Raw genomic sequence first — 72,089 nt, forward strand, 5'->3', positions numbered from 1 at the left:
GTGCCTGTGCCTGCATGTATGAAACTACTTATCTTCCATTGAATCAATCTCAATTAAACTTTATATTTTAATTTTCATTGATATCGGACAAATAGGAAAAGGCACAACTCTAAATACAAACATGGAAGATCAATTAGTTTGGCATAGCCTTCGTCTCATTTCTAAAAGCTATATGAATTAACAATTAATGACGTGAGAGAATTAACATCCTACTTACTGTAGGATAACGTATTTTAATACGATTTGGTTCTACCCGAAAATTGATGTGAAATTCGTGTTGAAGAAGATATTAATATTCCCCCAAAAACACCACAGACACCATCTGCACAGAGAAATTTAGGCTTGCCTATTTCCTCACCTACTTGTAATTCCTTTGAAGAACTGTCGCCAGTTCCGCTCCTAACAGTTTCATCTGATGGCAAAAGAGTAAGGAAACTGCAAAGCTCATTAGTAATAGTGTTTGAAAAATATGGGAAAAAGCTGAAGGAGACTAAACAACAAAATGAATTAGGTTTTCTAATGCTCGACGTGTATGGGGAGGAAGCTAGTTCATCAAACAATCTGACAATAAAAAAAAATATGTCGCAGTTATTACTGCGATGACAATGCTAGAGAAGTTCATATGCAGAATACCAAGAGTAGTTTCACAAGGCCTGTGTGGAAAATGGCACCGATAAAAATTCACATGCGACCAACACGAGTAGAAGTATTATAAAATATTGAGAAATATTTCAGGAGCAATATTTTTGTTGTAAATATTGGGTTTTAAAGTGTTTCCTATGTTTGTAATACTGTATCGAAATCTCTCCCATTATGGGAGAATTCGACACTTCGGTACCAATTTGTATTTTTTTTAATGCAGTGATACAAAATGATCACATCGACACTAGATATATGAAGTATACGGAAAATATGTCCATAAGCGTACATAGTAGGGGAAGAAATTAGAATAAAATTTGGCATAAATTTGTATCAAAATTAATTTTTTCCTTAGTGTGTTGGGGTGTCCCTAAATGACCCTAATTCTGAAGACGTTACAGTGTATCTTTAACAATTTTTCATTTTCCTTTGTTGTTCTTTAAAATTCTCCATTGTTGTTACACTTCTTTCAACTAGGAGTGTACTTTCTCTTCGGTCTTCCTCTGTATTTTTTGGAAAGATTTTTTCCCTCTAATATAACAGAAAAATACGGTGTATACGATTGTAAAACGAATTTAATTTTTTTCTAAAATTTTCGTTGATGTTCAATTTTCATTTACTCTCTTTAAACTGCAACATTTGCCACCTTCCCTCTTCAGCTGATTCCTAACCTATCGTGCTAGATCGACATTTCCGTGGCTACTAAATAACTTTTTCCATGGTTTCCAATTATCTACCTTTCGCATTCTCATAATTATAAACTCTAGATAATTTTTTAATGAATATTTCCCTTATTAGGTTGTTTAACGGACTATATACATATATTTATGTTTTGTGTTATTAATGAATGACGGAAAGTCTTTCTCTTGTATATACCCATAGAAAGGAATGTCGTTGTCATGTCTGACTTAAAATAATAACTATTAAATATATTTTTAATATTTGGATTAAAATAGGTCATTATATGTTTTGACTATAGGCTAATAACATTTTATCTATAGTTAATATTACGAAAATTCGTTGTTAAATTTAGCCAACTTGCTGAAAAAGTGATGCGACCATATTCCAAAGAATTATAAGAAAAACACTAATTTAAGAGCTGAAATGTGGAATGGTTATTGTTAATTTTTGACGCCTGAGAACGGAGTTCAAATCTGCGTAAATTTTAGCAGTAAATATTTTAAATTACAGGCTATCTTTTGGGAGACTCTTGTTCCTTTGGAATAATTTTACTATTCCATCATAACCCAACTCCTGTAAAATGAAATGCTTAGACGAAGTCTAATTGTCACTGCCACACACATGAGCTAATGTAAACATCTCTACTTCCTGTGTGGCAATGATGATGATGATGAAAATGATGATGCTAATTATGACTGAGTATGATCGTATGGAGAAAAGAGAAGGATATAAATATATAAGGTATGTAAAATTAATGAAATCTTCAATCGAACATGGATCGAAGCTTCTTGGTACACCTGTTTCACTAATAGAGGCGTTACTGCAGCCCAGGAGGAAAATGACTCTTTAACCATCATCGTCATAGGCTACTTGAAAAGTAATCAGATTAGTACTATTTTTGATAAATATACCAAAATCACGATAGACTTGAGTGAAGAAAAATAATAGACAGCAATATTTATAAGACTACGAAAAGACTTCAGTAAGTGAAATGCATGGTACCACGCTGAGTACAAAAAGTACAGATGTTATTAAAAAGTTAAAACTCATGCCACTATTTCATTATTGAAATACAGTGCATAGAAATGAATGGAAAAATTACGAGCATCGAACAGATGAATCTTAGTTCCCAACAGAATTGTAAGTTGTAAATAATAAAAGTAGGCCTACTGGAAAGAGTAAGGTAGAATTTAAGGAATTAAATAGATTATAATAAACAAGCAGGATCTGATATTTGTCATGGCGAGGAAGGAAAATATGAATATCTTAATATTGGGTCTGTTTTTATCATGCCTGGAACCCGAATGATCTTGACTTTTAAATTGTAGAATGAAAATTAAGGTTTTAAAAATTTGTGGAGTGTCTTGTACGCTGGGAGAAAGTAGGGCCTATCTAACTGATAAAGTGTAATTTAAAAAAAAATCCAATTCCCTTGTAACTGACTCTTTCGCAAAAATTTCATTAATTTGCAGTAGATACCATGATAGAAATTGTGCCTTTTGTTCGAGTTTTGTCACCCAACTTAATAATCTTTCCAAACTTTCCAAATCCAAATAGACCATAATTTTATTATGGTCCGGAGAACCTTATTTTTTTCGTAACCTTTAGTTTGATCTCTATATTCTTTCAGTAACGAATCATGATACGGTGAACTGAAAAAAACTATTTAGCGGCCCAATGCTCTCACACAATTGATTTCTACATAAGCAACTACACGTATATTCATAGACACAATACTAACAAAATGTGTTATATTTACAGCTAAAAAGAAGTGTATCATATAGCATATATATATATATATATATGAAATAAATTTGTAATCGTAATACAAGCAAATATGAATTTAAATATGCATTTAAGTAGAATCTTTACGACACTTTTTTTTAAGGGAACTAAGAAGGAAACTGTTCTAACAATCTATAAGATAATGGCCATTCCAGCACTATTATATGAGGCAGAGCATAAGAGGAAGACCAAAGAATAGAAGCGTGGAAAACGAGGTTTCTGAGGAGTGTAGCTGGTTATAGAATACCACACAAGAAGCGTAACGAGGATATTAGACTTTCACACTTACAGATAAAATTATACAATATACAGAAAACTGGATGAAACACTTAAATAGAATGGATCACAGACGAATTCCGAAACATAATATATTTAATTAAAAAACTTTATGAGGAAGAAACGTCGGAAGACGTAATAAAAAATAGGTACACCAATTCCGAAACATAATATATTTAATTAAAAAACTTTATGAGGAAGAAACGTCGGAAGACGTAATAAAAAATAGGTACACCAATTCTAAAATCCAATAGATTCGTCATGAAATCGAAACAGGCCTTGCTGTTGTTGTTGTCGTCGTCGTCATCGTTGTTGTTGTTGATGATGAATAGTAGTATTCTTCAGTTGAAGAATGAAGAAATGTTAACATTCTCTTTGTAAAATTTTCCCAAAATAGGCTCGGAATGTTTAGGATGCAAATATTATAGCACATGAGCTTATTCCTTCTTATGCCTTGACCGTTTCACGGTGGTTGAAGCACGACCTTGGATGCGCTGTGGAAGAGAACGCGTCTACTCCATAAGATTTCCACGTGCTGTCGCCCACATAACCTGCGCTAGATGACTAGGCCTTGCTTCAACTAAGGTGGGACGGCTTCTGCGAAGGTATCCAATATGCGGAGGAAAAATTCCTTTTCATCATCATCCTTCATGCATTAGGAAATTGATTCCTGTAGCAGCTACTGAAATTGGTCCATCCATCTTTAGGCTGGTCTTCCAATATTTCTTCTTCCCCGAGGTTTATATTTCCAAACCTTATATGTGTGTGTATATATATATATTCCTTTTTCTTCTCAAAATTAAGGAGTATTATATAAGCAACATAAGCAGATCTTATCCTCGAATAAAAATGGTAAGTTGACATAACGGAACCGACAAAACGAGTTGCAAATCAAATTTGCAGGTTATACCTATTAATAAGCTAGATAATATTAATACCTGGGCGAGACTGTCCGTAGAGGATCAATGACGAACAGCTGACTGCTGGTCTCACGTCCACATGTCTCGAAAGAGGTGCACGATAAACCAACTATTATGACACGAGATGTCGTCTGTTTAGCACTTTGATCCCCCAGCTGTTATACCTGGTTTAAAGCAGATTAAAGACACTTCGGCCTAAATATGCACGAATGCATTCTTTAAGGTGTTGGTTAGTCAACTCTTTGAAGACAGATTTGAATCTCTTGACACCAATAATTTATTACTCATGGGTTAACTGAGCCAGGAGATAATGGAGTAGATCTTTAAGGTGATAGACTATTAAATTTCACTTCTATAGGACTAGATGTAATCATGTATATTAAATTATAAATGTAGGCCTACATATTTTTTACTTGGTTATTGTAACGACGCTGTATCAACTACTGGGTTATTTAGTGCCGTTGGAATTGACGGTATAAAAATGGTATTTGATGAGTTGAGGCTGAGAATTTTTCATAGATTACCTGACATTCGCCTCGGAAAAACCCAACTAGATAATGAGCCCAGTCCCGAGCGCAACTCCGGATCGGCAGGCAAGCGACACGCCGGAGGCTTGTACATCTTGAAGTATATAATTTATAGCATAATAATTTTCGTGCAAACTCCGCACAACCTTCATTTGATTATTTTGACATTATTTCTCTGTTTTGTTCAGATTACACTGCTAGAGTATATTATCGAAGGAAAAATAGTAAAGTTCGTAAATATTTATCTCTTTACGTGGTTCAAGATCTTGATCACTTTGTATAGGTTTAAAAAAAAATAATTTTTCTAAAATGCCTATAGTTAAAGAGCATACGTTTACAGCTCTGGTATTTCAGTTTCAGAGATGTTCACAGAAGAAGATTAATAAAGATACAGTGTTTCATAGAATTTCCTACAAGTTTCTTATATTATCTTCTTCAACACGGGAAGGTCTGAGTAGTGCCAAAGTTGTGGGCTATTAGGCTACAATCTATGATATATAATAATAATAATAATAATAATAATAATAATAATAATAATAATAATAATAATAATAATGATTTATTTTAGCTGGCAGAGTTAAGGCCGTAAGGCCTTCTCTTCCACTCAACCAGCAAAAAGAGTATATACATATGCATGAATTTACAAAGAATTCAACAATTTGATTTAGATGGGAGTTACATGTATACATGATATATACGCAGTTTTTAGAAAATAAAGCATAATTGCAATTAAAATTTAATCACAGGATTTTGAACAAATAACTTAGACACGTCGAACCTTGCATTTAGAAAGGAATATTTTTAGACCTATGGAAACAAAATACATTGAGACTATTGTGCGACTTATGACGTCATCGAGAACATTTTTAAATGACACTCTCTATTTTTATTAATATCATCTGAAAAAGAATAAGACTTTTTGTGCAATACTTAATTTGGTTTATACATATACACTATGAATATGGTTACTATGGTAACAAACGTGTTGTTGATACGTTTTGTTAGTCCTTGTGTTATGAAAGTAGTTTTATTGATGAAATGAACACAAAACAAGATGTTCTTAACAGAAAATGAGCAGGCTGAGATTCTAATGATGATGGGATCCAGTGAAAGACGTACACAACCGCGGAAGATTGTTTCCGATCTCTGGAAACGAATTTTAAATGACGTCATGTGCATTAGGAGTCACATGACAGCTGAACTGTGGTGACAGTTGGCAGACCAGTAGTGAGTGATTTCATAGTCAGAGTGCACAGTGTCTCGATAGGATTAATTGCAGAGGGGAAAAAGCAAACAAATCCACCTCCAGCCATAAGCCGCACCACCTGAAATAATGATACAAATTAATCCCATCCGAGCTTTATCAGTCTTATTAAGTACACAGAAGATGCCTTTCTTGGAAATAACGAAATCATTTTTTGCAGGCTTCTTTTATTTTAACTTAACTGTACTTGGCATTGGAAAGGGTCGTAATGTACTCCTCCCATAAAGGCTCAATTTTCTTGGACATTGCTGCTGTGAGACACCGTGCACTCTGACTATGAAATCGCTCACTACTGGCCCATCACCTCTCACCACAGTTCAATTGTCGTGTGACTCCTGAAGCACATGACGTCATTCAAAATTGGTTTCCAGAGATTGGAAACAACTCTCTGTATACGAGTAGGTGTGCACAGATTTTAACGAAACTCATCGAAATTTACCATCAATTTCTGAGTCAATTGTGAGTAGAATGGAAGCAAAATTAAGACAAAATAGACGTCAGAAACATAAAGGATCCGGTAGACCGTCCACTCACAATGATCTAAAATTTGAGGTTTTGCTAATGATCAAATAGAAATCATATTCTTCCCTCCGTGAAATAGAATCTATATGAAGGGTTCAGAACCATAGTGGGCCAAGCGCCATTTACTAAAACCGTAGAAAAGGAGGGTTAAAATGAAGTTATTACCATAATTCAACGGAAAAATATAGCAAGTAATATAAAGTATACATATTAAAACTAAATGATATGTTATGGAGAAATTTCACAATACTAAATATCATCTTGATGGAGTTAATGGAAGATGACTTTGATAGAAGGTTGCAATTGATGTTTTCTGAGCTCCTTGTATAAAATTCTTTTATCCAGTTTTAGTTACAGCAACATTATGATCAAGTGAGTTAGTTCAGACGGTAAGGTTTGAGATTCGCTTTCGGGAGGTCCCGGGCTCAAACCTCGTGCCCGACCAATCGCACTGACGTTTTCATGGTTTCCCTCTGTCACAAAAGGCAAATACCTGGTTGGAAATTTACATACCATAATCCATCACTGCCTCAATCATCAATATCATAAACAGTAATCAAAATCTAAATCAACTACATGAACACAAGTCATCTATAACACATAATAGAAACAGGAACTCAACAACAGTAACAACGGCCTACTGATATATTATCCAAAGACTTCAAACACTTCACTGATGTTAAAGGTGTGTATAAATAAACTTAACAAAATAATATTACTGTAATATTACGCTTTGATTTTGAAGAAACCATGCATGTAACAATTTCATACATGTGTCTCAAACGTCATGCCAAAATTGACTGTTCTTGGTCATAAGATGAAAGAAATATCTGAAACACAGTGACAACAGAATAAATATTAGATTAGGTTATTTTACTCCTTTTTTCATCTTCAACATGGTCTACCCATCTTCTTAGCAACTGTCTCACTGCTCTTTTAGCACTTTAACAGCTTGCGTCTATTCTCACTCTTTACATAGTATTCTCCTCTTTATTATTCTGAAGTTCTTGCTATGTCTTTAATTATCGATTTTAATTTAACTCGTAATTGCCTCAGTATTTCAAAAGACTATGTACAGTAGATTGCGAGAGATCTATCTGATGCTTCAACACAGTTCAACTGATGCTCTGTTCATTTTCACACGACATACATGAGGTCGTCAGGGGTCATCTCGACACGCTAAAGAAAAATATTAATTTTGGGACCAAGTTATACAACTTTTATTATAATATTTATCTTAATATATATGCACATTAGGGTGGCTCTTACTTTTCAAATTCGAAATTCTTTGCTCCCAACCCTTAACCTTGTTCCAATGTATAAAATAGAGCTCCTTGAAAAATTTCACCTCAATCGAACTATTTTAATGCGACCACCAAAGACCTTGAAATTTCAATTTCTCTGAATGTAATCAAGCATTATACATTAAATACAATCTAGGTCCCCTTGAATGAGATAAAATCTCCTGCTGAAGGGGGATTCCATATATAATATTGTTGAAAGTAATATTAATCTAAATATGGAACAAAAATGTAAACCAAAGAAAAACATAAAATTACATTAAAATCACTTAATGAAATAAATTAAAACAATAAGAATAAAAATGTAGCATAATGGAGATTTTAATTCTTCATTAGACCAGTTTTGGTAGCATATGAATATATCTTTCGATGATCATTAACATTCCGCAAAATGTATTGCTTTTCTGTTTCATCCTTTGACACAATGTTCTGGTATTCTTGAATAAGCTTCACTCCTCTCTCGGCCACGTAGTTGACAACTACAATACTTTTCAATTTTTTTCACCCATGTTGGAAGTTGACATTATCTTTCCATGTTGATGGACAGTTTTTAGGAAACTTCTATTTATTGAAAATCTTGAGAGAAGCTTATTTGATTCAGAGGAAATAAAATCATAAAAGTGCTTTTCTTTTACGGAATTCAGGTCTCCACTACTAAGTATGTATCTATTTATTTGATTTTCCGTATCATTGTCTTCTGAAGTAATAATTATATTTCCATTTTTTTTCTTAATGTGTACTGGAATTTCATAATCAAAAAACCAAATGATGCACTTTCTGGAGATATGTACCATAAGTGGTTCCTAAATTTTTGTACTGCAGCGCTACTAATTTCTAGTTCCTCATACCGTATTAATTTCAGTAAAAATTATATTCCAGATAAGGAGCTTTCACAGCCAGTGGTGCTAGGAACCAGGCTCGTAAATAGAGTCTGATGAGAGAAATGCGTATTCTTCTGATTGAGTCTTTCTTTCTTCTTGAAAATTTAAACTGATCTTGAAATAAATACATTTTAATGCATAAATAGTCTTTGACCTCCACCGGGCATGGCTTATAGCTCCAGGAAGGCGAAATGAAACCGCTTTTAGGAGAGTACCATCGAGGAAGATCATGACCAATTCTAATAATTCGCGTTAATCATCTCTAACTTATCTTTGACTTAATTGTACTTTAAGAAATTCCAGCATACTGTCACGGATGTCTTCATAGATATTTTCTATTCCAGGACGGTATTTCTTAATGTTCATCGTCGACCAAGTTTCTCTAAATCTTTTGAACAAGTTTATATCTGAGCCGGGTGTTGAACCGATTACTGCATCAAAACAACTACGTAATAATAATAATAATAATAATAATAATAATAATAATAATAATAATAATAATAATAATAATGATGATGAAAGATAGTTCCAAAAATTGCATAGAAAATTAAAAAATCTGAAACATTATAGCCTTTGGGGGTCGTTTTAAAATTAAGTGATTGATGCTAAATTTTACATGTAGTAATTTTTTCGTGAGTTATTGGACATGTTTCCCGTACATTTTACATTTTTGGTGCAAATGTGATCATTTTATATGTCTGTATTTAAAAAAAAATAAAATTCGATGCCGAAATGTCGACTTCTCCCATAATGGGGGAGATTTCCAGTTGGTATGGCAAACATAGGAAACACAACCCAAGATTAATTTACAACACAAATTTTTCTCCAGAAATTTACGTAAATATTTTATAATACTCTTACTCGCGTTCTCACATGTCAATTCTTCATCGGTGCTATTTCCCACCACACATGCCTCGTAAAATAATTTTTGACATTCTCCAAAACACTGAACACAAAGTTCTCCAGCATTGTCATCATAGTAATACCTATTACACGAGACACAAATCCATACCTGTGGAGTAACTGTCAGCGCGTCTGGCTGCGAAACCAGGTGGCCCGGGTTCGGATCCCAGTCGGGGAAAGTTACCTGGTTGAGGTTTTTTCCGGGGTTTTCCCTCAACCCAATACGAGCAAATGCTGGGTAACTTTCGGTGCTGGACCCCGGACTCATTTCACCGGCATTATCACCTTCATATATTCAGACGCTAAATAACCTAGATGTTGATACAGCGTCGTAAAATAACCCAATAAAAAAACGAGACGCAATAGGTTTTTTCTTTCTTTTTTTGAAATTTCCAGATGGTTTTGTAACTAGCTTCCTCCGCCTACATCCCGGGCAATAGATGGCTTCCATCTGTGAGAAAGGCAAACTTGTTTTTGTTGTTTAGTCTCCTTCAGATGTTTCTTATCGTTCTCAGAATTCTGAGTCTTGCAGTTTTATTACACTTTTGCCACCAAATGGAAGTGTTAGCAGCGGAATTGGCGACAGTTCTTTAAAGGGAGTATCAGTAGGTAAGGAATTAGGCAAGCCTAAATGTCCTTGTGCAGATGATGTTTTTGGTGTTCTTGAGGGAGTGATAATGTATTTTTCAACTCGAATTTCACATCAGTTTTCGGCTAGAACCAGATTGTACTCAAACAAGTTATCCTGCAGTACGTCAGGAAGTCAATTCTCTTACGTCATTAATTGTTAATCCATAAGCCTTTAGAATCAAAGCGAAGAATATGCCGAACTAATTCATCTTTGTTTCGAGTGTTGTGCCTTTTCCTATTTGTCTTCAATGCACTGCCTAATTATCTTAAAGATTTGAAGAACAACGAGAAAAGGTTCAGAAAAGAATTAACCAAATTTCTACATACTCATACCTTCTACACAATTGATGAATTGTTTATGCTTGTGAACTGAATTATTCTACTTAAATGACATGTACAATTTTATATAGCTCAACTAAAATATGTTTTTATATTGACTTAATCTGTTTACTATGTATTGTATTTTTTGTTTAGCATAACTGATGAATTGTATGTACTGTAAATTGAATAGTATACTGTATAGGTCAACTGATGAATTGTTTAAGCTTATAAATTGAATTAATCTACTTCATATGAATTGTATAGCTTAACGAAAATAAGTTTGTAAATTGAACTAATTTGATTGTATATGTTTGTATAGTTTGGCTGATGAATTGTATATATTAATTACTAGTCTGTGTAGCTCTACTGATGAATTGTATATAGACCTACTGTAAATTGAATGGTAATATGTATAGCTCAACTGATGAATTGTTTATGATTATAAATTGAATTAATTTACTTGATATTAATTGCACAAATTTGTATAGCTTAATGAAAGTATGCTACTTTGTATTGTATATATTTGTATAGTTTTGGCCGATGAATTGTATATGCTTTAAATTGAATAGTAATCTATATAGCTCTACTGATAAATTGTTTGTGTTTGTAATTTGAAGTAGTTTGCATGATATGTATTATCAATTTCTGTATATCACAACTGGTTGAATTGTTTATGCCTTAAATTTAATTAAATTGTTTTGTATTATAATATAGCTCAACTTATGAATGATCGTTTGCGTTTGTAAATTTAATAATCTGATTGGCTATGTATTGTATACTTTTAGTAGAGCCATCGATGTAGCTCAGTCGACAGACTCGCTGGGCTGCTGATCCGGAGCTGCGTTCGGGCTTGGGTTGGATCCCCCTTTGGACTTTGGTTTCTTCGGAGGTTTTCCCCAGCCGTGGGACTGAAGCCGGATGGTCTATGGCGAGTCCTTGGCATCAACCCCTTTGATTTGATTACCCCCTTTGATTTGATTACCTGGTTGGGTTTTTCCGAGGTTTCCCCCACCGAAAAGGCAAATGCCGGGTAATATTTTGGCGAATCCTCGGACCTCATCTCATCTCACTACATCTCGCCAAAAAAAAAAAAAAAAAAAAAAAAAAAAAAAAAAAAAAAAAAAAAAAAAAAAAAAAAATGTAAAAAAATTGTACAAAATTGTAAAAATTGTAGAAAATTACTAAATTGTAAAACTATAAAAATTTGTAAAAATTGTAATTGTAATATTGTAAAATGTTGACATGTTCCACATCTTAAAGCTTCATTGCTCATGTAAGATCTATGGAATAAAATAAATGAATGAATGAAATGAATCTGATATCAATAAAATTAAAATATAAAGTTTAATCAAGATTGGTTCAATGGAAGATGGGTAGTTTCATACATGCAGGCAGACACACAGAGACAAAAATAGATAGACAAACAAAATGGCATTAAAGAGCTGTATGAATGATTGCGAACTCTCCTAAGACAAAAAAACAAACATTGTGATAGAGACAGTTCCCCAGGTCATCTTAGAAAGACCAAAAGCGATATCAGAGAGAATTCGACACATGTCAAGATCTCTCCAAAATACAGTGTCGAAATCTCTCCGAGATACACCTTCATTGAAAAGATTGCAACACACTCAAAATTAAGACATATGTTTGAGGGTAGTCACTTTGTCGCCTTCACTAACCTGTGAAATGTATAATACAATAATTTGTGAATCTATTAATATCACGTATATCCAGTCAAAGTACAATAAACTAAAGATGGTATATTATTGTTTTTCATGACCGGAAAGAAAAGTGTAACTCGCATTTATTGGGTTCATTGCTTTCTATAAACAAAAAACACAATTTTAAGCCACGAGATTCACTTACACAGAGATTACAAACACAGTCAACACAGATCTAATATATTTCGAAAATTTTTCACTAGGTATAGTGCTCGCAATATCTACTTTTCTTGAAAGTGTCGAGATCTCCCAAAATGATCCTATAAAAAACTGGTATAACATTTTCTCATTAAATTATTTATTAATATCTTCACTTGTTGTCCTCATCACAGTATACTTCATAGTCCTGATGAGTTTTTGACATTTATTTTATAATATTAAAAATATCTTTATTAGATTTGTGTGACAGACTGCAACTTATATAATTATATATATTGTTTCCTTTATGAATTTAATTATTCAATACTATTCTGAATCTTAAAGCTATCTATTTTTAAAACTCAATATGTACTATTGCTTACGTTGTTAATATTTAAAAGTTGATATGTGGAAAATAACGAGAAATAATATTATAACATAAAATGTCTGCAAATAATTATAAAATAAAATGTCGGTACATAAATACAGTTTAAAAACATTAGATATTTTGCTTATGAGACATTAAATAGATATAATTCATAATTAAAAGAAATATAAACATAAGTACTTTAAAAAGTAAAATTTAAAACGGGAGATTTTTAGGTATACCACAACAAATTTACCATTATTGGACGTTTTAGTGGTCACATGAGGAAAGTGAATTTAAATTATCCTCATAACAGAATACGGGATTGCTACTCAGTCTTCAGTCTTAACTTCTCGTTATATCCATTTTAATATCTCCATTTTTTTTAGAATGAATATATAATTATTAATTTCCCAAAAATTTACTGATTATGAGCGAAAAATTATGCCAGTTTTTAATTTCCAAATTTATTCTTTAATATTCCTCTTAAAATGGTACATAAAATAAGAATATAGCTAGAAAACTGTTTCCATATTCAATTTTAGTTTTCCTGAGAAGGGGGAATAGTATTCATTCATTCATTCATTCATTCATTCATTTATTCATTCATAATATTCTGCCCAAGGGCAGGTTTTTCATTGCAAACCAAGCTTTCTCCAGACTTTCCTATTTCTAGCCTTCCTCCTCGTCTCTGCATATGATCCATATATCTTAATGTCGTCTATCGTCTTATATCTTCTTCAGTCCCGAACTGCTCTCCCGCTCACCATTCCTTCCAGTGCATTTTTTAGTACGCAATTTCTTCTCAACCAGTGACTCAGCCAATTCCTTTTCCTCTTTCTGATCAGTTTCAGCATCATTCTTTCTTCACCCACTCTTTAAAACACAGCCTCGTGTCTTACTCTGTCTGTCCATTTCATAGACTTCATCCTTCTCCATATCCACATTTCTAGTCGCTTCTCTTCACTTCGGCGTAATATCCATGTTTCTGCCCCATAAAACGCTACACCTCACACAAAGCATTTCACTAGTCTCTTCCCTTGTTATTTCCCCAGAGGTCCGCAAGCCAGTATGCCATATTAAAGGACAAGCATTTGAGAACAAGTAGCGTAGGCCTATACGAATTAGTATAAAACTTAAGTTACAAATTTATTATTTCGAACACTTTTAAACGATTAAAGAAACTGGAAAACCTGAGCAGGTAAGAGAGATCAGCAAAACAATTCACTGTTACAGAATTAATTAGAATACAAAGGAAGGTATTTGCTCAAATTTTTCATTATAAACCACTAAGAAGTCACTAATATTTATATAGCCTATATTTTCTAACTGTCGACTTTTTTTGTAAAAATTCTTTCAATGCCTCACAAATAATAAAATCCTAACTTTTATGTGAGTGCATATTAAATGAAATTGGAGACAAAAGATGGAGAACTGCCAGGGCTAGAGGACAATGGGCATCAGTTGTGAAGGAAGGAATGGCCAAATTCTGAGGGCTGTGTGCTTAAAATTTATTTTGAATAGTAGTCCGTAAGTAGCCTAGTAATTTATTTCATTCGCAATATGATAAGGGAAGTGAATTGTTGCGAAATGTGAAAAATTTTTGACATACCAGATCACGTTTTACCTTCATGGCACTCAATTCTTTATATCAAACAGATTCTTTTCTTAACGAAAGAATTATGTCCCAGATATCTAATTAATTCCCCTACAAAATTATGCTCCATTTGCGCAATATTATGCGGAATTGTAGTCTACAAGGTAATACCGACCAATAAGATCTCACTGAATACGCGTTCTGAGTACATTAATTCAAAGTCACTATTATTTCCCCTACAAAAACAAAGATTATTTTTATTTCATTTTAAAAGTTAATATTAGTCGTGAGAGACCAAATTTTTCATATGCAGAAATTACCATTGGAGCAAAAACCGATTTGTTTCTTACTCTCAGAAAATGCTCTTTATTCTAAAACGACTACTTCTGAATGTGTCAGCATATAGGTTTATCGTAATAGTACGATGTGTACAAATTTATACCTGTAGGGTGATACAGTTTCATTGAATACTGTATTTTAAGTTTACAATAACTCAAGAAGCGCGCTATATCCGACGTTGAGTATATCGCCATTTGTTGTTTTCAATTAATGACCCATTAATTTTAGTAAAATATGGCCTATGATACTCTATTCCATTCCTTCGGTATGAATAAATTCATTCGTAGTAGACATAGGCCTACAAGCCGATATAAAAAAATAAAATGAAATAAAAGAGGAGACGATTAGTAAGCGAAAAGCTAGGTGGTATTAGGGATAGAAGAAAAGAATATCCATGAAAATATTAATTTTTAGTGCCACACTATCCTTCTTCAATTTCTAATATAATGAGAAGGCAAAACATACCTACATAATATTTAATAGATATACGGTGTTGTATTGCAGGTAACATCTTTAATTAAGGAGTTAGGTACAGCTTACAGCAGTAAAAGTTTTTGGAAATACTCAACATTTTTTTTCTCCATTACTGTATCTTTTACAATATTGAAAATTGGTGTGTGTAAAACACTATCCTTCTGCTATAAGAAAAAAATATTTCTATGATTAAGAAAAATTACTTATATATTTTTTTTTTCAAAATTCAAAACGGTGGCAATTCACTGTGCAGTGATGAAGCTTTTGACTCATAACTCATAAACTTATTAACTTTTCATGTTCTCTCTCTTTTATTTTATTGGTGAAAGTCATGTTTACAATATCATGCTCTTTCAACTATATTCCTTAATAAATAATATATATTTTTTATTTTGTGTTAGAACAAAATACTGATATTTGCCCATTTTTGAAAATGAATTTATTTTTTATCAGACAATCTATCAAAGATAGAGAAGATATTTTGCATCATATCGTAGATATGACATGCATAAATGTATACAAAAAATTTCATCACAGAATGTTGGATAGTTTTTTAGTTATGAGAGAAACGCTTCATCACTGCACAGTGAACTGCCACCATTTTAATTTTGGAAAAAAAATATATAAATAATTTTTTTAAATAGTAGAAATATTTTTATCATATAGCAGAAGGACAGTGTTTTACACATACTGATTTTCATTATTGTACACGATACAGTTATGGAGGAGAAAAATGTTGAATATTTCCAAAATTTTACTGCTGTAAGATGTACCTAACCTCTTAATTAAAGAAATGATAACAGATAAGTCACTTAGAATCACAGCCGTGGGTTCGTATCAAACAACGAGCACGAAAGACTGCAAGTACGTTGTCATTGTAATGATGTTTTTTTTTTTTTTTTTTTTTTCCTCGGGGCCCGATGTCAAGCAGATCACATAGGCCATTTCGGAGGCTTTCACCATAATCCCAATATCTTACAGAAAAAAACTGAATAATAGGTCTAGAATAAACTTCAAGAGAACTATAAAGGAATACCTCAGATTGCTATATTCAAAGAAATAAAAACAGTTGATCCTAATTAAAAAATTGAAAAAACAAAGGATTGTTAAATACCTGACTTACGATAGATGTAAAAATGTTGTTTATTAAGTATTTCAAAAGTCTGATATGGAATCTGGAAGACGAAAGGAAAATAAAAATATTCACTTGATTGAAAGAATGACAAAGGCTATGAAGGAGGATGACCAAACAGATTTTACTGAACGGATCTACAGCTGTGCAAAGGAAGACAGAGTGTTTCCTGTACTTAGGAATTTCTATGTCTGTGTTCTCGGTAATAATTAACATCAATTTGCTGTTAAACGCCTACATAGCAATTCCTAAGTACAGGAAACACTCTGTCGTCCTCTGCACAACTGTCGATCCGTCTAGTAAAACCTGTTTGGTCATCCTCCTTCATAGCCTTTGTAATTCTTCCAGTCAAGTGATTTTTTTTATTTTCCCTTCATCTTCCAGATTCCATATCAGACTTTTGAAACATTTGGATTTTTGGCGCAATACGTTTGTGAAAACTGGTACGCTAACCCAAATCATCAACTTCTAAGGTAGTACCTTAGTTCTTATAAAAGTGATTCATCATAAACAATTACAAACTATCTCAATTTATAAATTCTCCCCCAGACTGTTTGCGAAAATATCTCAATATTTTCTCATGGAACTCATATTTGAAATTTTCTATCAGAGCATATGTGTAACTATTTTAGAAAACATAATTACTATGAATTGTGTATTTAATTCGCTTGAAACATAAATCAAAAGCTTTCGAATGAAGAAATTTCCCTAGATATATTAAATTATAGCATAATGGGGTAATATTAATTAATAATTGAACATTTTATGAAAATATCCCCTGACTCAAAAAAAAAAAATAATAATAATCATCATCATCATCATCATCATCATCATGAACTTCTTCGTTTTAGACTATGTCATTTGTAACAATAATCTAAGAAATATGGTCTTGATCCCTCTATCAATGTCTTGATCTTACTTGATCTCTGTGTTCTCTTGGCCTATATAGCCTACTGAGGCTAATCATGGAAGTTTCTTCCTTTCCTAAATAATGTTTTCGCAAATCTTATATGTGTTCCTTTATTGCGATTGCTCATAGTGTATTTGATGGATTTTATTTACATTCACTACCTAGGAATCAAATTTTTCCTGCAATTACACTAAGTAACAAATTTTAACCTTTTTTTTTGCGCTGGTTATGTGATACATGTTTTCTATATAATTTGAGCCTCCTGAATACGAATATGACAATAAAAACAGTTGTTGGTTACGGTTTTTGAGAAATTTTCGAATTTATATCTGTTTCAAATTACTGATTTATATAATGAAAATAAAGTTAAATATTCACTGTTCAGATGATTACAGTTTTCTTTTTCTGCATTTTATTTTATACTGGGCATCTAATACATCATGATCTAAAGTCCAACAATAGTCTGCTAGCATATTGATACTCCTCTGTCCTTGGTACCTTTTTTTTCCATAGTTGAAATATCTTGATGAAAGCGCTCACCATGCTCATCACTGAAATCGCCACAGTTGTCGGGGAAAAAGACAAGATGGGAGTGAAGGAAGTGAATTTTCAGGGACACGTTATCACCCATAGTTTCATACGCTAAGAGTAAATTTTGCACTAGTTCTTCATAGTTCTCACTTCTACGGTTACCCACAAAATTTAATACAACCTCCTTGAAGACGACTCTCTCTTTTCCTTCCAACAAAAATTCGAAGTGATTCTACTTCATTATTTCTCTAATTTGTGGTCCATTGAAAAGTCCCTCTTTTATTTATGAGTCATTAATCAGAAAATTTTTCCTGGATATGTTTAAATGCTTCAGTTTTATGATCCAACCCTTTAACAAAATTCTTCATTAATCCTACTTTAATGTGTAAAGGAGGCAAAATTACTTTACTTTGAGGTACAAGGGGTTGATGTATAATATTTTTCTTCCCTGGCTCTAGTGATTGTCGTTTTATTTTATAATGCTTATCTCGAGCTCTACTGCCCCATTCGCAGAGAAAGCAGCAAAATTTTGTGTAGCCTAATTGCATTCCAAGAAGCAATGATACAACCTTCAAATCTGCACATATAAACTATTCGTACTTGAATATCATCATTAAAGCACACTTTAAAGAAATACAAGTTTTACACAGAATACTAACACCACGGAAATCTCCTGGTAAACTGAAGCGATTTCATATAGCGAATCTGTTTCTCCTCCTCAAAATGGAACCGAAAAGGGCAATAAAACAACTTCCGCTTCTAAAAGTGGCTTTTGACAAGGTGGTCTATTGCAAAATATAAATTACAGTAATGTAATTCAAGCTCACAGTGAAAGAAATACACATCTCAAGTAAATCAGGTAAACTCAAGCGAATTCTTACCACGAACCTGCCCCTCCAAATCGACTCGTAAAAGGGCAATAAAGTAATTTCCGTTTCTACAAGTGCTTCTAACATTGTACCTACTTATACTAAAATTGTTTTCACATAATGGATCGTCACATTTGTAAAACAAAATAGTTACACACTAAATACGGTATTTTTTTTAATAAAATGTATAGAAAATGAATTATATTGTGCATCTCGAAAACGCGAACTGATGGAACATTTTGCTTATTATTTTTTAATTCAGGCGGTCGAAATTAGAAAGAATCTGTTAGTTTTATGTCTGGCGCAAAATAACTGTTGACCAGTGTTATGTACAGATACGGAAATAAAATTTGGACTCCTTATTGTAAAAGTTTCGCTTACAATACACTGCGCCTGTGCAATAAACAATAGCCCCTGTATATATGCTACTTGTGTACAGTCGTGTGAAATTGTTGCCTACATACAAGTGGACTCCCATCAAGATTCGATCTAAATTTTAATTCCGTATCTGTACAAGGAATATAGACTATTCATTTTCTAATAACAAAATATAACTTACTTTTTATAACATAAATAACTTTTACTTGTAATTTATTCTGGTACAAATTAAAGTAAAAATGAAACTTTATTACTCCTGAGAAATAATAATAATAATAATAATAATAATAATAATAATAATAATAATAATGATTTATTTTAGCTGGCAGAGTTAAGGCCGTAAGGCCTTCTCTTCCACACAACCAGCAAAAAGTGTATATACATATGCATGAACTTACAAAGAATTCAACAATTTGATTTAGATGAGAGTTACATGTATACAAGAGTTATTTACGAATTAAACAACAAAATACTATGAACTATTAATTAAACACTGAAATAAACTGGGTAGCAGAATTAAACTAAAATACATAGAATGTTAATATATTTCAAATTATATTAGATAATAGAAAGAGATTATTATGAGACAATTTTGAAAATGCAGCACAATCAGGATGATGTCTAAAGAAAAAAAGCAACAGTGTAGTCAGTAATATTTTAAATCAGTATGATTGGAGTGAAATGCTAATAAGGTTATCTTTTAAGCTGTTCTTAAAGGTGTTTGTTGTCTTGCAGCCCCTAATACTTTGTGACAAGGAATTCCATTGACGCGAGGTGGATATTGTAAAAGATGAGGAATAACAAGATGTTCTATGAAGAGGTATATTTAGCGTGCCACAGATAAGTGATCTGGTATTTACGTCGTGGTTAGAGTATAGATAAGAGAAACGAGACGAAAGGTAATTTGGTGTTGAGGTGTGCAGAATTCGAAAGAGTAAAGACAAAGAGTGTAAAGTTCTGCGTTCTTTAAGTCGGAGCCACGAGAGACTTGCGAAGGACGGTGATATGTGATCATATCGTCGGATGTTGCACACGTATCTGATGCACATATTCTGAGCTCGCTGTAACTTGACTGACAGTTCAGAACTTAGATCACTTAACAAAACGTCACAATAATCGAAGTGCGGCATTACTAGGGTTTGTACTAGGGTAAGTTTTAGTTGCTGGGGCAAGAAGTTTCTCAAGCGACTCAAAGAGTGAAAGGAGGAACAGATTTTCTTTATCGTCTCTTTAACTTGAAAATTCCAACTTAGATTATTATCAAAAAAGAAGCCAAGATTTTTTACGACAGATGAATAAGGGATTAGCGTGTTGTTAAGGGTAACAACTGAAAGATTACTGTTATTGAGGGAGTTAACTACACGCTTATGTCCAATAATTATGGCTTGAGTCTTACTTGGGTTAAGTGCGAGTCCGAAATTGGCCGCCCAAGTGGAGACAGTGGCTAGGTCACAATTTAACTTGTCAATCGATTCATTGATCGTATTGGGTCTGGAATGTATGTAAAGTTGTAGGTCGTCGGCATAGAGGTGATATCGGCAATACTGTAAGTTCTTTGATACGTCATTAATGTAGATAGAGAAAAGTAGTGGTCCTAATACGGAGCCCTGCGGCACTCCCGCCTTTGTGTATCGCCATTGGGAGAATTGATTATCAAGTGAAACACACTGTTGGCGGTCCCGTAGGTAGGAGTCCATCCAGCTCAAGGTATTGTCTGATAGGTGCAAAGTTTTCATCTTTGCAAGAAGCAAGTCGATATCAACAGAACTAAAGGCATTGCTGAAATCGAGAAGAGTTAGTGCCGTTACTTCACCCCTATCCATAGCTTCACGGATGTCCTCGGTCACTTTAAGTAGGGCTGTAGTAGTGCTGTGTCCATGCCTAAAACCCGATTGATAGTCATCGAGGAGTTTGTTTTCGTCGAGATAGTTCGTAAGTTGTCCGTGTACAATATGTTCTAATGCTTTTGAAAGAGTGGGAAGAATTGATATCGGTCTGTATTGGTTTACTGTAGAAGGTGTGTTAGATTTAGGTAAAGGTTTCACTAATGCCATTTTCCAGAGTGAGGGGTAGGACCCAGTCATAATAGATGCATTGAATATATGGGTGACGGTCGGCAGAATCACATCTATTATTTTATACAGGAGAGTGATATTTATATTGTCTACACCTTGGGCTTTAGATTTCATACATCGCAGCGTCTTCATTACGTCAGTCGGGTTAATGTATTTAAAGAAGAATTTATCCCATACAGGTTGGGGGCAAGATCTGAGAAATTCAAGAGTCTCTTTTTTATGTAATGGTTCAGGTGGAGCAGTGACGAAATGTTCATTTAGGCTATTGAGTGACAAGTTGATGTTATCTACCCGAGGCTTTGCTTTTGTTAGATAAAATTTAACTTGGGAGGGATATTAATAAAAGATCATTCTTCATTTTAATTTCATTATCCTCAATGAGGAAGGCAGAAAATATGAACGACTGGAAAATTCTGAATTTGCAGTGAAATATCTGCCCTTGGAAGAACACTATGATTGAATGAATCCTCAATGATTGTATTCAATAAATTTTTTGGTCTATTTCCGTGTCTTTTTACTACAATTTCGGATCGGGACTGTTACTATGTCCCACATTCCTCCGCCAAAAGTAGCAGCAAGTAAAGAATTCCAGTGCCGCGTCTGTGTTCAAGTGCTAGCGAGCTGGTCTTCCATCCAGGTGGCCAGAGTTCGATTCTCGGCGAGGTCGTGATGGAATTAGTGATGGATAAAGCAGACGTTGCAGAGGATTTTTGTCGAGGTACTCTCGTTTCCATCTACCATTCCACAATACTCTCCACCTTTCTTTCTCTCTTATTTCATCGTCGGCTGACGATAGGGCTTATAAAGCTCTTCGTCCGCGAAACGAGACCTGGTTCTATATGGGACTGATACAGTATGGCTCACCTGTCAGCATCGGATGCCACCCAGGCCACCTGTCGGAATTGGACAATCATTACATATATAGGCCTCACATTGAGCCAAAGCGTGCCTAAAAGTGTAAGTGTAGGGACCCGTCCCCTGTCCAACCTTCGAAATAGCATTTTATATCATTACAATTAAATGTGCCTTGTGCAGTCCTTAAATCATGATTTGGTTTCTAAGCTGTTAGTTTATATGCAGATATTTGGCTTACCGATTTTATTTCTCTGGATTGAATACTTTTTTTTTCATCTTTAACTATCCTTGAATCGCATCCATAAGAGGCAGGTAAATGAATAGTCAACTCTCTAAATAAGGTACCTGGGGGTATTAAGGCCCAGCACGTTATAAGGCCCACTACCTATTTTTGCCATTAGTTCTACACTTTTGCAAAAGTGAGCAACAGCTCTTAAGACCTATTTCTTCTTGCATTCGAATGAGGTATAAAGAAATTAGATTCTCGTTCTTGTTTATAGCTGAATGGTGGCAACAAAGTTATGAGTGAATATTTCTACTTTCATTAGAACATTTCGCCAAATTTAAGCTGATATTTAATCGTTTTACTGTGTGTTATTAATATAAAATTAAATACACGTAATTGTTTAAACATTAAGAAGATTGGAGCTACCGTGAAACTTTCGCTAACGAGCATATGAGCATTCCATAACTTAATATTGGCGCGAAGTAACAGAGCAGGAAATAAGGTCCATGAAATAAATACTGGAAACGCTCACAAGTTCATAGAAGTCCCTGAACTATAAAGTTCAAGCTCTGAAGCAAAATCTGTTTTGCAAGCAATGAAGCAAACGAAAGATTGACAATTCCTAATGCAGAAAGAGATTTGGATGGACCATCAACTTCAGGATTTGTAAACATCCAGGGGACGCGGATGTATTCTGTCTGCAAAGTGAATTGTTGTAGATATGCTCGATGAATATGTAGGCTCACTGAAAAAAAACTGAAGACTTTGTAGTATGTCCAAGTTGTGTTCAATACTTATATTCTTTATTGTGGGCCTTATTGTCTGTCACAGCAGGATATAAGGTCCAGTGACATGATATTAATGTTCATTGCTCACACCATTTATGTGTCTGTTTGAATATTTCTTTGATGTAAAATATTATAGGATAACTATAAAAGTATGCTATTCCAGTATTTAAAAATTTCTAAACGTCTCCAGTTCAAAGCAAGAACATTTTATTTCTTAGGTGGGCCTTATTACCCCCGGTTACCTTATAATCACACTGATGTAGTTATATGTTTCTAAGTTTTTCTCTATATTTGTATCTTGAAGCAAGACAGTTTGCATCTCATAAATTTAAAACTGTTGACTGCTCCATAATTTTATTATTTATAACAATTTTGGACCCAATAATATCATTTTCTTTATATCCATAATTTTTATCTTATTTGAGAAGTCATGTTGAGAAGTTGACTGCTCCAAAATTTTATTATTTATAACAACTTTGGGCCCAATACTATATTTTTCTTATATCCATAATTTTTATCTTATTTGAGAAGTCATGTCGTAATATTGCGTGGAGTTCAAATATGACTCTTTTTCCATTACCATTATTTTATTAATAATCGCTCATCTTCAATGAGAGTCATCATTATAAAATTTTTATTTTGGTGGCTGTGATTATAAATGTAATTTTTTTTTTCACTCTCTAATGTCTTAATTAAAATATTATGTTAAAAGAAGCAATGACATTGGCCAATCTTATCGTAGTCCCTAGGTTTTATTATCTTCATTTGTTCAAATTCACTTATTTATATATATATATATATATATATATATATATATATATATATGGGTGTTGCCGGGCTGGTGTTACAAACTTTCGGGGATGTTGGGGAAGGGCACATGTATCAATTTGAGATCAGGAACCCTGGTCCGGAAATGACTGAGTCGAAAGTTATAAGCAAAAATAGTTGTGTGGAAATGGAATTGTAATTTGGCACCACGTGCCCTCCTTCCCTTAACCTTTGGAACAGTCGTGGAAACATGGTATGGGCGGATGTCTCCTACGTGGGTACTTGTCCCGTTACAATCTGTGTCTACTGTTCCTATTGGCTCATCCGTATTCGAAAATCAGGTCTGCACATTCCGCTCTCGTGTACTCTTCCATTTCACTAGGACTGATCGATTGGACACTTCATCTTGTACACATATACTGCTGTCTACAGACGTATATATCAGGACCGACCATGTCCGTTACACATTACGCCATCTACATTGCTGTAGTGTAGTTTCCTGCCCCCACCCCTCAGACAGCGCACTGAATGGAATACTGTAAGTAGACAACGTAAACAACGTCAGATAAATACATATAAATAAGGTGTACAGAGGAATAAAATTATTTCATTTCCACACAACTATTTTTGCTTGTAACTTTCGACTCGGTCATTTCCGGACCAGGATTCCTTATCTCATATTGATACGTGTGCCCTTCCCCATCATCCCTGAAAGTTTGTAACACTAGCCCGGAAACATCCTGATTTCATTTACTACAATCATTGGAATTTATCTTTTCTTCGTTATTTTCCAAAGTAATTTCCTATTGCTCCTGTAAAAAGTTTTTTCATAATAAATAAATATTGTGTACAGTATTTATTTTCTGTATTACCTGTGTTTATGTACTTTCTCTGTTAAATTAATACATAACGGGGTATTTGTGTATGATCTTCCAATTCGAAAAGCTATTTGTTCCTATAGTATTATAGAATGAATAATTGGCTTCAATCGCTCAGTTATAATCTTAAAGTACATTCTAAAACTATATGTGATAAAGAATTTCGACCATAAATTCCACCTTTCTAACAGGCCTCTTTTCTGAATATGTGAATGAGAACTGATAGGCCTATTATATATTTAGGTCTCATTTTATACAAAGAACAAATATTTAAGAATTAAAAAAATGTCCTTATAATCTCTCAGGGATAAGATTAATAAATTCACTGTTATCGTTGTCTCTCATTTTTCTTTTTTGATATTATTTATAATTCACGTTAATTCGGAATTTCAGTCAAATCAGGTTTCAATTCGATGAATGTCTGAGATCTTTCTTCATCCTGTTCCTTGTTTGAAAGAATGCCCATAAGGTTTTGTTGAATTGCAGTCGTTCTTCCTATTTTATAATTATAATACCTGCTATATCTCTTCCATAATTGCTTGGGCGTCTCATATTTTGCATACAAAATCTCGTCTAAAGTGATTATCAAATACATTTTAACTTATAAATTGTCTCTATTCTCCTAGAGTGTTTCTATTCTTTTGGTCTTTTGCTGCAGATCTTCTGTAATTTAAAACACATTCTTCAGCCACTTTCTACTGCTGTTTTACATTATTCAATTCAATAGTGAAGTACTGCCTTCCTCTTACATTTTTTATTCTAATACTTCTTGGGTATGGGCAGGGCATGTAGCACGTATATGTGATTCCAGAAATGCATATAGTGTGTTAGTTGGGTGGCTGGAGGGGAAAAAGACCTTTGGGGAGGCCGAGACGTAGATGAGAGGATAATATTAAAATGAATTTGAGGGAGGTGGGATATGATGGTACAGACTGGATTACTGCTCAGGATAGGGGCCGATGGCGAACTTATGTGAGGGCGACAATGAACCTCCGGGTTCCTTAAAAGCCATAAGTAAGTAATACTTTTTGGGTTGTGGTGTCTGACATTGTTGAAATTTATTTACATTCTAGTTTTACGTCCTCCTTATATGCAATTAATTCCAGTTTTCCCAACATTGTGGTTTGATATAATCTTTGACTAGATTTTTCTTGTTTAATCAACTGTCCGAAGACAGGTTTGAACATTATAAGTTACATCACTCATGAGGAAACTAAGCCAGGAGGAATTTGGGTATGGTGACCGTTCCTTTCCCTCTCCATTGCATACATCGTTCAATAGTAACATTAACTAGTAACACTAGTAACAGACTAGTAACATTAATCAGACTTTAAATGTATTCAACAATTTATTGTTCTTCCTCTGCCACATCGTCAAGTGCGATGTACTGCCTGATAATATATGTGTTCTTGTATTAAGGGTGCCTTAATTATTTCACTTTTAATTATTTTCTTCTTTTAATATAATTATATCACCTTCCTTGCAATACTACTGAACGTATAGAAATATGAAATATAATTTCCTAAATGAATAATTTACGAGTAATTATAATTTTATGAACAATGTATAAAATATAATAAATTTGGGAGTATGAGGTAATGTACGTGACATCAATTTCTCATTGTACGAAATATAAAGGGAAAATATTTCAAAGTAGTAAAAGACTTTTCTGAAAATTTTACGAAAATTAAAATTTTCAGCATCGAAGGTACCGGAAAAGTATTGTTAATATGCAATAATTTATCATAAATAGTCCTTCAAATATCAAAGGTGCTAATGCAAGAAATAAGAAATAGAGTTCTTTGAGAAAATGTATACTACAAAAACTTGTGGAGTATTGTTCAGCGTCATGTGCCGGTCGTGGTTTGAACTCCTTGAAGGTCTCATAGCTTTTGCCCCGATTGATATGTAACCTGAAATGGCACATTAGTCCTTATCAATATGATGAGAATCTCAGTTTCGAAAAAAATGGCACGTAGAATCTTTGATAGACTATTTCAAAGCCCCATTATTCTTAAAAGGAATTTGTTCAAGTTCAGCATTTAGAATGCAATTCATCCGGAATGTGGTGCACAAAATAATAATAATAATAATAATAACAATAATAATAATAATAATAATAATAATAATAATAATAATAATACCACCAACTATGCTCACTTACTCGAAAAATATTCTAAAATAGCGATTTATTTTAAATTTAATATAACTAACTTCTATAGAAATTTTGTGTCATGAAATACTATAGATCTACAGATTAGGTAGCCTATATTACTGAAAATCATTTTCCAAAAAAAGTTAATACTTACATAATTTTACCTCCAAAAGTCAACTTATTCAGACAGAAAAATATTGATTAAATAGATCTATAAGAATTGCTTAAAAATTAACATACTGACCATATAATGATTTAGTCACACCGTATTGAATGTCTGTTTTAGATAAGAAATTATGAACAAGCATGTTCAGGAGCACAGAAAAGATTCAATGATTTACAGCGATTACATTAATACTAATTAATATAATTATTACTATTATTTTAGTTGGTTATGTAACGAAGCTGTATCAACTACTAAGTTATATTTTAGTGTCGATATAATTGGTGATGGCGAGATCGTATTTGGGGAAATGAGGACGATGATTGCCCTGAAATTACACGACATTCGCCTTGCATTTCGAAAACATCTCGAAAAAAAAAAAACAAAAAAAAAAAAAGATAATCAGCCACGCCCGATCGTAGCCCAATATTATTATAATACCAATTTTATTCACAATAATAAATTACTTTAAGAAACTTTAAGAAATGGGCTTCTTGGTTTATTCTCTTCTCAAAATCTGGGGTCAGACACAACACAAGGAATCTTTGGTATAGGCCTACTAGCGAATTTTAGTGCACTTAAAAATACATTCGTGTTTACTTTATAGGGTTGACCAAAGCCTACAGTTTGGAGTAGTTACCAATTATACAGAGTGTTACAGAAATTCGTGACAAAATTTGTTTTAATTCGACATCCCATACTTCATTTCGTAAAATATATTGCTCTTCATTCTGATCCAAATGATATAAGCATGAAGAACCATAGTTTTGTGTTCAAGTCATTAACAATACAAACTCTATTTAAAATCATGTATACATATTTATCTTTTTCATAAAAATATCTTTGGAAAAGTAAATTTTGAGTACAAGTATTATGTAGTTTAAGATGTTCCTGTAGCGAAAAGAGAAGTGTGTTCATAGAATTTCACTGTTATTAAAAGACGCTGCAACATCTTTTGAATTGGTGAATGTACGTATGCCCATGACTCCCTTTTATGAATAGTGCAGGAAATATTCACGTAATAGGTTCAGATTTTATGTTGGATGTTATCCAGAACGAAGACAGGCTTCTAAAAATATATTTTTGTTAGACTTGAACAAAAACGTGGTCGTGGCAAAGAAAGAACAAAAAACAAAGAAATATTTAATGTAATTAGGTAATATTTTGTATTGAAATGTACCTTTTCAAATGCATATTTTCCATGAAATAGGCTAACTAAAAATGTATACCTATCGGTAAGGTACAGTACGTTGCAAAAGAATCAGAAGTTTAGTACATAGCGTAATTTACATCCGTTCAAGTTACATTTACAATGCCGGGTAATATTTTGGCGAATCCTCGGACCTCACCTCATCTCACTAATCTCGCCAAAATATTGTAAAAAAATTGCACAAAATTGTAAAAATTGTAGAAAATTACTAAATTGTAAAACTATAAAAATTTGTAAAAATTGTAATTGTAATAGGGTAAACTAGGGTCTGTTGGACACTCTGTACTTTAACGTGTTACCACGCCACTTGTGGGCACCACATTCTGCTAGAAGTCAATGACGGAAGTAGCCCCACTCGTGCCTACTTCCGTCATTGACTTCTAGCTGAATGTGGTGCCCACAAGTGGCGTGGTAACACGTTAAAGTACGGAGTGTCCAACATGCCCGACTGTCCAACAGACCCTAGTTTACCCTATTGTAAAATTTTGACTTGTTCCACATCTTAAAGCTTCATTGCTCATGTAAGATCTATGGAATAAAATAAATGAATGAATTAATGAATGAATGAATGAATGAACTGGGTCTTAGAGATACAGATTATAAGAGACGTTTGAATTTTGGTTTTGCATTAACGGTTAAAAGGGATGATGATCTCAATTTCATATCTAAAGTTCTATGGACAGATGAAGCAATATTTCATAACAATAATGTAGTGAATCATCACAATGCACATTACTGGGCTAGAACCATTGGGTGTGAGAAACCAATCATCAACAAGTGTGGGGGTACTGGGGTACTAATGCGTAGCGTGAGATTTTAGATGAAAGCTTGTTAGATCTATACTTTTATCAAGGTACTTTAACGACCGCGATATATTTGCAGTTTCTTCGGAATTGTTGTCAGTACTACCTCTTCAATTCTGAATAAAAATGTTCTTGCAGCTGTGCTCCAGCACACAATGCAGTAGTTATTTGTGAATATCTGGACATAGAATTCCCACAAAGATGGCCAGCACGATCTCCAAAAATCAAAGGTCTACAATACATAGCTAGAAAATTTATAGAGGGTCTGAAAAACACGATTTTGGAAGCTTGCAGACATATTTCTTGAAAATACTGCGTAATGCTGCAAGAGTTGAAACGAAAGATTGAAAGGTGTATTGTAGAGAGCACTTGGAATATGTGTATTGAAATTGATACTTTCGAAGCCATTTTTATGAAATAGCTAAAAATTTGTACATGATCCTGAAATTGTTTTTGGTTTGTTAATAACTTGAATATAAAGCTATGGTCCTTCATGTTCATATCATTTTGAATAAGCTGAAACACAGAAATAAAATTATTTTTTGTATATGCTAATATGCGCTAGTTAGGAAGTGTCCCAAAGGTTATGGGGCATTCTGTATATGAGATTTAACTTATGCAGGATACTGCTTTAGGGCTGGTATATTTATATTTTTATTAGGGTACTCTATTCTTGAAAATTAAAAAAAAAAAAAAAAAAAAGAAAGAAAAAACAGTAACATTAGTAGCTCAAGTAAGCTTGTGTTACATCCTTGAGAATTCCTTTTGTCTTTACAATAAGATAAAGCAGAAGTGATTCAAATATAGATTATTAACCGAATTTTAACTATCTAGAATGAAAAAGAAATTACGATTTATATATTTCTTACTTTAGCATTGTGCAGGAAGATTATATTAATGTAAAGAATAATTTACAGTATTATTACTGTTACGATTATACTGTATAAAAGTATTTTTGTAACTAATTTAGAAAATGACTACGAATTTTTTTCTATAGTGTCTCTTATATTGTTCAAGACAGTGATGAGTGAAGCGAATAGAAGAAGAAATGTGCGACAGTGCCCTTAGACACAGCTGAAGATAGTCGCCATTGGCAAATACTTGCGATTTTGTGAAACGCAATAAATAGTTTGATTGAAAGAAGAAATTATATTGAACACTCTAAAATTTTGGAAAATAAAATTGGAGAGACGTTTGCAGGTTCACTGTACTTTTAAAGATCAACTTACTGTATATTTATGAAAAGCATACAAAAAGAAATCACACATTCTTTCGAAAATGATTTACGCAGAATTAACTGAAATTATTAACATATATGGAGCATCCGCCAGGAAACAGTTTTCACTCAAGTACAGTAAAAGCCGTCATACTTTTAAGATCGAACGCAACTATCAAGGAAATGGTGTATACTTTTACCTGGATCGAAAGTAAGAAGGTTTTATATTACGTAGTGTATGCAGCTAACACAGGCTGGAGGGGAGTCAAGGTTCGAACATTAGTATACAGCTGACTTCTGCTCAGTACAGCTCAATTTAGTTCGTGACGATGCGGCACACATTAGAACAACGATAGTGACAATAAAGTGCACTTTAGAACAACGAATCTTGACTTCTGATTCTTATTTTACGTAGAAATCGTATGAAAATACTGTGATATAGCTATAAGAATATATCCTGGATTTAACAATAATCTGATTCAACAATGCAGAATTTAATAAAGAAACAAGTCAGAGAAACGAGCTTATTTTAAATATAAAAGAGAGCGCATAAAACTAGTTGTAATTGATGCATACCCGATGACGTAGGTTATAAGCTTAACAGTCTCCCACAAAAACATTAGGTAGGTAGGATATCCAAGATATAAACTTGGAAAGTGACAAAATTGTTAAAACTAAAGCCTTATAAGACAGTCATTAAAAATTGAATGAAACCTGCCATGTGCCTGGAGTACAATTTTATTGATAGAGACGAAATTCTGCATGTTTAGAAATCTTTTCTAGAAATGTAAAATGTGCATTAGAGAGGATGGTTGGTAGTTCCAACACATAAATTAAGTTAATAAATTGCCATAGTAAATAAATTTAGGCCTGCAACTAGTGACATTTTAGTACCGAAACCTGACGCGCTAAATCACCGCTAAGCAAGCTGTTACTTGTCCATGTCTCTTTTTGAATGGCACCATACTAAGCGAAACCTGTTTCTATGTGTACACCAGTTACAATACACCATTAAACTTATTTTCAAATAGTGTTAGTTAATATTACGAGTGTTTCCTAATTAAATGATTTATTTGCAGTTTTTTTTTCTAATTTAATTCTGTTATTCGCATTATAAAAAAAAGTGCTAAATGTTTAGGTTTTACTATTTTCTGATTTTAATTTGTCAGAATTCAGTATCAAAATGTGTATATATTGCACCTTTTGCTCTACATGCCAAACATAGCTTATAATTTTATGTAAACATTAAATTTGTTCAATGCATTTCTAATATGATTTTATGTTCTATGATTTTAAACTACAGAGGTCTTCAATCTTACAAAGTTATTTGTAGCGACATATTGTAATCAGGGCTGAGAAGCAACATCATTATTTTATATTTGTATTTCTTCCACTAATTGCAAGAAGTATAACTTAGACCTTGAAATAACCTGTGTGATTATATTATAAAAATATTGACAATTGTAGACTGAAATAAAGTATGATACCAAAACATTTCGAAAATGTATATTTCATGAAAACATTCATATAATATATTTCTCGGTGTGTTTATAAGTAGTAATAAAATATTAGAAGCATTCGATTATGTTCTGAAATACACTATGTACGAAATAATGCATCTGAAATTAAAAACAATGTGAAGTGCACATCGAAAGTATGTACTGGTGTTGTAAAATAATGTAGGAACATTTTCGAAAATAATACTTACGTCCCTCAAGTCAAACTGTATCTTATTTTGGTAGAGGAGAACAATATGTTGTTCTTCTCAACTATCCTAAGACAGGTCTGAATCTCACAAGTGATACCAACATGACACCACTTATGAGGCAACTAGGCCAGGAAATAATGGGGTAGGGTGGCCAATTTATTTTCCTCTCCATTGCATACATCGCCGATTGGCTTCATATTACAATAATCAGACTTCAGATGCATACAAACAATTGTTTTCCTCTAACACATATCTTCAAATGAGATGTACTGCCTGATAATAGATGTACATATCAGCCATAACCTCAATCAGAGGTAGAGAACAGTATATGGGTAAATTAATGTACACTAGATGGCGTTTGAAATTTGTTTGTTTCCAAAGAACAATTTTTAATTATTCAAGAAATTTTATATAAATTACTCAACGTGTTTCTTATTTTAAAGAAAACCAAATTCTTCTAATAAATGAAAAGGAAAGCTTCCAAAGACTACCTTGAATTAATAATTTTATTGGCAACAATTACAGTTTTTACGAAGGATGAGAAACGATGGAAGGCTTATTACTTCGATTTATTTTTAACAAAGATTTGAGAGTTTAAAATCATTACAGCCTAAAATATAATAAACAATTAAGGTGAAGTATAGTCTGTTATTGGGTATGAGCACATTTGGATCGAGAATCAAGGTCTATGTTTAACTGTCTCACACGTAGTGTTGAAGGACAGAATTGTGACTGCCAGTGTAGTTTATTAATAAACACTGTTATGTTTTCCACTTATAATGAGAGATTACAGCGTGTTCATAATGTGTATGATTCGTCTGAAATACTCGGAAAATTGACCATGTAATACCATCTCTTGAGCTACCGTCGTGAGTTCGTCTAAAGAAACAAAGAATGCTAATGCTCTTCCACTTCTACATAAAATTTTACATAACTTTACTCCAAATTACCCATCTTCAAGCTTTCGGCTCCTCGCCACTTCACGAAATCGGCATCAATCTCTTTTTTCTATTCTTCGTCACAGAATTTCTCTCTATCCCTCTTCCTACACTACACCATAGCATTGATCTCACCTCTGGAATTCTTTACCTAATGACGTCAGTGATTGTCGGACAGTCTCACAGTTTAAAATCAAACTAGAAGATTATTTTTTATGAAGTTGCTAGATATACTGATAGTGTTTTTATCTTTTTGTATATTAATAATAATATCCTTCCTGACAACATGGTTTACAGCTTGGAACTTTTCAGATCTCAATGGGAAGCAGTTCTGCAGCAAATTAATGCTTTTAAATACTATACAAATCAAATAATCCCTACATTCTAAATATCAGAAGCCCAATAGATGAAAGCAAACACTGCTTAACCAGACTAAATTTAACATACGATGACAGTCTCACTAACTCCAGAGACGGATTTCTTGATTCAAGGAAAGTGAGGGCTACGCTAAGAGATGTAGAATTTCAGAAATGGAGCACGCTTTCTCAAAAAGGGAAAGGAGTTTCTCATTTCGCAGAACATCCAGCTACAAACTGGTGGATCACTCATCATAAAGGACTGAGCTGTAGTGAATGAAGGGATGCTACAAAAATGGTCGGTAATGTTGCGGCTGTACGCGTTACCCATTATATCATTCCTTAATATGTTACATTACTTTGCATTATTTTTAAATTAATTTTGTCATAAATTATATTATACTAATTTGCGTATAAATACTCGCCCTTATTATTTTACAGTATTATATTTTTGACGGTGTGAAAGAGAAGGCCTGATGGACTTAACTCCATGAGAATAAAAAAATAAAAAGTAAATAAACAAATATAATGCAATTGTTAAAAGCACAATATGATACGGCTCAGGAACATGGCATTTGAAGTCAAGGGCAAAAGCACAACTACATTCTACAGAGAAGAACTTTTGGCGGAAATTTGCAAGAGTATCAAGGAAGGACAAAATTAGAAACAATGTTATAAGAGAAAAAATGAAAGTGCGAGGATCGCTCGTAGACTATAAGCTTATTAAAACAAAACAATTAAGACGGTTTGGCCATATGAAGAGAATGACAGAAGGAAGATTGCCGAAGAAGATGTATGAATGGATACCAATGGGAAAAAGGAAAAGGGGAAGGCCAAAATTGACATGGACATAAGGAATAATAATAGAACAATGAGAGAAAGGGGATTCGAAGAGACACGTGAGGGAATAGAAAAAAATGGAGAAAGATCATTATAGAATCCTGAAAATGGGTGCAGGAAGGTGTACTAGAGCACTGTAAAACCTGATAGTAAATAAAAGAATAATAAATAAACAAATAAAAAAGTATAAAATAAATAAACAAATGTAATAAATATTTAAGGAAATACATCTTTACTCTTATACTAGGGGAGAGTTGGGTAATATCGGACATTGGGTAATAACGGACAGTAAGTTTCTTTCATCTACCACCAGATGATAGTACCTGAATGACATGGTTACGTTTCTGTTATGTCGCATACAGAAACGTAACCATGTCATTCAGGTACTACCATCTGGTGGTAGATGAAAGAAACGCACTGTCCGATATTACCCGATGTCCGATACTACCCAACTCTCCCCTATATCAGCATTTAAACTAATACACGTAACAACAGAAAGTATTAGTTAGATTCATTATTGTCGAAGGAACATAGCAATATTGCTTAGTACATAAAAAACACATCATTATATACTGAAGACAGGAGAATTTTCAGCGGAATTTTTATATTTTAGTGTTTATCGCCATTAGAGTATATGTACAACTGAATATAATGTGCAAATAAATTTACAAGGATTTGCTAAATTTAAAGAATTGGAAAGATGTTGTATACATAGACGAAATACGTGCAAGTATTATGAATATGGAATATTTATTCGTAGCTGTATAATAACTTTTACAGTTTTATCATAAAACATAGTTAAAAAATAATATTCTTGAAAAAAATCGATAACATTTCGCAAGGAAAAATAAAAAGTGGAACAGATAATTTGGAGTAAAGCCTATTGCAATCAATACACTGAACGTATTATCCATAGAGTAAGCAGTAGGTATTCTAACTTTACTACAAATTTATTTTATATTAATAACAAACTAACACTTAAATGGCAAAATTATGTTAATTATTTCAATATTTACATAGTTGTTACCCAATATTTGGCATAAATAATGCTATCACATTTCTTATAAACCTAACCTATTTTATTACCTAAACATGGTATTTAAATTCTACAAATATTTTCTCTCATTTCTAAATCATTTCTAATCTTACCAAAAATTTCTATCGACAACTAATCAGGTCCATTAATTACGTGATAATTTACTTGAATTATAATTTTTAGTTGGTTATTTAACTACGCTCTATCAACTACTCGGTTATTTAGCGTCAAATGGGTGGTGACATCGAGATGGTATTTGGCGAGATGTTTCCGAGAATTCGCCGTAGATTATCTGACCTAAGCCTTACGGTTAAGGAAAAACCCTGAAAAAATTCAACCAGGTAATCAGCCCAAGAGGGAATCGAACTCCGGATCGGCAGGCATGTACCTTGGCAGACTGAGCTGCGCCAATGGCTATTAATTATAATAATATATGATTTTACTGCGTAAATATTTTCTTAATTAATGGCTACACATTTCTTAATTTTAAAAATTATATTTAAAAGTAAATGTAATAATGTGCAAAAAAAAATTCAATACTTTCATATTTTGCACATTAAAAAATAATAAGTATTCTAGGAAAATGACTTAAATTTTTTATTCACTTGTAAAAATTTCAGTCTTGAATATGGTTTTATAAATATAATTTAATCATCATAATTAATATCTCACTTTTATATAGTGTTAAATGAAGTGACTCTATGGCTATAAAAGAGAAAAATATATACCTACCTGAAAGAAGTCCATATTTTTTTAATAATCTTCAACATCAATTAAATTCAAGTAGGCAACATAATTATATCATTTGTAGTATATACTCGTACTTACAGATTCTGACTTCTTTATTTCATAAAATGCTTTAGAAGTTTAAACTACTTGCTTAGTATAGCTATTATTAATTCGTATTTAATGTTTGTCACTTCCTTTACAAATCACAACTAAATTAATTCTCTCTTATCCAATGATACAATAACAAAAACTAAAAAAAATGATATTACCAAAGATGATGATTATGATAATAATAATCATCATACTCACAATTTTTATAAGTAACAAGGCCATCATCATTGTCATTCAAAATAAAACTGTCAAATTTATTGTCAACTATGGACCTAAGTGCCAAACAAAAAATGCATAACAAATAATATGGCCAACAAGTCACAACTATAGTGATGGAATTCCATTCGTTTTATCAAAAACACAAATAATGGCAGAATCTTAATAAGTACAATTTGCAAACTTACTACTGAAATACAATTGTATATATATAATCGTTTTTATTTGTTCAGTCTCTTTGAGGCAAGAACTGCAAGCTGCAAGGTCACGGGTTACATTCCCGATAGGCCATGGCTTTTTCCATTGATCTAATTCTTCCAGCCATACAAGGACATTGGGAATGACCAGCCCTTGACATATATGAATAGCATGTGTTTTCTCTTTGGGATAAAGACGGGCAGTATGTAGTATTGACATTTCTACTGCCAGTAACACCGACTGTCTGCAAAGATGGAAGCCTTAACCTCTCGATACTCTGTGGGTCTCATGGCCAATGAGGATAACGTTAGCTTTACGCATCTTTAAATCTCTAATAGACCTACAAGAAAGGTCTTAAATCTTCGTTGAACTATAAAACTTATAAAATGTTTCAGTTCAATAGTTGTAATAGTAACAATTTATTTATTTATTTATTTATTTATTTACATATTTATATATTTATTTATTTCTCTATTTATTTATTTACTATTTTTATTGTGCTGTACAACAGCTAGAGGTCGATAACAGTTCAGCACAAAGCATAATTACAAAACAACAAAATTAATAATGACAAAATCGCAATGAAAGTGCATAAAATAATTATTACACATAAAGACAATAATTACAATTAATGACAATAATGACAATGAATGAACGGAATAAAATGGATGATTAAAATACATAAAATGATGGCAATTAAAAATAATTGTAATTGAAAATGAAAGGATGTAATCATATAAATGAATAATTACAAAATTATATAAAAGATAAGAGAATAATATTATAATACATATTTAAACAAAATACATAAATTAATAACTGACATAAAACTCCAAAAAGATAGGCTGTACTACACATTAAATGGATCCAAGTTCAATCTATGCAAATTAGCATATTTTATACATCTGCAGATCGGAGAGAGAGTTTAGAATTTCTATTTTAATTTTTTTTCATATCTTAAACCTTATCAGGAATACGAAGACTGATATTGCTTAGGAAGGATTGACAATCAATATCACCCTTAAGGACTTTACAAAAAATAAATAATGAAGATCTTGACGTGTGACAAATAAACTACAACAATTACAATATTTGCAGTTGACATCATATTTATAATCATCAGAATTAGGTAAAAATCTATAAGAACACAAGGAAATAAATGTTCTTTGAATATTCTCAGGCTTAGCCGAGTCAGTGGAAGTAATGGCGTTCCATACAACAGATGCATATTCAAGCTTGGATCTGACCAATGTATAGTATAAAATTAATGAACACATAATAATAATAATAATAATAATAATAATAATAATAATAATAATAATAATAATAATAATAATAATGACAATATTAATAATAATAATGACAATATTAATAGTAATAATTTTATTGTGATCTTTAGGATTGTATAAAGTAAATCTATAATCTTGATATGACACCCGTGTGTTACATATTTTTAGTCAATGTTGTAAAACTTGAAGTTTTGAATGAATAGTAATATTTTGTTTACGTACATGTACAGAAATTTATATAAGTTACATTTGTACTCAAGCATTATATTAACAAAAGATTATTTAAGAGTGGTAGTTCTTATGAATAAATCGAATATATACTAAGGAGTCTGAGGAACATCGATTTCTTCTTGGCTTCCTACGGTGCTTTCTTCTTTTTGTGTCTGTGATTTCTTGCACTCCTGGACGAGAAGCTTTTCCAATCTGAAATTGTACACATATTAACTAGAATACATCCATCCTGTATAATGTGCAATGCTGTGACGTTACCTTTGGTAATTTAATAACGTTATTTTATAAATAAGCAAACTTTTCTCCAGACTCCAACATACCCACGTTTCGGGTCATTATAAATCTTCCATCAAGTCGAGATATAAAAAAGGCCAAAGAAAATGGTTAAACATTTTCAATATTATACTCCCTCTATAGTTTTTAAGCTGATTCAAACTAAAATATTCGTTTAAAAAAGATGAATCTTTCACCGGGAGAGGATAAGGGTTAGTTGTAAGGGTTAGAAAGAAGCAATTAATATCCAAATCCCCGTTACACAAATATTACGTGTGGCATAATTTATGGATGGGCTACAGTTGGCTGTGCCATGCAGCGAGGAAGGCAGCAGCAGCATCATCATCATCATCATCATCAACATCATGTGTTTGTATGTATGGAAAGAGAGAAAAGTCCGCGTTTCCTCCACCCGCCCTCCGACGGACCCACCCACCCTCTGGCGGAATCTACCTTGGCGGGGCTGTTCCGCGACGCCTAACCTGCGCACAGACGCTCTCCGCCATGTGGCTCCTCCACCTTTCCAACGCCTCCACCGAAAAAAGGAAGAGAAAAAACAATCGTAAGCCACACCCCCTTAAAATAAAAATGGACAGGTGAACCGTATAGCCTTAGCTGGAAAAGTGGAGGCGGCGCTCTACCGTGTTTGATCACGTAGTCAAAAAAACAAATTGCAACCGGCGACCGGCGAGCGGCGAGCGCGAAAATACAAGAACTCGTGCTGATGAGACGAAGCTTTGCCTTGCCCTAATGCTTCTAATTAATGTTCCTAGCGTTACTTTTATTATTAATTGTAATAACGTAATGTTACTATAATAAAACCAGCACCCCTCCTCTCCAAACAACATACGTTGTGTTTTTTCGAATACCAGTCAGCATTAAGGTCATGCCGCACTTTCTCTGTCTCTCTTGTCTCCCTCGTGTTTTCTTTGCCTCATAATAAATAATTGTTTCTCAGAATACATAACAGAAATTTACGTTTCAATCTCGTGTTCTGTGTAGTATTTTCATGAAGATTGTTTTCATGTGAGAGAGCGAAAGCTCTTTTTCAAAGTTGATATCTCACCGAAGAGTTCATTACTGCAAATTACGTCCGAAGGCCAGACTTCCTAAGATACACATCTTTAACTGAGAGAGAGAAAGAGAGAGAGAGAGAGTTAAGCAGTTTGTTTTTATATTTGCATGCAACACACATGGGGAAAAGGTAATTTATTAAATATGAAAGAAAATATTGGAAGATGTCAATATCTCATAATTTAAAATGGAAATATTTATTCATAGTGCAAAGGGTTAGAAAAAAGTGTCCATTTAAAATTTTTCAGAGTAAATAGGAAAACATTTCAAATATATTCTAAGATATCAAATATTTGAAATTTGTTATGGCTTTGTTTTCAATCGTATATTTTATCTCCAACAGGTCCCAAGAATATCTCCTCACACATCCTTAATCTCTGTTCCTCTCTCAAGTGAGAGTCCAAGTTTCACAACCATACAGAACAACCGGTACTATAATTGTTTTATTCAAGTTCCAAATCTCATAATCTTATTCCTTTTCTGTGGTCGTGCCAGAGAATCAGTTCCATTCCGAGGCTTATTGTAAGATTTCGTAACAGGCTGTTTTTTACGGTGACGTTTTTTTTTTTTACCTTCGCCCAAACTCCAAGCTGGGGGACCATCCCTTATTGTCTATCCACGACTTCTTATTCAATATATTCACAGCTACCCTCATATCTGGAGGCCGTCTCCTCTATCTGCAACCTGAGGACGCGCCATGTCGTGGTGATCAAAAATATCTGCTAGGAAATAGAAAACGAAAGTTTCTAAATGAATTCTTTGAAGACTATAAGAACCTATTTCTTTCTAAAACGATATTCATAGTGTCAGTATTTTAATAAGGAATTAAGCTCAAATTTTCTTAAAATTAACATGTTACATATACATAATTATATGTTCATGCTTTATACTCTAGAAATTTTTCTGATTCTTTTACTGTATAATATTCTATAATCTAGTGGTGAAAATTAAATCTGTGAGAATAAAAATCTGATTAAAATGTTCCCATTTTCTTTTTTTGTGCGGTAATACATATAGAATAACGTCTGCCACCTGAATTCTTTCCTTTGTACATACAGAACTTTTATTAAATGGAAAGAGTAGGCCTACATGCTTGAAAATTAATATTTTAATAAAGAGTATTGCAGCTTTTGTTTATACAAACTGGAACGTTTAATTAGAAAATAGTATATTAATAAGTATTAATATGCACAGTTATAACTCTCGTAAAGGTAATACTTTCCAAAAATAATTTGTCTCTAATTTTCATGTTAAGAAGCCAGATATTACGCATAATTATTTTCAATATGAACCAAATTATATTTATCTGCTACATCCGACAGTAGGTCTTATTTCAAACCAGAGTGTAAAATAATTTTTTCCCTAACTGTAGGCTATGTGAAATAATTTTTCGAGGTAATGGATCACGACGACTAAGTTATGTGATTCTCGCTTCCCAATAAACTTTTTTTTTTTTTAAATAATGAGCGCTTAAGAAGAAATTCAAGAAACACCATGTGGTCAGGTATTGCTGAAGACAGCACAGCACAGGACAGGAAAAAGACAAGATCCATGCTAGAGCTGTCAATCGATTAAACATTTCGATCGGTTAATCATATACCTTTAATCGATTAATCGAGTCTTTACTCGAATTTTAAAATATTTTAAAATTTAAGTTTGAAAAATTTCCCTCCCTCTCTACGTGTAAATGAAACTGAGACCATTGGGTTATATAAAATAAATTATCAGTGTACGAAGTTAAGGTACAAAGAAAAAAATGCAATATCACATAGGCCTAATTATATTCACGCATTGGTCCTTTCTTCTTGTGACTTGAATTAGAACACTGTATGTTTTATTTAGATGTAACATAGAGAAATAGGTTCACTGGGTGTCCATTTATCTATCGATGTTTAATTTATGATGTCTATAGGAAATCTCTTTCATTAAATTTTTTTATTGTTCTGAGAACGTTTCAAGGACTAGGTTTCCCACTTTTGTCAAAGTTATATTTTCTTTACCACGTGATAAGTTTTAATCGGTTCGATTAATCGATTAAATCGACAGCTCTAACCGTATATTACAGAATTGAGAATTCTTACAAAGTCCCATCTCTAAACGCATGTTACACATTTTTTATAAGTGTTCTCTGTGATATGTTTAAACTGAAAAATAGAGTGAAATGGACAGGGGATCGGGAGTCGATGAAAAGTGCAACATTTTTCCTTCGTCCCTCACCTCAATATTCAGTGTAAAAGGTGAGGGGATTAAGAACGAAATCAAGAAAATTTCATAATTTGTCATTTTATTTATTTATTTATTCACTGACTGACTGACTCACTCAATCACTCACTCACTCACTCACTCACTCACTCACTCACTCACTCACTCACTCACTCACTCACTCACTCACTCACTCACTCACTCACTCACTCACTCACTCACACATTCATTTACTTATTTATTTATGTATTTATTTATTTATTTATTTTCCTTTATTTAGCACGTACCACTACAACACTGTAATACTACATGTATTAATATATACTACATTAGCTACACGATTATACATATTACAGTATATTCACCCTATTATTTAACTCTTAACACTTTTTATTACTATGATACAGTTTTAAACTTTTAATTATTAATTATTCCCTTACTTAATTCACTCACGCGCTCACTCACTCCCTCATGCATTCAATGACTCATTTATTTATTTAGTATTTATACTGGTGGATTTAAGGCTGCTAGGACTTGTCATCTGTTTCACCTAAGAATCAAATACAATTAAAATAAAAGTACAAAAAAAAAGAAACAAATTATTTATTACGAACCAAAATAAATTCAATATTAAATAATAATGTAACTACAAGTATGTATAAAAATAAATTACAAATAAAAGTAAAAAATACCAAAGTACTAATGAACAAAAATCTGCTACGAATGAAAGAAAATCTATACACATTTTTATTTTATTATTTATTTATTTATTTATATTTCATGTGCTGTACAACAGCAAGTGGCCAATTACAGTTCAGCACAAAGATAATAATGATAATAGTTATGATAATAATAATAATAATAATAATAATAATAATAATAATAATAATAATAATAATAATAATAATACAGTATTAAGAACAAATAAAGATAAATTTAATTACATATAATTCTAAAAGTTAAACGATTATAATTATAATAAACGTTTTTATATCTCTTGTACGTAGGAGGGACCCGAAGAATTGCACTGCATCCTGACGCCTATTGTGCTTACTAATCCTATTTTGTGAATAATTGAATAGTAGAACGGCCGCGCTCTTGTGCAAGTACAGCACATCGCACCGTGAACATAACTAGGGCTATGGCATGGATGATGATGATGATAATGATGATGATGATGATGGTGATATATAAATTAATGATGTCGAAATAAGTCCGAGGTCCAACGCCGAAAGTTACCCAGCAATTCTGCTTTAATTGGTTGAGGGAAAACCACTCGAAAAAACCCAGCCATGTAACTTGTCCCAACCAGGATTTGAACCCAGGCCCGCTCGTTTCATGGTCAAACGTACTAGCCATTACTCCACAGCGGTGGACATAATAAACAATTACAATTATTCTCGTGTGTAGTTCAGCAATGTTGTTTTACTTACTAAAATATTATTCAAATTTCAACGAAAAAGAAATGTTTTAGACAGTTATATGTATTTTTTTTTTTGTAAATGGGAGATCTTTAATCTATCGTTATTCACTCCGATTCAACTACCGTGGATCATAGATGTCATTAGTGCCGAGAAGAGTAGATACCTTAGTTCGTCAGAGACTATCTAGAGTGCACCACAGGCGATGGGTCTACACTACACTCGTAATGGAAGATAATGATAAAGAATTGTTGCAATATATTATATTATCAGATGAACTAGATTATCTGGAGAAAACCCTTGTTGCTTAAGGTGCTAGGCCACCGTTGCCGTCTATTAAAGAAATGTAAATTAGAACATATTTCAGATTAACTTAATAAATACATGCTAGGAATAATTATAGCAAAGAAAGTGATATTTCGAATTTATTTTATATTCAAGAAATGCTGAAAATATACGTTCCATAAAATTTCACCATCCGTCCTTTTAGAAGAACAATTTCACATTCCATTTATAAAAATACAAGTTAAAGAATTATTACAGTAGAGGACTTTTGGAAACTTCAATTTATGGTGGGAATTCTTAGCATCTTTAAAGTTTCGAACCTGCGTACAGATTTCACCTACAAGGAAATGTAGTAAAAACTGAAGTGTCACTTTTCTGTTGGACCCGTTATGCCTCACTACTCCAAACATCTGGACATGGCCCTAATTATAGTGGAAAGAGGTGAAATAGGAAGAAAAACAGTTAAAGAATTTTGCCGAGTTAGCTCAATGGTAGCGCGTCTGCCTCCAGACTAGTCGGCCCGAGTTCGATTCTCGGTAGGGTCAGTGATTTTCATACAAAATGTCTACCTCGGAAATAGATTGTGCACCAATATGCCTGTGTTAAATTCCAAATCTCTCCGCAGTGCATATGAAGAGAAGGCATAATATCACTGTCCATAGTGATTCGTCCGTCGGATGGGGATGTTAAGCTGACGGTCCTCTTAGTGCTATTCGACGGGAGTAGGTTACGTGCCGGGACCGGGTTTCCCCTCCTCCTTTTCTCATCTTCATCATCATTATTCTCTCTTATTTCATATACTACACATAGATATACACATCATGCACAGTGTGGCCCTCCGAAGTGGTGTGCAACTTGAAAATGGGACACAGTTGTGCCATCTATCTGCAATATGCGGAACTAGAATCACGCAAGTGAAGTGGGTAGGCATTGGATACACACAATTTTAAAGATACAGGATAGCACGTCCTTTCTTGGATATTTGGGGCTGAGAGGAAGTGTTTATGTGAGCTCCTAGCCTATTGGAAACTTGTCTTGATCTAAAATGATTGATGCTTTTTATCTCAAATTCAAGGTTTTGTAATTACGTTCTTGTTCTAGACAATGTCTCAATTACAAAACGTTTAAAACTCAGTATTAGTGGATATAGGCTATAATACCTCTGTGATATTAACATATATCATGCAACCAGTAGTCGAATTGCAGTGAAATTGAAAGAAGTGAATACTACATAAAGTAGACAGGTCTGTAAAGTAAAAGAATACCACCGGCGTAGCTCAGTCTGCTGAGGCGCTTGCCTGCCAATCTAGAGTTACGTGTGGGCGCAGGTTCGATTTCCGCTTGGGATGATTACGTAGTTGGGTTTTTTCGGACTTTTCCTCAACCGTAAGGCGAATGGCAGGTAATCTATGACGAATCCTCGGCCTCGTCTCGCCAAATAGCATCTCGCTATCACCAATCCCATTGACGTTAAAGAACCGAGTATTTGATACGGCGTCCTTAACTAACTAAAATTGGTAAAAGAATTGTATCAGTAGAGTTTAATTCAATGAATTAATGATTATGAATTTTGAAAAATAGTTTCGCTAAATTTTAAATAATTCGTGATTTATCAAACAAATGAATAAGGAATGAATTCCCTAAGCGAGATTTTATTTAAATAAAACCGTGCTTCCCGAAGATGAGAAGTAGTAGTGATAATCTTACAGGAGAGCATGTTAATAATTTACAAAATCATATTTCACTCTTTATATTTTATCTTTTAACTTAGGCCGTTACTCACTCTATTTGACTGTTAAAAAGGTACAACAAATTCTTGACCAAGGCTTTAATTAGAAAATTGATCAGAGTTAATTTTCTACCAGGGGGTCATCCAAGAATGCATATGCATCTTGTGGTTAATTGAAGAAGACTTTTCAAGCACAATGTTTACATACAAAAGACGATTCTAGAATAGAGCGACAAGATGACAAGAGTGTTGTAGGTTATGCTTTTGCCGTTTTTAATAATAGCACATAAATATATTATTCTTCTAAATATCGACAAACACCAGTGTCTAACGTGTATCAAGCTGAACTATTCGCCTTACTTCAAGCAATAAAATGGAATATCACCAAAAAAAATAAACTCTGCATACAGTCTGATTGTCGAACAGAATTGAAGGGTTCAGAGCCATATTGGGCCAAGCGTCATTTAGTAAAAAAGGAGGAAGCAAGGGTTAAAGTTAAGTGAATATCATAGTTTAACGAAGATTGGCATATCATTTAGTTTTAATGTGTATACTTTGTATTACTTACTATATGTTTTCATTGAATTATGGTAATAACTTCATTTTAACCCTTGTTTTCTACGGCTTTAGTAAATGGCGCTTGACCCACTATGGTTCTGAACCCTTCAATTTCAATTAGTTGAAAATTATATTGCTTTGAAACTAAGGTCTGAATTTCAAAACTACGAAAATCACATAATTATGCTCATCCTGGATTATTCTACACACAGATATTGTAGGTCATAAATGAGCAGAAGAATTGGCGAAAAAAGCTGTCTCCGCAGATCTGCCTTATTCATACAGAAGGTGTCCGATCTCATACATTAAATAGCAAATTAAAGAAAGTGTTATTTCTATTTCGTGGAATTAACACTGGACTAAAAGTGATGACAGTCAGTTATCAAAAACGTACATTTTCCTAAATTATACGATCGAATAAAATGTAAAGTGTACTATCCAGGCTTTATTATTACGGTACGCAATTTATATCTGACATGGCAATTTGGAGATTATTTTGAACTATTCAAAATTAAGACTTTAGAACAATCCAAGTGCTTGGGGATATACAGTCTGCTAAACATATAGGGTGCTATTCACAGACATTTCGCTAGTCCGCGCTATGAGCGTGCTAAAATAGCCCCGGCTATCGACTGGTTAGTTGTACAGGATTCATATCATATCATATCGCTAACACTGGTTTGTGAATACGAAAAACGTTAGTTCGCTGATCGTCCACCGGAAGCCCGCGCTAAGAATGTCTATGAATGCGGACCCTGTTGTTTGACCGTCCTGTATTTTATGGATGCGAAGGCAGTACTTTACTGCGTATGTTGTAAATTGCAACATTATTATATGCACACTTTTTCAAAAGTATTGTTGCTGCAAATATTCAGTTAATTTCATTAATCTTATTTATTCAAGGCTTTAATTACCCTATATCAGTGTTTATTTGTTGTTATGATCCGTCTAAAATATAGAGGCAAGTCGTGTAATATGGACATCAAAATTTTATATCACACTTTTCATACACACAGTTGGGACTATTTTGATGAGTTATATTGTATTTGCTTCGAATGTTATTAATAAATATCTCATTAAGTATTGATATTTTTACTTGAACATATTTGTATGAAAATACAGTTTTAATACAGAAACATAGAATTGGCCATTTTAAATAACAGTCTTATAATATGGCCACGAAAATGCACATTATATTTGGTTTCCATTTCCACAGTTAATACACATAAAATTTTTCATTTCTGATGCTTCTGCACGTTCTTCATGATACAAATGTTTGCTACGAGCACAGAACACCCACATCTCCCCATCATGGTCATCGCTGAATATCCCATTACAGGAGCTCCACTTAGAGTTCTTGTTAGCAGCAGTAGGATTTTTTCCTTACTTAGTTGAACTTTGTTTTGGCTGATTTTTTTTTTCCTGGAATTCAATTTGTTTTAAGTTTTTCCTTTATTTCTTCAGGCGAAGTTAAACTGTCGTCTTTTGCGTCCCTGTACCCACATTTTTCTTTGTTACATGTGGTATAGGACATAACGTGCGTAACAATGTTGTTTTCATTGTCTTCCGTGGACACATCCGACAAGATAGACGCTATTGGTGATGAACTATTCAGTTTTGTTGGTTAAGTACTGTCGTTTTCAGACAATTTTGGAAATTTCTCATTGTTGCTGGATTTGCTCCCTGTTGTCCCACTTGTTGTTTCAATTGTGTTTCTCTACCTCCATCGCTTAAGAATTTTCGTTTTCTGCCTGAGATAAATATTCAGATGGAGAGTACGCACGATTCTGGAACTTCCTCAGGGTTGTAAGGAATGAGCCCACATGCACGGAATTCATTGACAGCCTGGGAAAGCAACATGCCAAATTGAAACATTGTTATTCTTCTTTCTGGATGTTGTTTTTAACCCACGAATGGCAGACACTATCAACGAAAAAGACTCAAGTTTTCTCACCGAGAAAGTTTTGGGTAACAATTCTTGAAAGTATAAAACTAAGTTTTTCCTGCCTTTTGTTTCCTCTTCGTAGTTCATTGTAATATCAATACATTATTTTTCAATGTGCAGATGACAATATGTTCCTTTACCAAAACTTCTTGCTCATACGGAACTTTCTTATAGTCTTGTAATACGGCCACTCAGTCTTGTAATACGGCCACTAAGTCTTGTAATACGGCCACTCAGTCTTGTAAAATGACCACTACATGGCCATATTACAAGAATGTGCATATCGATGTAGTTAATGGTCCGCAGGAAAAACAGACACTACGGATAGAAATTTCGACCAAAGCCAAGTAAACACAAAGAAGCAAGTTACAATTATAGTAAACTGTATTTAAAGGGAAAGTAGCTCTTAAAGTGAATAAATATATGTGTACACTGAGAAAATAACCCCATTTCTTATTCGCCTCCAAGTGCAAGAGATATTACACTGGTCAAAAAAAGTTAAGCATAATTAGGCATATAACGGTTTTTATTAATTAAAATAAAATATATAAATTATAATCGGGTTTCTTGGTTCCACAGAATAAACTTAAAAGTAGAAATACACTATTTGTTAACAATGGACTCAATATGAAATGAAAAAGTTGCATTGTTTGGAAACAACGGAAAAGATAAGGGAAGTTGAAATTCTTACATCATCAAAGAAAAGAAAATGGTGCTTTCAGTACCCTGTTTAATAACGTGTTGATTCTCCACGAACCCTGAGGTACTCTTGTATGCGATGGGGCATACTCAGTACCAACGCATCTAAGCTCTTCCGAGGCAAATTGTCCCATTCTTCCAAGGCAGCATTCCTGAGTTCTTGAATCGTTAATGGGTGATGTGGACGATTGGAAATGGCTCTCCTGAGAAAGCTCCATGCATGCTCTATGCAGTTCATATCCGGTGAGCATGCTGGCCAATCCATTCTTCGGATCCCATGTTCTACCATATACCGCTGCACACTATGAGCACGATGAGACCGAGCATTATCGTCCTGTAGAGTGAACCCTTCTCCTACAGTCTCTGCAAAACCACTTACTATGGGTTGGAGGATGTTGTTCTCATACACGGCAGCAGTCACGTTTCCCTCTACTGAAACCAGTGGTGTGCGGCGGCCAAACATGACACTTGCCCAAAACAAGATTGAATCACCAAACTGTTGGTGACGTTCCACGGTCATTGAGGGATGATTTCGTTCCCCTGTTCGTCTCCATACGCGAATAGAGTTGTTGTCAGGGTGTAGGCCCATTCTCACTTCGTCTGAGAAAAGTTCTGGTCCATTGGTCTCGTGTCCAATTCTCATGTACTCTAGCCCATCTTGCACGAGCAGCCCTGTGATGTGGACGGAGTGCTGGAGTCTTGAATGGTCTTCGAGCATACAACCCTATGTCATGAAGTCTATTGCGCACAGTTTGGCTACTTACAACAACACCAGTGGCTTCGTGCAGGTCATGGCGCAGAGTTGTAGCTGAGGCTATAACCTTACATACCGGTCCTGACCTGGTGGTGTTTTGCGTGGACGGCCCTCGCGAGGTCGATCTGCTATTGACTGGATTTCCTGGAACTTTCTCCACAGTCTGGAGACAATACTCTGATTCACATGAAGGATGTTAGCAACATCAACTTGTCTCACGTTTTGTTCCATCAAAGTGATGATTTTGATGCGGTCTGCCATTGTAAGGGTGTTCCGAGCCATTGTACTGCACTATGAAGCACTATGAAGCAAAACGACACTGATTGAACTTTGCTCGAATTACAGACTCTGTTTACTGCACTATGAAGCACTATGAAGCAAAACGACACTGATTGAACTTTGCTCGAATTACAGGCTTTGTTTACTAGCCGTGATTTGGACGTTACCTAGTGATGCAGAATAAAACAAATGAAAGAGTTTGAATTGATAAACATAATACATGCCACATAAAACCAAAAGAAACATAAATATCAGGTATTATTGGGTAAACTGGAAATATGCTTAACCTTTTTTGACCAGTGTATTATAAACACCTTCAATTCCTAATATACTCGCTACACAATCGAACCACAGCTTATACACAAACACAACGGATAACACTTCTTTGTCAGAGCACTCTCACGTTTGTCAGACGAATTACCAAGGCGCTACAATTGAAAATTAAATTTTTGGCCATTTTGAAAGACTGGCCGTATTACAGGGTTATATATATATATATATATATATATATATATATATATATTTTTTTTTTCAACGACGCTCGCAACTGGAAAGGTTATATTAGCGTCGCCGGTTTGCCGGAATTTTTGTCCCGCAGGAGTTATTTTACATGCCAGTAAATCTACTGACATGAGCCTGTCGCATTTAAAGACATTTAAATGCCATCGACCTCGGCCGGGATCGAACCCGCATCCTTGAGCATAGAAGGCCAGCCCTTACCAACTACGCTACCGAGGGCGACTATATATATATATATATATATATATATATATATAATATATGTATAGGGTGATTCACGAGGTTTTGCCGTCCTTCATGGAGCATATTTATGAAGACATTTTGAACAAAAAATGACATATAAACATAGTTCCTATTCTCAATGTTTTCAGAGTTACGTTTTTTCTTTCGTTTAAAAGAATAATCAAACAGAGAATGAACCATTCAGAAGCATCATTTCTTTAATTGGCAAGTAGTATAAAGCTAAAAATGTGCTGTGAACTCCTTAGTACAGACATCTGTTTCTATTTTTAACTAGAAAATTACATTATTCTTACGCACGTATCACAACAGTTATTACAAATCATACCACTTCCACTAACTTAATTATTTGCATTCAATTTTGCATCGTAATTTACAGTCTTGGAGAGATTACAACACATTTTAAAAAATGTCGCCGTCCGCTTGAATACACTTGGCCGCACGCTTGTGAACGTCACTCGTCGCTCTACGTAACTGCATAAGGCTATCTTTGATATCCGTAGCGCTCGCGCTGGCTGTTGACTGTACGCTGACCAAGATCACGCATTCACAGCAATGCGTTCCAATAACGAAACGTAACTCTGTAAATATTGACAAGAGGATCCATGTTTATATGACATTTTTTGCTCAGAATGTCTTCGGAAATAAGCTCTGTAAAGGACGGTAAATCCATGAGAATCGCTCTGTATTTTTTTATTTAATTAGGTTATTTTACGACGCTTTATCAACAACTTAGGTTATTTCGCGTCTGAATGAGATGAAAGTGATAATGCCAGTGAAATGAGTCCGGGGTCAAGCACCAAAAGTTACCCAGCATTTTGGTTGAGGGAAAACCTCGGAAAAAAACCTCAACCAGTTAACTTGCCCCGACCGGGAATCGAACCATCTGATTTCGCTGCCAGACGTGCTAACCTTTACTCCACAGGTGTGTACATCACTCTGTATATTATATATATATATATATATATATATATATATATATATATGTATATAGTTATAATACAAGTAGAATATAAATTTTACCTTAGAAATTTTACTCTATACCCTATAAAATTTAGCGAAAAATGACAAAGAACGTAATATGATTAAACTTTTATAGTAAGTCAATTCTCAATTATTTCTGGATTTTCATGCCTTGTTTTATCAGAAGTCTTAGAAGAAAAGACTAATGAAAAGGGTGATTAAGCTATACGTCCAGTATAAGTGACGACATTACTTCTTATGGCACTTGTGCCTAGGTTGAATGTGGTCTAGCAAGTTTACTTCGGAGATTTACTAATACTGTTCATCCTATTTTAATAAATACTCTAAAACAGACAGAATTACTCTATGTTTAATGAACATCCCACCAGATTATTCGCAAAGAAATGTGAAAGATACTACTTCAAAAAAAGAAAAAATCTGGCAATTATCAGTTTTCTCTTGTTATATCCTGCATAATATTTTGTAAATCAAGAATATAATTATCCTTTTATGTCATAGGCTATGAATATATTTCAATTTCTATCTCCAAGCATAATGTTCATTCTTTCATCTGGACTACAAACTTCCTATGAACAATGCCTCCACTTTCTTATACTTGCAAAGTACCTTTGAGAGGACAGGCGACTTTGTACACTTATAAGAATTTTCTATAGAAATAACCCTGCTTGATACTATCAAATGCTCATAGACTAATAAGAATTCATTTCTTATTTTGTCCTGCACACTTATCTGAATAGACTACTAAACTAATCTGGTCTGCTTATGATTTAAATAATTTTAATACAACTCTTCCAACTTCATCATTTTCTCTGTTGTCAATATTCTCTGTTCTTACAAGCATGTAGCTTTTATTTCGTCACAGTCGTGATGTCAAAAGATGTCCAATATTTTATTTTATAAAATACTGGCTCACTAGTCACATTTAGTGTTGGCAATTATTGCGTGAGTTCGAAGAATATTAGAAGTAGCTTATCATTTACATACTAGCAAAATTATAATTTTGGACCAATCTGTCTTCCATAGTTTCAACTGTAAACTGGTGTAAATTTCTTCCTGCTCAAATCTAATTTTTATATTAAATCTTCGGTTGATGAAAGAGGTTCCATTTTCACATTGTTTTCATTATTACGTTTCACACTCTTCAAAGAAGTAATCGTTATAAAATAAATGATATAAGTAATAAAAATAATATTTAGATATAACTTAGACCTACTTTATATAGGTTTCATAGAGGGTTAGAGGCAATATTCAATATTTTCTGATGGAGTTTTACTACACTTCGAAAATTTTAACCTTTACCTCTGTTATCAGAAATGGGCACAGAACTACCTTACGAAACTTGTTCAGCTATGTTTTCATCTCTTCCTCTAGAACCAGAACTTCAGCTTTGTACACGGTTAACAATAGTACCGTTTACTTTTATACTGTATTGTCCAGCATATTTTCTTTTTGTTTTCTCTAAATATTTTTTCTCTTTACTTCACAGGTTGTTGGAAAAAATAGTACTTCGCACATCGAAACATCATAAATTCCCACGAAAAGTGAAAGTGTTTTGCTACAAATGTCCCTTGCAGATTTGTACGACATTTGTTTGAACATGAAAAGGGTGAATCCATTTTTCGACCTTCAACAACACTGTTTGCGTTCGTAGATTTCTGTGACTGGCCTTGAAGCCATGAATAATTACAGAGTTGAAACTGAAGTAAGAAAACAATGATTTTTGTCGCCATTTACTTTCATTTTGTATTGTAGATATGCAGTACATTTTCATTTATTTTTTTTTTCCTTTTAATCGTCTATAGATATTATTTCCTCTTTATATCACAGGCCCTTGGAGAAAAAAGAACAGTTTGGGTATCGCAAAATGCTACACCCCTCTGAAAATAAAACTGTTTGTTTCAGTCCCTTACAGCTTTATACGACATTTCTTTGAATTTGAATATGGTAAATCCATATTTCGAGCTTCAAAATTCTTGTCTATCTTCACGGATTTGTGTGACTGGCACCGTAACCACAAAAATGTATGTAATAGAAGTTGACATGAGACATCAATATATTTTTTTAATTTGTTCCAAAGAAGTGTATATCTGATGAAATTTCTCCTGCACTTTCTTATTTACCTCATTGTACGGTTTCTTGCTCGCCATCATCATTTTGAAGCTTTCTGTGGAACTCAGGGTTATGCCTGTATGTGCTAGCGACTACATCTTCCTGTGATAAAAAAGGAGGATAACAGTAATATAATTATAATATTAAAACTAGATACATGCATTATTTTTATTTTCCTGAGTTTTTTGTAAATTATTAATTAGTACTACAACATTATTCTACATTCGTTTACTATTTCTCATATTTTTCAGGAGCATAATGTGTCGCTCAGTTCTGTAATGATGTACATTAATGTTTGTGATAGAAGTAAGATATATCCCAACGTGCTCTGACTATATATGTGTGTATGTGTGCATGTGTATATGTGTGCAATTGTGGATGTGCGTATGTGTGTATGTATGTATGTATGTATGTACCTATAAATTTAGGCCCATATAGATTCTGTTAACGTCATTAAAGTATTCCAATTTCCCTTCTTCCTTCTTTCCTATTTTTCCAGGAGATATTCTAGCAAGAATATGACTGAAAAATATTTATGAGTACTTATTTATTTATTTATTTATTTATTTATTTATTTATTTATTTATTTATTTATTTATTTATTTATTCTGGTGTAGTTAAGGCCATCAGGCCTTCTTTTCCACACCACCAGAAATAGAAATACAATAATAGAAATAAAAAGAAAAAATACACTATAAACAAAGTAAAGCCACACAAAAATATACACAGGTTGCAGTCACACAAACTTTAAATGAGTGATTAAGTATCATAATTAAATGTATCCTAACTAATTAACTAACATAAACAAGAAACTTGCAATTTTAATCTAGAGTAAAAAAAAACACAAATCGACACTTCTAGCAATACCAAAAAGCATTAAATAAGACAAAATTTTCCAATTTAATTTTGAATTGTGATAAAGTCCGGTAGTCCCTGACGTCATTAGGTAACGAATTCCAGAGGTGAGGTGTTTCTACAGTATAGGAGGATGAGTACAAAGACTTTCTATGATGAGGGATAGAAAGAAGTGCTTGATGCCGGTTTCGAAGAATTATAAGAAATTGAAAGCGCGATAACAGATAATTCAGAGTAGAAGTATTATGCATGATTGTAAATAGAAGAGACAGTGAATGTATTGTTCTTCGTTCCTTCAGACGCACCCATGAAAGTAAATGGAGGGAAGGTGTTATATGGTCAAATTTACGAGTATTGCAGATGTATTGTATGCACATATTATGAACAAGTGTAGTCTCTTAGCTAAGAGTGACTTATATTAGTTAGCAAGGAATCGCAATAATCAAAATGGGGCATTACAAGCGTCTGAATAAGATTCTTTTTTAGACTAAGTGGCAGAAATTCTTTCATATGAAACAAGGAATGAAGTTGAGAAAATATTTTTTTGCAAGTGTGTGTTACTTGAATGTTCCAATTTAGATCGCCATCCATAAAAATGCCAAGATTTTTAACTGTTTCACTGTATCTTCTTTCTATTACAACAGACATTTGTATTTTCTTGTTGACAATACAATAATTAGATTATAGTGTTGCAACACACTAGTGGTAGCTTAATTACTTCTACCTCCTACACTTATTTTATCAATTGTAAGAATTGAAAAAATTATTAGATTCAAAAGTAATAATCTATAACGTCAGATATTGTGGTCTCCGTGCATGACAAATTTGAACTTCGGTTTCCAGAATTTTAGCACATAATCCCAACGGAAGAAGATATCGTATTAAAAAACTTAAAATTGTTTAACGGCACGTTAAAAGTGTTAAAATTTTTAAAAAAGTTATGTAAGTTACCTTAGACAGATGACGCAGCACCGGCGTCGAAACGGGCCGTCTCTCTAAGGTACATAACTTTTTTTTTTTTAATTTTAACACTTTTAACGTGTCGTTAAACAATTTTAAGTTTTTTTAAACAAAGTGTTAACGTGAACAAGAATCAATGCTATCGTATTAGTTAGATAATAGTTTAATAGTATGTAAATTAGGCATATACTGAATTTATTCATATTATTTATCTTTTACTCCAATCCAGATAGGCTATTAGGCCTACGTTAGATTTTATTGCATCAGTAAACGTCGCTGTAACTCCCTGTTGATATTCCTACGTTTTTTTCTTTATTTTATTTAAAATTTTGAAGATATTTATATTAATTACTTGCAAATATTCTATTCAGTTTTCACTATTGAATTCTATCTTTTCGTTCTGGAAGAAGTATGATGCTTTAATTTCTTGTCATATATTTATTGATATGGCGTTGTATTATGAAACATAATTTCTGTAACTTAAACAAATGTTTACTTTTATGATAAGAGATTAGGAATAGTTATAATCTTAAAAATCTTCATCATTCTATCATTTTATTGCTTTTAGCATTATTGCATTTATGCATCTATGAAATACTTGCAAACTTTTGATATAGTTGTTTCTTTTACGTGTTTATCCCTCCCGTTGCAATGTGAAATTATGTACTTATACCGTATTTACTTCCATACCTCTAATGTGTTTTATATTCTCATATGCAAAAATATGTGTTATGATTTTGTATAGTTATTTAAAATGTTTACCGCTACTTCAGTAGTTACACTGACTACCATCGTGGTCTACAAGATATCGAATGGTAGTACTGTTCCCAGGCTGCGACCGAACGTAGTTCCAATTCCTCTTGAGCTGGTTAACTCGCTGGATTTTCTCCGAGGTTTTTACTAAGATATATGTACACCTACAAAACCCAAAAAAATTATTAAAAATTAGATTTTTCAAAATATAACTATTTTAATAGAGGATTTTCTCCCCTTTAATTTAGTATAAGAATTTTCGATTTATGCCTTATGGTTTTTCAAATAAGTCCTATTTTCCAAGACGCTGCGTCATCAGCCTCGTCCACTTCTGGCTGTCAATCCCCTCGTCCAGCATTTCTTGTAAATAAGCTTCTTTCTAGTCTAAAATCGATGCATAGCCTAGATGTCAGGTTATGATCACTAGATTGTGAGACACTCTTGTGAACTAGAAATTAAATATTAAAAAATCATCTGTTTGCAACTTCCTATATTTTCCCTCCATTCTTTTTGTTCTTCTATCCTTGTGAGTTGAAACTAGATTGAAACCACGTTTTTACATATTGAAGTAATTTGTAATTTTCTACCATTAGTTGTTGCGTTTATTGGTATGATTTAGTATAAATAGTGTCCCAGTATTTTTAAAGTGTGTATAATTGAAGGGGTCAGAGCCATAGTGGGCTAAGCGCCTTTTATTAAAAACGGAGAAAACAAGGGTTGAAATTAAGTGCTTACCATAATTGAATGAAACATATAGCAAATAATATAAAGTGTACACATTAAAATTAAATTATATGTCAACCTTCATTAAATTATGGTATTCACTTAACTTTAACTCTTGTTTCTCCGTTTTTAATAAATGGCGCTTGGTCCACTATGGCTCTGAACCCTTCAATTTTAAACAATGGGCAATAAAAGAAATGTGAGCAGGAAGAAGGTTAGGAAGCCACCTAAATTTTTCGGTAAATATTTAAGGAATTCACCACCACCACCAACACCACCTGCAAGTGTAGAAACTGAAGACTCATTCCTGCACATTGATTCAGAAGACCCAATGACTGAAAGTTTTTGTGGATCTATTTATTCTTTTAGATTTTAATTGCCTTAGCAAATTACTTTTCCAGCCGCCTTGCCCAGACTGTTGCATTGTAGGCTCAATTTCTGTTCTACTAGAAAGTAGCAAGGGATGTGGCTTGGCTGTTTGCCTCAAGCTAGAGTGTAATAGTTGTGGGTTTATATCCGATGATTATTTTTCAAGCCTCAAGTGTCAAATGTATAAAAAAAATATTATGAGGTGAATAGGCGGTTTGTTTATGCAACGCGTGAAGTGGGTTGTGGGTATAGTGAGGCACGTAATCTGTGTTACCTCCTAGGAATGCCAAAACAAGCCTGCCCCTAAAGCTTACCAGGCACATATAAAGGAGATAAATAATGTGGTAACACAACTTGCAGAAGAGACAATGAAGGAAGCTGCAAGTGACATTATAAGGGAAAACTTGTAGTAATGAGTGTGCAGTTTTAGTAGATGGGAGTTGGCAGCGAAGAAGTTTTTCTTTCTTGGTTGGTGTTGTCACTGCCATATCTGTAAAAACAGGGAAGGTTTTAGATGTGGAAGTCCTTTCAGAAGACTGCATGTCCTGTAGGAAACATGTCAGTGATGATCAACAGTCTCCAGCATTTCAGACATGGCTAGCTGATCACAAGCATGTATGTGGTAGGAATTGTAAGGGGTCCTCGCCCAGCATGGAACCTGTAGGATCTGGTCGAATTTCTTTTCGGTCAGTTCAGAATAGAGGTTTGGAGTATACACAATATTTTAGGCGACGGAGATTCTAAAAGTTTCAAAACGGTGTGTGAACTAGTCCCATACAATGGAAAGACTTTTTTATGAAATTGAAATGTGTGGAACACTACCAAAAACGTCTTGGAAATGCTCCACACCAACAAGCAAAATCAAACAATCTAGGTGGTAGAGGGGGGGCTAACGCACATACTCATCGACAAGCTCCAGAAATACTTTGGCATTATTTGAGGGTCAATACTTGCAGTGTCGGTGATATGTGTAGGGCAATCTGGGCTTCCTTTTTCCATATCGCAGCAGATGATGACCAGCCTCTCCATGCTAAGTGTCCAGTGGGTGAAAGGAGTTGGTGTCCCTACAAAGCAGCAAAAGCCAAGGGATAAACATACAAACACAAAGGACCTGGCACGAAAATAGATCTCGTAAGAGCGATTAAACCTGTATATGGGAGGTTGACTGACTTAAAGTTGTTGGGAAGGTGCTTACATGGAAAACCCAAAAGTGTGAAAGAGGCGTTCAATGGAACAATATGGTAAAGGTGCCCCAAGGAAGTTTATACATGTCGTTTAACTGTAAATGTGTGTGTCAGTGATACTGTGTGTCATTTTAATAAGGGTCTAGAAGTAGAAATTGAAATTCTAAGGAGGATGGGTGTAAACCCTGGGACAAACACCATCGCAGGAGTTGCCGCATCAATGGAAAATAAGGACAAAAGTGCCAAAAAAAACATTCAACACCTGACGTTAAAACAAAGAGAAGGTACCTGAGAGGCAGAGCGAAGGTCAAACTGGACCAACATGAAGTTTCTGAAGGGATGACATATGATGTTGGAGGCTTCTAGGCTCTGAAAGTTTGTGACTCATTTCCTGTAAGTAGTAATTTTTAAATATTTAATTTCTTTGAGACATCATATCTCAGCCAAATATGGTGACACCAAGAAGATATTGGTGTCATTTTGAAGCTTGAAATGTCCTCTAGTGCCTAACAATGAGTAAAGTAACATTAATATATATCTATAATATCTATGGATTGTTTACATAATTATGCAACATAAAACATTAGCATATTTTACATATATGGTAATATATAATTAATGTAAATGAAAATAAAAAATAGCTCTATGTCAGGCACTAAAGAATAATTAGCTATAAAAAAGTGAAAAAAAAAAACTTTGGCCCTATTTTAAAAACTGCATGAGATATCATGTTTCAAGTTTTAAGTCAAAATTATAAACAAAATATTTTTATAAACAATTTAGAAACAATTTCAAGAGATCTGTTCAGTTCATACCTTTTCTGGTACCATATTCAATTGTATACAAATTTTATAGGGCAATATTATGCAAAACAAAAATTTCTGTATGTAAAGGTGTACATAAGGAGAATTTCTGATAATCCTGTGCGCATTCTTGGCCTCATCTCGCTATCAATAATCATATCGATGCTAGAAAACCGCGCAATTGACATAACGTCGTTAAGTATACGATTATGTTTGGCATAAGACTAACTATTATTTTATTAGTAAAAAAGTAAAAGTAAATCCATGGCGCTACAGCCCTGAAGGGCTCAGTCCGACCAGCCGGCTGTTGGCCTCACGCCCACATGCCGAAGCAGAGGTGGACGATCATCCAACCAGAACGGAGGTATCGTGTGGTTAGCACGATGATCCCCCCAGCCGTTATAGCTCGTTTGCTAAATCGGATTTTCGCTACCTATCGTAGCTCCCCAAGTGCATCACGATGCTGGGTGCGCACCGGTCCCATACACTCGCCGAAATTTCAGGAGAAAATTTCTTCCCCCATGAGAAGTCGAACCAGCGCGCATTCCCTAACGCGAGTCCTAGGCAAGATGCCTTAGACCGCGACGCCACGGCGCGGGACTATTTTATTAGTAATCTGTGTAAATATACTTGTAAGAATTTAAGAATGTGAGGACGAGAAAGGGAGAAACATCTTGCAGGTAGTGTAATGAAACACAGTATATCCTCTTAAGTAATTAACTTAATGGTAATATTCATCAACCTCAGTTAAAATCAGAGTAACAATAGGTTACGACATCATTGTTATTAAACAGTAACCGTGGTTAAAATGTAATTTCTTTGCGCCATTCATAACGACCAGTTACTTAAACTTGGTTAGCTGACACTTCATTTAACCATGTTATAGTCTGTGATGGGATATTTTCGCGTTGCATTTGTTTGTCTTTGGGCATTGTTTTGTTTGTGGCTTGCATTTTTTTGTTTTTCAGTGCTGTTAGGTTTAAAGTTTGCAAAACGGAAAATAAAATGCGAAAATAGGTTATATCTCAATGTGAACCTGAAATATTGATAGACTTAATTACTAAATTTAAATAAATTTTATAAAATTGGAATATCCAGAAAACAAGATGATGAAGAATAAGAGTAGGAATGTGTGTACAATCCGGGAACCCAATAATATCATGGATCTGTGCAACAAGCTAAGAACCGTCCATAACCTTTCTTCGTTCAGTTTGCGATGTAGGAAAAGAGAAACTACAGTTTCCCTCACAAAACACTGCGCATATCAGTTGCATAGAATCGTAATATGAGCAGCCGAATCATAGGAGAAGATATAGAACTGTCTCTGCGTTACTCTAAGTGATTCATTTGTTGCAGCAGAAATGACATGGTAGATCTTGATAAGCGAAATCCCACCTGAAATTTTCTGTCACAGAATTCTTTACCTAATTCATCTTAAGAATTCTCTCTTTTCATTAATGAAACTTCACACTCACTAATACCCCTATGCAAGTAATTCAATTACCATAATAATCGTCTTCCATATAAACAGCTGTGGATATGGCCGCCATTTTGTTTTACTAGGCCTACTAGTCACTCGTTATCTCCTTTAATCGCTCGAATATGAACAGTTTGAGATTACCGTGGTTCAACTATTGTTTAAGTCTTAACCGATATCGATAAAACATAAAAATGCTTAACTAGGGGTTGGCTGAAATTTTAACTGATGGTTACATTAACTGACATTGATGCACTTGGCCATAAAAGTTGAGTAATATGAATATTTGATGACTGAGTCATGAAATTAGATATCTTCGTACGTAAGAGGAGTTTGTTCGTTATCATATTAATAAGATCTCAAACATAACGACAGACCATTAATATTATTACTAGATTTTTCCCTCCATTTTTAAGAAACCTACAAAACAAATTATTATTCAAAATTATAGTAATATTTTCATGTAATTATTAGTAAGTATTAATGATGCAATGAATTCGTGCACAATATAAGTCGTTTAAGAAACCATCTAAGTATTATTGACATACTCTAAAGACTAAATATAAGAACCCATTGTTACACTGCACACATTAACATCATAGTGAAATTTTTGCCATGCTCTCTTCAAAAAATCTGTTTATGGTTGCAATCGCAGCGATGATGGGATATCTTAATTCTTTAACGTCTTAAGTAGAAATGAATAATAACTTGCATCTTCACATACACCCAAAGAAACAAGTCACTAGCGATCAAGTCTGTTGACGTGGAGGTCAAGGCAATAGGGCAGATCAACGGCAGTAGCACGTCAAATCCAAAGATATGATAATAGTAAAATCTACTAAATAACATCCATACTATTGTCACGAAATTTGTTTTCGCAAATTGCACAACGCAGAACAATTTATGTTCTGCAGTTTCCATTCTTTCAGCACGTTCCCTTTGGAAACATAAATAATACGTTTTGAAACGTTGAAATTTGGTTATAAAATAATATTGTATCATTTTAACATATCATTAATGCTTAATAGTCATCATATGAATGTACTGTCACCATTTTGAAACAATGCATGTTTGTATAGCCTATGTTTGGTGTTATTGTTGTGACTAGAAATTCGATATGAGCGTAGAACAATTTAAATTTAAAAGTATAGTAAATTATACATTTTAAAGTTATCAAACTACATAGTCCTACAGATAATCTGAATGTTTGGCGATCTTTCTTGGTATCGAAATTATGTCACAATGTGAAATTCGCTCCTAAGAGCCATTTTGAGCAAATCATCCTGCAAATCACCCACCATGATGCCATTTTAATGCAGAAACACTTTCTTGGTTTCTTTTGCTTGAATTTTATCTGACTCTGATTTAGAACCGTCTTGAATCTCCTGAAGAATCTGCTTATATGACGTGTCTGTCCTGGTCTCCCAAAATGAAGCCAGATGTCTTAAGGAAACAGTGGTTCAGTGCCGTCTTTGTGCCATGTGAAAATACACGAACGGTTATCTATCAGGAGATCCACTTCTTCAAACCTATCTTCATATTTCCTGTTGCAGAAATTATGTTTAGAGGTTCTGGTGGTTCTCCATTTACAGTACGACTTGGAAACTGGAAGAATCTTTCATGTTGTGTGCAGTTCATTGCAGTACATAGTAACGCTAATACTGAATTCGAGTAGGCTACTCCGGCGAAGTAGTTCGCGATAGGCAACATCAAGTTCTCTTGTCTTCAGAGCCAGCGCTGTTGTTTTCTTATTACGTCATTGCATATTTCGACCTATCCATTTCTTTGTTGGTTATGTTATGGTGTGGTGCGACTTGTAACTATATCATGAAGAAATGTTGCAATCCCATGAGAAATAAAAAATAATAGCAAGATTCCATGTGAGTGCGGCGAAGTATACATAGGGCAGACTGGCCGCACAATAGAAGACAGAATCAAAGAGCATAAGAGGAACCTGAGGCTCTATTACCCCGAAAAATCTGCAGTGGCGCAACACAGCATAGAAAAGGAGCATAAAATACTGTTTGACCACACCAAGGTCATTAACAAATCAAGCCACTACTGGGATCGTACAATCAAGGAGGCCATAGAGATCAAGCTGGAGAGAAACAACTTTAACAGAGACAGTGGACTCCAGCTCAGTCAGGCATGGACACCGGCCTTGGACCAACTTAGGCCCTCTTACAATCAAGGTCATGAAGATCACGGACCGAGGACGGCAACCGATTCCAACCGGCGGAACAGGGCTCGCCGCCAGCCAAACTTCACACAGGAATCCCGGGAGGGGCGGAGCTTACGAGGAATGATAAATCCTGGCCCCGGATTGGCCTATCCGCCAACCAATCCCGTTTCACCTGAGACAGCCTAATATCTATATTACCTTTCGACTTTCGGCTAGTTTGTACAGCCCCCAACCCCTTGCAAGGACGCGTTTTGCGTACCTTTTAAATTTGTCCTCCCAATTCTCTTTCGATTTTTCGATTTTTTTTTCGAGGAATCGATGATCAGTCATACAGAATAGCTTCCCCTTCAAAATTTTCTAGAGCTCCTTCAGTGGAGCAGCGTAACCCGGAGTGAGACTAGTGGCCAACAGGCTTGGAGCTCACATACTTAGTTTTGTACAGCCCCCAACCCCTTGCAAGGACGCGTTTTGCGTACCTTTTAAATTTGTCCTCCCAATTCTCTTTCGATTTTTTCGATTTTTTTCGATTTTTTTCGTTCGGACATCACTTCCCTAAAGATGGCTGCAGAGATAGCAGTCGAAAGCTTGGAGCATTCCAAAATCTTAACTCGGCTGATATCCCGCGAAAACATATTAGCTAACCAACGCCGAGAAAGCCTCAAATCATACACACTATGAAATGGCGATTGAAGGTGATAATAACAACTATCACGAAGACAATGACTACGATGATAAATGCACATTGATTGTGTCGGCAATAATGATGATCCTGATGAAATTAAATACTTTCTGACTATTCTAAATTGTTTATCATTTTGTCAATAATTCTTTGCGTCAGTCTCGTTACCAAAGCCTAATATTAGAGAAAAACTTGTAATAATTATCGGAATTGGTGATATCCTACACCACATAGCAGGGACTTAAAATATATTTGGATAAATTAACTTAGTACAGATTTAAAAACTAATGTGAAGATTTTAAAATTGACATTTGAATTTTTTTTTTATTTTAGATGTCCGTCGTTTCAGCGCGCGTCTGAATGCAAATATCATCATTGATATGGCGAATATTTTCCGGGATTCCGTTTCGTCAAGAGTTTAATAAATATTTTACTTTTTTGATTTGGACTAGAAACAGCGCAATCAGAATATTTTATTTACCAAAAGTTTCAATTTGTCAGAATTTCAAATTTTGAGAGACGTAAATGATACAATTTCGTAACATTTTAGTACTTCTTTACAAACGGAATTCTAAAGTAAATAATATTCTCAATTTTAAATTTTAAATATAACTTAACAGTATCAGTCTAACAATCCTTACATACACTTTTGAACACTTTACACTACTTTAGTTTCAAGAGGAAAGATAATTTGGACTAAAAATATATATAAAGAGAAAATACTTAATTATTAAATACACTCAATAGATACTGTCTTATGCTAAGATTGTGATTTCAAATAATTAAGAATTATTGAAAATTTTCTGACCATAAAATTCATTATTTAAAGTTATATTAAATAAGTATTGAACTAATAAAAACTAATAATAATATTAGTTTCGAAAATGTCGTCTGTCTATTGGCTGTATAAAGTCATTCTCCCTGAACTATTTGATTCAATCTATTTGCCTTCAGAGTCCATAAATAATTTAATCCGGTAATGTTGGACACGAAACATCATTTTACATAAACTTAACAATGCTTCGATTGACACGAATAATACAATATCTATAAACTCATAATTGGCTCTGAATGTTTCTTTCTTAATTTCCGTTATAATGAATTAAGTGGCAATTGAAACGGTGTGGTATTTTTTTAGTGCATTAAAAATGCTATTCACATATTTTGAATTTTTCTTCGTTTGTGTAATTTTTCAATTGCTTGGCTTAAATATACATTTAAAGTTCTTTATAAAATAAAGAAAGTTGTCCTTCTCCGTATTCTCCACCTAAAAGTTGTTTTGAAGAAAATGATTCATCGCTTGTATCTCTTCTCTATCATCAGAAATAACCAATTCCAGGAGGTGATTCATATAGACTTAGACTTAATGCCAAACTGTTAAATCTAAAATGCTATCGCTACCCAATATTAATTCATCCACTATTACGGAGGATCCATCATATGGTAAACTAATTAAATTATTTTCCATAAAATCTTTATTAGGCTTATGAAAGTACAATATTTAATGTTTAATAGCCTCCTCAGTAGTTCATAAAATTCCACTAAGTCCCAGAAGAGTGAACGACCTTAGACTATTGTGAGAAAACACATTTCATACATATTACCGTCATAAATTTATTAATATTTGAAACTGAAATCATATCTGAATACCGTGTTGGAGGACTGTTTCTGTGACCACATCAGATTATAACGATGCCGTAGATGATATGATTCTGGAGGAATATGAATTGGGTTTAAACGTATATCAGAGATATTAGAAATCTGCTACGAAATTGTCCTTCACATAGTATACATATAGTAGGTGTCTGCAAACGGATCCCTAAATGCCTGAAGATTGATCAAGAACAATTAATAGTAACTATTCCAAGTCGCTTTGCCGAAGTTTTTAAAAGGATTCCTGTAACATTCTGATAGTATAAGAACTGAATCGTGAATTGCAGAAGCACCACAAGTCCATTTGGTAAATTTTTCAGGAGAAACAAAAACTGATTATCTTCAAAAGCGTTTAATGTTTTGACATTACTATATTTATTGAGGCATTATAATAAGTTCTAGTGTCTGGCATACATGAACTTTAATTTTTTCTTAAATATTTTCTGGAAAAAAAATCTCTGAATTGCTTGGATAAGTGGGTTTCTTCAATTACGATTAGTAACCATTTTTTTCTTTAAAACAACTTTTAGGTGAAGAAGTCGGATAAGGACAACTTTCTTTACTCCATAAACAACTTTAAATGTATATTTAAATCAAATAATTGAAAAAATTACACAAAGAAAAGTGCAAAATTATATGAATAGATGTTTAATGCTCTAAAATTCCTTTACTCTTATAAAAACAAACCAATTTTCTAAAAAAAATTCACATTTTATGGTGTTCCCTCGCAAGTTCCTGCAATTGCTGCTGTGAAATGCACACTGAGCACCGGAGCCGTGAGATTTCTGTATCACTTGAAAGGCCTTCGTATGAATATTACAACCACATGGTGAACTGAATTTGAGAAAAAAATATGACTTGTGTGGTTTCTGCAATTTACAATTCAACTGTGGACGAGACATGGGCTTCAGTACAATCCCGAAACAAAATAATAAATAAAAGAAACAAAATACTCAGGGTTTCCCCGACCAAAGAATTATCGCATTCAAAATTATGCAAAATTCCTCACTTCATCTTATCAGCTTTTTGAAACAATGACGGAATAATATGATAAAGTAATTACAATAAGATAACATTGAGACGAGTGTGTTATGATTTTCCACTAGTAACTAAGTTTTGGGTAAAAACGCAGAAGTAAAATTTTCAAACCTGTTCTTTTCTTGCAAGATAATGTACCTGTTAATAAATCCCTAATTACGTTGCAGAAAATTGAAGGAGATGGCTTTGAGTTGATCCACCATCCCCTGTTCTCGCCAGATTTCGATTTTTCAGATTATTACTTACAGTATTTATTATTCTCCAAATAAAGGTAAGACCGATATCCCGTCCCGCTCTCAAGAGAGATCATCCTTCCATCTTGCTTTAGGTCTGCTAATCCTTTTGATTCCTTGAGGTAGATAATCCAGTAAAACCCTCGGAAATCTGGTCTGTGCCACTCAGTTAATATGTACGAATCAACCTTTCTTCTGCTTTTCAATATATATATTTTTTTTAATTTTTGAATATTTTATTGTTTCCTCATAGTTTTTTATATCAGTACTTTGATTATGAACAGAAACCAGCCATTTATCTAAGGAATCTCATCTCTCCATATTCCATTTTCCTCTTGTCAGTTTTGTCCATTGTCCACGTTCCACAGCTACAATAAAATAAATAAATGAGTAAATAAATAAATAAATAAATAAATAAATATAGAAATAAATAAATAAGTTAAATAAATAAATCAAATAAATAAATAAATAATAATGATTTTATTTAACCCGGCAGAGCTTAAGGGTCAACATGAACCAGGAGTAAAACTGCGATACAAAAAACATTACAAATATATTACACAAAAATTGACAGATATGCATAATCATAATACGATATAAACAATATATCAATGAAAATTAGACATGTATATAGCATACAGAAAGAAATAAAAAAAGGATAATAAAATGTGAAAATAAATTAAAATTATTCAGACATATAAGTATGAAACAACAACAATAATAATAATAATAATAATAATAATAATAATAATAGTAGTAGCAGTAGTAGTAGTAGTAGTAGTAGTAGTAGTAGTAGTAGTAGTAGTAGTAGTAGTAGTAGTAATATTGAAGTGCTACAGAGCATAAAATAAATACAATTTCTATGTACGCACATACACAGAAAAGGAAAATTATGATAATTAGTAAGACGAGTTCTCGCGTGATAGGTATAATGTGACAGACATTAATGCAGATAACCGAAAGTTGATATCTTTAAAATCGCACTATTAATAGGTGAAATAGAGACTGTAGGAATATGGTATGTCCGGTATACAATACATAGGCCTACAGACACGTTGATATAGCCTAATATAGGTATCCTTATCTTACTCGCTGATTCATTTTTAAGTTCGGTTTAGTCCCTTGCTAAAACAGGTAGAAGTGAAATTTTCTTGTAAGGATGTAAATGGAATAATTGTGACTATTACACATTGACTACGTCATACTACTTTTGACCAATAAAACGGTACGAAAGGACGGCAGAGCTAGCCATCGAAAGCTTGGAAGCTAATTTCAAACTCACCTGGCTGAGAACCCGAGAAGAGTTATTCTGGATTAATCTTGCTCAGAATAGGGACCAATGGCGGGTTTATGTGAGGGCGGCAATAAACTTTCGTGTTCCTTAAAAGTCAGTAAGTAAGTACAAAGTTTAAGAGGAAAAACATAGATATGTGTTTGAAGGTTCACACTACAGCTCTTCAGGTGCGTCATCTCTCGTTACGACTAGGTCATAAAATCTTTGAATTTCACTTCTTTAGAGAAATACTGTCATGACATGACCATTTAAAATAAGGAGGACACGTATATTTTCTCCCACAGACCTGCAAAAACATGTATTAATGCCAGAAACTCAGTAAACTGAATTTTACTAAAAATAGTCTTATGTGGTTTCTCAAAGAACCGATTTAATTATTTCTAACAACGTCAATTTGTATCATATATAGCAAAAACAGCGATACGGAAAGGTCACGTTCTTTTCAATATTGCAAGATTTATATGAATGGTTTGTCCATCTTCGGAACTGTGATGTCACTATTATTTCTCCTCTGTATCCAAAGAGCATTTTAAGCTGTTTTGGCGTCAAGTTACCACTAATGAGAGATACATATTTATTTATTTATTTATTTATTTATTTATTTATTTACTTACTTATTCATTCATTCATTCACTCTTTCATTCATTCATTCATTCATTCATTCATTCATTCATTCATTCATTCATTCATTCATTCATTCATTCATTCATTCATTCATTCATTCCATCTTGTGGGGTTAAGTCCATCAGGCCTTCTCTACCACACCACCACTATTGTAGTTACAGCTTACCTCTCAATTTAAGTTTGAATATATGCGACAATACGTAAGGAAACGTTGACGGTGTTTTGTTCATATGATTAAAAGTGAATATTGAACGAATAGATGGAAAAAGTCAAGTCAGCACAAATGACGTTTGTAGACTTCAACACAGAAAGAATTAAAAATAAGAAGACATGTTGCTTACATTGTATGTAAGAACACAGTAGATAAATACAAGAAATTGTGCACAAATTTTCAAAAACTGCTTTCAAAATTAATTAAAGAATAAATAATCATACCACACAACATGAGACACTGGACTACCTCAAACTAAACAAGGGGATATATTTCCTTGAAAGTAGAACAGAATAGGAAACATATCTCTGAAGTGAGTGGTGTATTGAAAAGCGTTCTCTTTGCTAGTAAGTTTTATTATTATATTAATAGTATAGGCGTTAAAATTCCACTAATATTGCTTGATTCACTTGTTACATTATTCCCAGTTAAGCGTGTAAAGAATTAGAAGATAACTAGCATATATCCAGCAAACTGCATAGTTTCACTTCTACTTCATAGACAGTACGGTATAAGATTATTTTTCAAATGAACTTCAGATTAACCTGGAAGTATTTGCAGTTTTGGAGGAGAGTTGATAAATTAGCAGAATATTTTATTATTCTGAGTGAGTTGTCGACCGCATTGTGGAAACATCTCATACATTTTCCACGGTGCGTGGCTTTCTCTGGTGCGGGCTGCCTACTCCGCGTGACGGCCCGCGGCCAGCTACAAACTAAGGAAGTAGCCACATATAAATTACAACGTCCTTTTTTCTTACATTTTCTCAGGCTGCAAATTACGGACAACTAACTACAATGCAAACGTTTTAGAATAGCGAAGGCATTGTTAAACACTTCTTTTTCCGTTTTCATCCCAACTTTTAAATTTTCGTGAATATTTTATATTTCCGGATAGGCCTACTTTTTCTATTACTTCACCAACAAAAAGTTAAAAACTAGCAATGGAATGGTAGTTTGTAAAGTAAAGTTTTTAGTCTTCATTCACGGTTTAGTTCTAGATTTTATTTGTGAAATAATAAACATCAGTGATATTCAGATTTGCCACATTGTTAAATTAAATATAACGGCTACTCCTTTGAGTGCATGAAGATTTTTAGCCAAGACTATAGCTACAGGGATCCAAAAAAATAACCTTTCAAGTTTCGTACATACATAGGCGGAGTTATGAGGGGACATGGGGGTCACTGCCCCCCCCCCAAATTTGTCTGAACTCTTTTTTTTCTATTAACTTTAGAAAACATTGAATTCAAAAAAATCCTTTTTTGCTTTTGTTTATGATTACGTTTCTGTTCTTAAATTGATGAATTAATGTCTTCAGATCATGTTTCTCGGCTATAACATTTATTTTAAATTTCTGAATGTATGAGAATTGCTATACCTCATTTGAGGAATGGAAGCACTGTAATATTTCTTTCGTAATAACCTGTACTCAGGTGTTCAGGCCGCCACGTGGAGAAATATGAATAACATACTGAACATCAATGAAGAAAAAAGAAAAGTGATCATGGTATAATATGTAAACTTAAAGACGAAATTAAATAATGTAATTAGAGTTTACATTTCATATGATATCTTCAGGAAGGTAAGCTTCATATAAAACAAGTTTTATTGACGTGAGCATGTGTTTCTGTACAAGAGAGAAAAAGAGGGAGATTGTTTTAAGTTATGCTCTATTATAATTTGTAGTAGACCTACAGTTCAAGCCCTATACAAGTCGGTTCGAAACATAGCGGGTATGGTTGTAAGAAACATGCCCCCTTGAAAATACCTTTATTCAATGATCATATTGTGTCACGGTCAAGCTATAACGAGGCGAGGAGGTAAATGATGTCTCAAAATCCTTGTTATATCGGGATTCTATGGTTTTGCTTTGCCTCCCTCCCAAGAAAACGGTTCTCTCTCCGCCTAGGTACACATGAAACTTAGCCTATGTTTAATGAAGCTCGGATATATAAACTTGGTACATATAAAATTTCCTAAACTACAAGTTGAGACAGAGTCTGAATTATAATTTTACAAATGATAATACAGTACCCACTTAAAATAATTCTGCTACTAGTCCAAGACTTTAGAATAGACACTATGATGGTAGAATTTTATGCAAAGAATAAAGTAATGTTAAGACAACATACGCGTGGTGTTGAGATATCTTCCTGCCAACAGCTCATGTTACTATTTGTAGTACAAGTGTTGAAGGTGTGCACTATTTCAAATTCGCAAGTTTACTTTCTTCAGTTTTCTTCCAATAACCAGTCTTGTTTCCATAATCTTCATCCCATACCTTTCACAGCTGTCATTTAGCTCCAGTAGCATATCCCTTAGCATCATCTCCTCTTCTGCTAACAACGCCAGATCATCAGCAAATCTGATGCACTTCCTTCTTCTTCCTCCTGCTACTAATCCTCCCATATTCTGAAAACAGTTCTTCACTAAATCCTCCAAGTAGATGTTAAACATTATACTTGATAAAGAGCACCCTCGTCGTACTCTTCTCCATATTCCACTTCTCTTTGACATTTCTTCTTCTATTTTGACTTTGACTAGTAAAAATATATATATATATATATATATATATATATATATATATATATATATATATATATATATATATAACATACAGTAAATCTTCCACATTTATTTTAGGTCCCATGCTTTAAGGGGTTAGGTACAGCTTACAGCAGTAAAATTTTAGAAAATATTAAATATTTTCTTTCCTCCATTAGGCGTCCTGTATCTTGTACAATAATGAAAATTGGTATGTGTAAAACACTGTCCTTCTGCTATATGAAAAATATATTTTTACGATTTAAAAAAATTGTTTATAATAATATTTTTTTTAATTCAAAATTGTGGCAGTTCACAATGAAGCGTTTCCCTCATAACTCATAAACTTGTTAACATTTTCATGTTCTCTCTCTTTTATTTTATTGCTGAAACTCATGTTTACAATATCATGCTCTTTCAATTATATTCCTTAATAAATAATACTTCTTTTTTGTGTTAGAAGAAAATACTGATATTTGACCATTTTTTAACGTGAATTTATTTTTATCAGACAATCTATCAAAGGTAGAGAAGTGATCTTGCATCATATTGTAGATATGACATCCATAAATACACAAAAAGTTCATTACAGAATGTTGTATAATTTTTTAGTTATGTAGGAAACGCTTCAACACTGTACAGTGAACTGAATTTTGAAGAAAAAAAAAGTAAATATTTTTTAATCGTAAAAATATTTTTTCATATAGCAGAAGGACTTGCTAATTTTCATTATTGTATACTGTATGATACAGTAATTGAGGAAAAAAAAAGTTGAATATTTCCAAAATATTACTGCTGTAAGCTATGCCTAACTCCTTACACAACTCGGACTATTTTGCTCCTTTTAAAATACTATTCTTGTATTGAGTTCTAACTCGTATATTTGCGTGTTGAGACAAATACAGTAGCCACTTCACTACTAAATACGATTTAAACATTATAGATGGGTATTTCTTTAAAGAAAACATATCAGAACACCCCGTAAAGTCTTGAAACAGGTCGACTGTCGACTTTTGAACTTTGGTTTCTATAGTGAGACGTTATTATCTAAATAAGACGAGCAAAAAAGCTGGAAAATTTCTCTGTATGATATGCTGTAGGTAACTTTACACAAAAACTTCACCACAACCGCTTACGATCAAGAACCCCTTTGTAAAATAATGAAGGGACTCAGGTAGAATATATCCTTTCAACAGGTCAAGAGGATTTCGCTTGTGGCAGCATGTCACAGTCCGAGATCATGAACTAAACTGTAGCTCGTGTCCCATTCTCATTCAGGGTGTTACAACACAACCAAGTAAATACCCTACACAATAAACACACAAGCCTCAATTGCCTGGAAAATTTGTTACTTAGCTAAACTACCACATAATCACGTCCTTTGTACACAATACAAACAATTATGTACGGGTACAATGTCACTGACAACAATACTGATACCCAGTGAGATCCAGTTTTTGCTCCTGTATCTCTGAAAGGTCCCGTTCTAGAAACGGGACGCATCACAGCTAACCTCGTCCTAAACTCATATTATAAAGA

This window comes from Periplaneta americana, chromosome 6 (assembly GCF_040183065.1).
Source record: "Periplaneta americana isolate PAMFEO1 chromosome 6, P.americana_PAMFEO1_priV1, whole genome shotgun sequence".
NCBI lineage: Eukaryota > Metazoa > Arthropoda > Insecta > Blattodea > Blattidae > Periplaneta > Periplaneta americana.